Source organism: Silene latifolia, chromosome 5, assembly GCF_048544455.1.
Source record: "Silene latifolia isolate original U9 population chromosome 5, ASM4854445v1, whole genome shotgun sequence".
NCBI classification, from domain to species: domain Eukaryota; kingdom Viridiplantae; phylum Streptophyta; class Magnoliopsida; order Caryophyllales; family Caryophyllaceae; genus Silene; species Silene latifolia.
This window is the reverse complement of record NC_133530.1, coordinates 49725962-49798050: the sequence shown is the minus strand read 5'-3', so window position 1 is coordinate 49798050 and position 72089 is coordinate 49725962. Positions and strand designations below refer to the sequence as shown.

General features: G+C 40.1%; 2 protein-coding genes across 3 annotated transcripts; both read right to left on the bottom strand.

Annotated features, from left to right (window-relative positions):
* Positions 1 to 35772: 35772 nt before the first annotated feature.
* Positions 35773 to 46126, bottom strand: LOC141657379 (uncharacterized). The gene is made up of 10 exons (XM_074464588.1): positions 45608 to 46126; positions 43974 to 44133; positions 43095 to 43156; positions 42472 to 42631; positions 42271 to 42391; positions 41976 to 42057; positions 41781 to 41884; positions 36758 to 36836; positions 36566 to 36616; positions 35773 to 36150 (listed from the first exon to the last, which is right to left on the bottom strand). Exons 1-10 carry the CDS (start codon positions 45926 to 45928, stop codon positions 36067 to 36069), a joined length of 1224 nt encoding a protein of 407 aa, XP_074320689.1. The 5' UTR covers positions 45929 to 46126; the 3' UTR covers positions 35773 to 36066.
* A 553-nt stretch (positions 46127 to 46679) lies between these two features.
* LOC141657378 (DNA topoisomerase 3-beta) lies at positions 46680 to 57060 on the bottom strand. 2 transcript variants are annotated; one of them, XM_074464586.1, is made up of 15 exons: positions 56903 to 57060; positions 56767 to 56823; positions 55939 to 56042; positions 55452 to 55545; positions 54127 to 54226; positions 53278 to 53521; positions 52621 to 52783; positions 52417 to 52536; positions 51354 to 51433; positions 49774 to 50052; positions 49379 to 49547; positions 48772 to 48900; positions 48438 to 48650; positions 47919 to 48098; positions 46680 to 47568 (listed from the first exon to the last, which is right to left on the bottom strand). In XM_074464586.1, the coding sequence occupies exons 1-15, from the start codon at positions 56921 to 56923 to the stop codon at positions 46933 to 46935; spliced, it is 2589 nt and encodes an 862-aa protein (XP_074320687.1). In that variant the 5' UTR covers positions 56924 to 57060; the 3' UTR covers positions 46680 to 46932. The 2 variants fall into 2 exon arrangements, with proteins under 2 accessions (XP_074320687.1, XP_074320688.1); XM_074464587.1 differs by having other exon boundaries at positions 55452 to 55540.
* Between the last annotated feature and the right edge of the window lie 15029 nt (positions 57061 to 72089).

Here is a 72089-nt window from a genome sequence, read left to right as displayed (position 1 = left end):
CGAGTTTCAGGATGCCGAGATCGCCGCTCTTATGGCGAGGGTTGCCGAGCCGGAGGGCGCCCAAAGAATAGCTTGTGTAGTTTTGTACATCTGATTTTGAAACATTTTTGGACTTGGTTTGGGGCGCGAGCCCCCAGTTTACTTGGTCTTTTTGACTTGTTCGGGGCGCAAGCCCCCAGTTTGCTTGTACATTTGTACCTTGTTCGGGGCGCCAGCCCCCAGTTTGCTTGTACATTTGTACCTTGTTCGGGCGCAAGTACATTTGCTTTTTGTTGCATATATGACGGCCCGAGTGCCTTTGCTGCTTTGCTTTGGGTTGTGTTGTTTGTGCCTCGCAGTTAGTTCTTGAACAGGTTTGGTAGACAACGGTTTACGCCGTCATGCTGCCGGAATTTACATAGAAAAATCACGCAACACATACATTTTATATACACATAAGGCCTTTAATTAGTGCAAAATGAGACTCAAAAGGACCAAAATGCAAAAAATTTGTCGGAAATGACCGGACGGTAGGGAGGGCTACCCCCTTAAAAAAAGAAAAAAGAGAAATTTATAAGTTAGAAAATGGAGAAATATAAATATTGAATTTGTTAAAATGAAAATAAAATTATGTCAAAAAGAAATGATTTAAAGTGTGCTGAAATGGCGGAAGTGTCGATGTCGCCTCGAAATGCGTGCCCGCGAATTTAGGAAACCTGAAGCATGGTAAATTTCTCGGATTTACCAAAATAAAATCCCGTAGGAATAGGAAATTATTCGTTATAGAATTAGGAAAGATCCAAACACGGAAATCACAGAAGTGAGTCTCTGGGAAGAGGCGCAGCATGAGCCGCGTCCTTTGAAGAGGCGCAAAGCAGTGCCGCGCCTGTTCCCAAGCAGTCGGGCTTTGACGGATTTTTGGAAACAAAGAATTGGTATAAATAGAAGCGTCGACGAAGCTTTAAATTATATAATTCTTCCGTCTCTTCTTCGTCGCCTCACACAAAATTCTCAAAACAAATTCTCAAGAGAAAATTATCATCATGAATACTTTGGAGATCCGCTTGAAGGAATGGACCAATGAATTTTCGAACACGGAGAAGCATGATATGGGTGCTTATAACCTTGGGTCTTTGTTGAGTTTGAAACTCATTAAGGTTGTAAAACCGTTCTTGGATGCTTGCCTTGATTATCGGGGATCCAAATTATCATGTTTTTGCGTTCCCGGAGGTGATATTTGTCCTTTTCCTGAGGAAATTGTCGCTATTGGCGGGTGGGACCCCGAACATTTACCTCGCCATCCCTTCTACGGCTCAAGGGTATAAGAGCAAGTTTAGAGATTTGCTTGGACTGACCCGACTCGAGGTGGATCGTCTTGTTACTTCGAAAGGCGTGCGGATGTTGGATTTTATAGATCGATTCATCAACAGGGCCGACCCTACTGTCTCTTATGTTGCTAGAAGGAGAGCATTTGGCTTCTGTTTGCTTCATGTATATGTCTTTCAGGGACATGTTGACGAAGAACTGCGAGGTGATCCCCGTCTATTGGGTCTTATTGAGCAAATGGAGCTGCGCAGGAGCCCAGCTTGCCTATGCTTAGGGGAGATTATCTTGGGCTTGGATAATAGGAAATCCAACCGCGATCTTCCATTTTTGGGGAGTCCCGTCATCCTACGTAAAAAAGACACCTTCTTCCTTTTTTTTTTTTTTTTTTTTTTTTTTTTTTTTTTTTTTTTTTTTTTTTTTTTTTTTTTTTTTTTTTTTTTTTTTTTTTTTTTTTTTTTTTTTTTTTTTTTTTTTTTTTTTTTTTTTTTTTTTCGAGTGTCTAATACCTGTTTTGGTAGGTTTGGCTTATGGAACGGCTCCGATTGCTCGAGCCCCCTGTTCATGCACTTTCCTATCATTCCCGTATGATTTCGATGAGGACGAGGTTGTACATGGTGGATTTCACTCGGTCCGTGACTATTGGAAGAACAAGTCAAGACCGATGATGGCCCTTTGATCGTGGGGGTTGTACCGTGGTGGCACCTCAAGTCTGTCACCGGAGTGTCTTCTTTGGATCCTACTAGGTCCGTGCGCATTCCTGGATTGGAGTTTATGGTATGCATCTTTCCCGAGAGGTTGATGAGGCAAGTCGGGTTGAAGCGATGATCCCTAGGCTTGACACCGTCCCCAGACGCTATGGCGTTGACTACCGAGAGCCGAAGAGAGTGGGCTATGAAATGGGCCCAAAGAAACATGTGGTTCCCGAGTTTCTCCGCCAATGCTTTGTGGGTGTCGGATTCCTATCCGAGGTGGAGAAAGGCCGCAACTTCGAAGAGCGCGAAAGACTGAGGAAGCGCGAGCCCGTTGACTACAAAGTGCGCGAGGGAGAGAAAGAGAAAGAGAAGCATCTGACTGAAGGAGAAGAAGAAGCCGGCTTTCAAGTCATTCATCCTTCGAAGAAATCGAAGACTACTCCTGTCGCAGAGATGGTGGTTGGCAAGAACGGAAGAGTCAGGCCTCGAGAAAGACCGTTGGTGATTAGGTCTGAAGTGGTGCAAGAGCGCCCGGCTCGAGGTCGCGACAAGAAATATGACAAGAACGACAAGGGCAAGGGAAAGATGGAGGAATAGCCCAAGTCTTTATTATTATTATTTGATTATTATTATCATTATTGTTGTAATAAAAAGGAGGGATTTTTAGAATCCTAGCCTATCTATTTTTATTATTTGTCGTACTATTTTTATTAGAAATGGATGAATGAAAAGGTTAAATGGTTATGAAACCGTTGGTATTTTCTATTATTATCCTTGTCGAATTTCAAATGCAATGCAAATGTCCTTCTATTTACATTTTAAATATGACGGTGGGTTGAATCCCGTGAAGGATTGCCTACGTATTCACTTAAAAAAAGCGAAATCAAACCCTTGCGCGTAGTTCGAGTAAATGTAAAAGAATAATTGTTCGAAGCAAGAGCTTGTAATGAACATAGAAAATAAGCATGAGCTTTTGCTTACTCTGGAGGTGCGAATTTAGTTTGTTTGATGATATGAGGATGACAAGTTTGCCAAGATGCAAGAGCATAGTGACATTCAAATAGGCCAGGGGCCGTTTATTTAGTGCCACAAGAGCGACACTTAGGTTTACGCGAGGCGCGTTTCTGTTCTATCCTAGGCATAGTATCGTTTCAGTTGGTCGAGATTTGTGGGGTTTGAGAACTCATTCCCATCTAGGTCTGTGATTCTAACCGCACCCCCTGGGAGTATTGATTTGACTAGATATGGTCCGGCCCAGTTAGGTTTGAATTTTCCCCTTGGGTCGACAGGTAAAAGAGCTCTAACCGATTTGAGTACTAAGTCTCCTTCTTTGATGTTTCTTGGCCTAACCCTTTTGTTGAAAGCTCGTTTGATACGTGCTTGATATGTTTGGACATTATGTAAGGCACGTAGCCTACGTTCATCCAGGAGGATGAGTTCTTCGTATCTGTCCTTCTTCCAATCGGCTTCCGGGATTTGACTCTCGAGGAGGATGCGCAGAGATGGTATTTCTAGCTCAACTGGTTGTACGGCTTCCATGCCGTAGGTCAAATAGAAAGGAGTAGCCCCAGTGGGCGTCCTGACGGATGTTCGATACCCCCACAAAGCGAAGGGTATTTTGCTTGGCCAATCTCTATAATTGTCAGTCATTTTCTTGAGGATCGTGACGACATTTTTGTTAGCCGCTTCTACCGCGCCGTTAGTCTGTGGTCTATAGGGCGAGGAGTGATGATGCTTGATCTTGTACTTGGCTAGCAATTGTTCGGTTTCGGCTTGGAAGTGGGACCCATTATCGCTAATGATTTCATGTGGGCAACCATATCGACAGATGATGTTGTTTTGTATGAACTTTGCCACATTTTTAGCCGTAAGAGCGGTGTAGGAAGCCGCTTCTACCCACTTGGTGAAGTAGTCAATTGCCTAGGATGAAACAGTGACCTCCCGTTCCTACCGGGGTTATTTTCCCAATTATGTCAATTCCCCATGCGGAGAATGGCCAAGGAGATGTCATCGTATAGAGCAACGAAGGAGGGACGTGTTGTACGTTCCCGAAGATTTGACAGTTGTGGCAATGCCTCACATATTTGATGCAATCGGATTCCATTGTGGTCCAATAGTACCCTAGACGTGTGATTTTCTTTGCCATCATAGGTCCGCTCATGTGAGGACCGCATTCTCCATCGTGGACTTCTTCCATCACCTTTCGTGCCTGTGAATGATCAAGGCAACGTAGGACTACACCAAGAGGTGTTCTTTTGTACAATTCTCCTTGCATTAGGATGTATTGGGAAGCTAGTAGGCGTATAGCTCGTTGTCCCCTTTTGTCCATATCTGGTGGATAGGTACCATTAAGCTTGAAATTCAGGATTGCTTGGAACCAGGGTTCTTGTGCGATTTCTTCTTCATCGGTAATTTGGTGGACATACGCTGGCTCCGACCGTCGTTCGATACACAAAGGCATTTCCATCATGTAATCTGGCATATTTATCAAAGATGCAAGCTTCGCAAGAGCGTCCGCAAATTGATTTTCTTCTCGAGGTAGGTGTAAGTAGGTTACATGATCAAAGAATTGAGCCACTTGGTCTATCCTAGCCTGATAGGGTGCTAGGCTTTCACTTCGGATTTTCCAGGATCCTGTAACTTGGTTGATGATCAATGACGAATCCCCGTGCACTCGTAGGTTTTTAATGCCTAAGCTTACTGCCGCTTGTAGTCCAATGAGACAAGCTTCATACTCTGCAGCGTTGTTTGTCACCTCGAAGTCGAGTTTGACAAAGAATTGGTGTATGCTCACCTTCAAGAGAAATGAGCAACACTCCTATCCCAAATCCTCTTAGGTTTGATGCTCCATCAAAGTATAGATCCCAAGAGTCTATATCAGTTTGAAGTATATCCTCGTCGGGAAATGACCAAGTATCTATGGTTTGTGCGTCGTTGATGGGATTTTCTGCGAAGAATTCGGCGACGGCGCGACCCTTTATAACTTTCAAAGGGCACATATTTGAGGTCAAATTCTGAGAGCATCATGGTCCATCTTGCCAGACGTCCGTTGAGAACGGGTTTCTCGAAGAGGTATTTGACTGGATCCATTTTGGAGAATATCTTGACAGAGTAGCTAAGCATGTAGTGACGTAGCTTCTTTGTTGCCCACACAAGAGCGAGGCATGTCTTTTCGAGTTGTGAGTATTTGCACTCGTATTCCAAGAACTTCTTACTTAGATAGTAAATAGCTCTTTCTTCACTTCCTACGGTTTGAGCTAGCATGGCTCCCATGGCGCTTTCTCAAGCATCGTGAGATATAAACCAAGAGGTTGATCTCGTTGTGGTGGCATGAGCACCGGTGGTTTAGCCAATATCTCCTTGATTCGGTCAAACGCCTTTTGACAATCGTCGTCCCACATGGTGTGGTCTGTTTTCTTGAGTTTCTTGAAGATAGGCTCGCAAATCATCGTAAGTTTCGATATGAATCGACTTATGTATTGCACTTTTCCCAGAATCCTCCTCGACTTCTTTTTCTCGTTTGAGGTTGTGGCATTTCGATCAGAGCTTTGATTTTGGAAGGATCTATTTCTATGCCTCGTTGGCTAACGACGTATCCTAGAGTTTGCCGATGTTACCCCAAATGTGCATTTTTGAGGGTTGAGTCTCATGTTGTACTTCCGTAGCCTTGCGAAGAACTTGCGAAGGTTCGCAATATGTCCCTCTCTTTCCTTGGATTTGACGATCATGTCATCCACATATACCTCGACTTCTTTATGCATCATGTCATGTAGGAGTGTAGTCGCGGTGCGTTGGTATGTAGCTCCGGCGTTGATCAATCCGAACGGCATTATCGTATAGCAATAGGTTCCCCATTGGGTGACGAACGCGGTCTTATGCATGTCTTCCATGGCCATTTTGATTTGGTTGTAACCCGCATATCCATCCATGAAGGATAGTAATGCGTGGTCTGCAAAGATTGTCTATCAATATGTCAATGTGAGGTAGAGGGAAGTCGTCTTTTGGGCTTGCTTTGTTCAAATCCCTAAAGTCAACACAAACTCGGATTCTCCCATCCTTTTTGGGTACGGGTACTATGTTAGCTACCCAGTCAGAATACTCGGAAACTTTGATGAACCCGGCTTTGAATTGCTTGTCCACTTCTTCCTTAATCTTTAGAGCCCACTCTGTTCTCATTCGTCGAAGCTTCTGTTTCACAGGTTTGAAACCTGGCTTAATCGGAATCCTATGTTCGGCGATATCCCTGTCGATCCCCGGCATGTCTTTGTAGGACCAAGCGAAAACGTCTTTGAATTCATTTAGGAGGTCTATGAAATCGGCCCTTTCGGTAGAGCTCAAGGTAGTCCCTATCCTAAGTTCTTTGGGTTCTAGTTCAGTTCCTACATTGATGGGTTCGGTGTCCTCAATTACAGGTCTCGCTTCCCCTTCCTGTAGTATTTCTTTGGCTACGTAGGGAGGTATTTCGGTCAAGTCCGGGTTTTGGTCATCCTCGCATCATCATAAACAGAATGCACTCAAAATAACGCAAAGAGTAAGCAGAACCCGATTTATTCATATTAAGATTTGAGTAAAGTTGAAACAAATGAGCCAACCGATCGATGGATAGTGGCGGCAAAGGGACGAATGGGGCATTTCCCGAACTACCGTGACTACTTGAAAATAAGCTAGGAGAAACGAGGGGAGTGGGGATGACGACAGAGTAGACTCTCTAATGACTTCTCTAGACTCGACTCGACTCCGACTCCGACTCCGATTCGAACTCGTCGTCTTCTGGTTCTTCTTTGAACATCTCTCCTTCTCCAAAGGGTGAGCTTGAAGAGTCTTCCTTGATTGTTGGTCCATTTGATTGATTTCCTCCACCCTTTCGTCGCTTGCTTTGTGTCGATTTCCGTGATCAAGGCGGTGGGGTTGAAGCGATCGTCTTGAAGTATCGTAGTAATGATCTCATCCTGCGCGGCCCTAACAAATCGGTCCTCTCCAAATAGGAGGCTAACAGCTTGTTCGTCTAAGCAAGGTGCTTGACGGGTTTTGACGGTAGGAACCGTTTCTGGAGGGATGAAGTAGCAATCGTGAAAGATCTCGATTCCGGCTAACTTCTTCTCGAGGTAATGCCAAGGTTCGGGAAATCCATGAAAGAGTTCCGAACTTCCTTCTTGAACGAAGTATCCATTCAAGGTAGGGAGATATGGCCTCATTTGGACTCCTACATACTTGCGATTTTGGACTTGGGCGAGCATTTCGAGAACTTCTTCTGTTGTGGGTTTGTACCCTAGTCCAAGTGGTATTCTTGATGAGTTGCCTTTCTTGTATGGCGCGAAGGTGTTCTTCCGAACTGGGTTCAAAGGCATTCCAGGGAAGTATCCTTGGTTTTTGAGTATGTGGTTGACCACCAAGTTAGAGTAGGGATTATAGTATAAGGGTGCCAACTCACTTTCTATGACATTTACACTTTGGAAGCCCCCAAGTTCGTATATGGGATCCGCAAGGACTTGATTGTTTGATTGCTTCTCGATTATGGCCTTGATGGGTGACGAAGTGATCGTCACAACCTTGCCATTTAGTGGGATCTTGATCTTTTGATGAAGGGTGGATGTTACCGCTTTGGAAGCATGAATCCAAGGCCTTCCCAGAAGTATGTTGAATGAAGCTTCGATGTCCACTATTTGGAAGTTGACCTTTCGTTCGATTGGTCCCGTTGCTATAGTTAGGTTAGCAAGTCCTACCACTTTTCGTCGTGTACCGTCATATGCACGTACACCTTGATTTGTAGGAGTCCAGTCCGACTCTTTCATGCCTAGTTTGTGTGCCGTTTTGAGGGGTATGACGTTGACCGCGGAGCCATCATCTACCAAGGTCATTGGCACATTCTTCTTTAGACAGATGACGGTGATGTATAGAGCAAGGTTGTGACTGGCGCCAAAAGGTGGCAAGTCTTCATCTGAAAAAGTAATAGGATTACTTAGCTTCGGTGATTCTTGGAAGACCAAGTTGACTATATCTTCGGGAGTAGAGTTATGTGCCACATTCAATTTGGCCAAAGCTTGCAGTAAAGCTTGGCGGTGTGGAAATGAGCTTGCCACTAGTTGCCAGACTGAAAGATCAGCCTTGGTTCTTTGTAATTGCTTGAGCAAATGATCAGTGGGGTCATCTTCATTGTCATTTGGTGTGATGACGTTGGTTGGACCGTTTTGAGTAGTGCTTTGGTATGGACGACCCGAGCGAGTTAGGTGATCCACATCTTGGTCTTCGCCATTTTGGACTATTTCCTTGACTAAGGAGTTTTCAATGAGATATTCGTCTTCATCGTCATCGGCCCAAACTCCATTGATTGCGGCTAGTTCCCTCATCCTCATGATGTCACTTTCTAGTTGTATGATTTGATCAACTAGCCTGTCGACCATGGTGACTACTTCTTGCATAGTGGCATTTTGAGGGAAGGCCAATGGTACGCGCTCTTTAGGTGTTGCATTGGGATTGCGCAAGGTTGTTACCATGTTTTCTAGTTCCCACACTTGTCTATCTACACTCCTTGCCCATGCGATGAAGTCGGAAATGGTAGGGGAGATGGTAGAGTAGAGTTTTTCTTTCTCAATTGCATGAATTTCGTTTTCGGTGGGAGAAATGAGATGTGAGCAATCTAAGGTAGATTCATCACTCGTAATCACTAGAACTCCAAGAGGATTCTGAGTGTTGTTGGGCTTACCTCCTGGTGGAATTGGAAGTCGACCGTCTTCAATCATATCCTGAAGCACGTGTTTCAACTTGTAGCATTTTTCTCGTGTCGTGCCCCTTGCCCCTATGGTATTCACAAAGAGGAATTTTCGTCCCCGTAATTTGGATTTCCTTTCGGGTTCGGGAGTAGGTCCAATGGGTTGGAGTTTGCCTTGCTTCACTAGCCTTTTTAGAGCATTGGAGTATGTATCCCCAAGGTTTGTGAACTTCCTTGGCGGGCTAGTTTTCTTGGATGGCTCGAGAAGGTTAACTTCGTCGGTCTTGCTAGCAGAGCCGTATGAACGACTTGTGGACCCTTGGTATCCTCGACCTACCGTTTTGGACAAGAGTCCTTTGCGGATGTCATCTTCAATTCGTGTCCCTAATACGGTTAAGTCCTTGAAAGTCTTTATGTTTTGATATCTCAAATGGTTGGCATATATGGGCTTGAGATTATCCACGAACTTTTCCACAAGAGTGGCCTCATCCGGGCGTTCTACTAGTTGAGTACTAGTCTTCCTCCACCTACTTAGAAAGTCGGTGAATCCTTCCTTGTCATTCTGGGTAAGAACCTCTAGAGTGCGCATATTGACTTGGATCTCGGCATTATCCGCGTATTGCTTTGAGAATTCGATCGCGGCGTCTTCCCAGGTAGCGACCTTTTTGTGGTCTAAAGTGTAGAACCATTGCTTTGGGATGGTGTCGAGAGATGAAGGAAAGATCCTTAAGAACATCTCGGGTTTGATGCCTTTGATAGACATGTAATCCTTGAAGGCACGGATGTGGTTCAAAGGGTTCTCGTGTCCTTTAAACTTAGGGATATCCGTCATGCTAAAGTTAGTGGGCAATTTGGAATTGACGGCTTCATACTTACGATTGTTCTCCCTGTAAATGTCGTCCCCCTTAAGGTACATCAATTGCTCCTCTAGGTATTGGAGTCTTTTCTCACCGGTTGTCCCTATGATTGGATTCTCATCCTTAGACTCGTCGTCGGAAAATTGTAGTACTTCACCTTTAATGGGAGGCAACCTTCCCTCTACGTCAAAGATACGGCCTTCGATGAGCTCGAGGCGGTCATAGGTTTGGTTTTGGGTAACTTGCATTTGGGCTAGCGCGGCTAGGATTCGATCATTACTTTCTTGAATTTGCTGGAGGTTCGTATCATCACTTGATCCGGGCATCTTGGAAACTGGATAAGAGATCGGCGACGAATCAAAACACGATCGAACTTTCCATCACACTTGCTAAAAGAAGAAAAAATTTTGACTCGTGAAGTGGGTGTGTGCCACTTGTGTTGAGTGAGTTTTGAAGAAAGACAAGGTCTTTGAAAGTGTGTGTCCTAGTCAACTGTAGTGTAGTTGTAGGAGTGGACTCGAAGTGAGGTTTGAAATGGGCTTGTGGCCCGAATTTTGACACGACGAACGGACAGAGTTTTGACCGGATTTTGTACTAATTAAAGGCCCTATTTCGAAATTCCTGATTGAAATTGGGTTTTGATTTTTGAAAATTCGTCATAGTTTGTTTTGAAATGGTGATCACGTAAGGTTTACATATTTATACAAGCATTATAACGGGATGCTGAGTGCTTTTAGAAGGGTTTTGGTTTAAAGGGTGGGTTGCCATACCAAACCATCAAACCCGAAGTCTGTGGAGAGGCTCGTGCCAAACAAGAGTAAGGCCGATTCCTAGTCCATTTCCTCAAGTAGTGAAGGCCCTTGATACAAACAAGAGTAAGCATCATGGTATGGATGACGTCAATCGCTATCCATCCTTAGGCCCAAATAGGAATTAGGACCGTTTAGACGGGACGATTGGTCGAATGGGTTGGGTTGGGCCTAGGAAGGCCGAATAAAACGGTCTAGGAAGACCGAGTTATGAAAACCGACAATTGTCTTGTACAAACTTATTCCCTAACCTTGTTCAAGTTTCACCCTTGGCTACACGTAAGTGTATGATCCCCAGCGGAGTCGCCAAACTGTGGACAGCGGGCCGCCCACGGGGGCGCTTGGATGAAGGGGCTCGAAAACAAGCGTTTGCATTTCGTATGGAGTCGCCACCAATTTTTATGGGAAATTGGAACCGTTCGAATACCTCGTGTCATGTCAAGACACAAAGTAGTGACATGAACACTAAGCAATCGTTACCCTTAGCATTCTATGTCTAGAATGACTCTCGTGGATGCCAATGAACACGGGTGCTCACGGAGATCTGGAGTAAGGGGTGAGGGTACGTATTAGGAAGCTCTTTTGATCGAACACCTAATCCCGCCCGCCTCGATAGCGGCCTCTACTAATGATTAGGGATATCATTCATACTCGATATATCGTCGGTTATATGCATGCAATGCAACACCCAAGTTTTAATCCTAACATGTGAGAATTTAACTAGGTCGGTGAACAATTAGTTTAGGCATACAATTATGTCAAAGTAGGATTTAGATTCATTTACATATGAAGACATACAAATGATAGGATAAAAGAAATACAATGACTATAAATTACAATAATTACAACGGATTAGGCGATTTATGTCGAAAATACCTTTAAAACGGATAATTGAGAAAAAAGAATGAAAGAATAAAAAGAAGTAAATTAACGAACAGGACAGAAGTGATAATACGGGTAATAGTTAGTTAATACGCTTACTAATTAAACTAGGTCAAGGCAGAAAAGGAGTTCAGGGACAGAATTCACCCTGGAACAGGCGCAGCAGACACTGCGCCCTTTGGAAGAGGCGCAGCAGTTGCCGCGTCTGTTCCAAGGGTGAGTTCTGGCTGTGAAGCCGGAACTGCAAATCGTTAATATTAATTGGTAAATTTAAAGATTGATTATGATGATTGACTCGGGTGAAAGTGATTTAATGCATTAATTACATATGAATTAGGTCGTAAAAACAGTAAAACATGAATGAGGCGGAATTAAACGGATTAACTATGTGAAGGGTCGATGTTAATTAATGATTAAACTAACTAACTAAACGAACTAGACTAAACATGATGAATTGAGGACGAATTAGTGATGAACAATAAATAAACAGATGCAAATTTATCAACAACGAATCCCAGAAACTCAATATGAACGAATTGAATCTCTAAAACCCGAAACTCGAATTTAATGACGAAAACCCGCGAATATGAATTATAAGGGATTTAAGTCGGACTTGAGGACTAATTAAGCATGAATGATGAATTATATACAACATACATATGATTTATAAATTACCGTGATGAAGAATTAAAGAACAAAACAAAAGGAATAATTTTGGTACGAATTACAGAGGACGGAGGAAGAAGAAAAGAAGCGAGAATGCGGCAGGCCTCACGAAGAGGCGCAGCAGGTGCTGCGCTTCTTTGAAGAGGCACAGCAGTTGCTGCGTCTTTTCTCGACGTCTGTCTACTGGAAATCCGCAAAAACAGACTTTAAAGCACGGTTTTAGAAATCGGTTTTAACGAGGTACTTCCGACATAAACCTTACAATTGTTATACGATAAATACAATAAATAAAAGGAATTATACACCCTCAGACTTACATGTTGACGGAACGAGAAGAACTAAGAAGATCGATTAGTGATGCTCGACGCGAATGCAAGGAAAGAGTGCCCTCGTAAGAGGAAAACGATTTAAACAGATTGATTAATTAAGATTGATTGAGTGTAGTGGTCAAATTGGTCGGTCATGCAACGGAGAGGCTGGTACCCGGAAAGATCCGAGCTTACGTGGTCGGAAGTCCAAGCACGTAGGCGCCAATTAGTAAGAACGAAGTCTAGAATGCAAAGGGAGAAGAGAAGGGCGGACACTCGCGTGAGAAATATGAGGAACGAAAGCTCCTATTTATACTAATCACGTGAAGGAATAGGGTTTCGTAGACTCTTTGGAAGTGAATCTCGGAAAGATATAAAAAGATACGTAAATCATGCAAAGAAGGGCCTGGGAAGAGGCGCAGCAGCCACGCGTCTCTTGGAAGAGGCGCAGACTGCTTTGCGTCTTTCCCCGGAGGTTTCCTCCTTCTTAAGAAAGATTTCCGTGTTTAAGTTATGGTAGGACGGATTTAATTCGATTATCTTTTGAATATTACGGGATATTGTTTGCCAAAAGATAAAATTTTGATAAATATGGAATAGAAATATCCGGAACATTCCAGAACATTCTGACTCGGGATTTAACAGCTATCAGAAAATGGAGACGGTTTTTGACCCGGACTCCGAATGTACTCTAATTACTGCCAAAACGACCGTATCGGCACGTAGATGACAACTAAGAGGTTGACATTTAATATTTGAGCAATCACTTGACGATAATCTTACGAACTGTCACTAATCGTCCCGCGAATCAAACATGCGGCCCAATCATCACCGGGTGGTTTGCGAGGGGTGCAGAAACGAGGTGTCTACAATCCCATGTGACCGGTTCAAAATTATAGGGCGATTTCGCGACTTTAGGACGTCTCCCAAGCCTTTCCATTAGCTCCTACAACTTCTACCCCGAGTTCATTTTAATTTGACTCCCTATGTTCATAAGGTTCATTGGTTACAGGTTTCAGGATCGTCGCTCTGATACCACTTTGTGACACCCCTATACTCCAAGTACCTTACCAGGACCACTTAGGTATAGGAACGTCACCATCTCGGTTACCGAGGCAATGATAATCATAAGATAATGAAGAAACATAACTTAAATGTAAAATACAGTTTAAGTGATTACATGTTCAAACCCAAAACTGTTAACTGAAATACAACAACTCCAAAACTGTCTACTAACAAAACTGACAAAACTAAAAGACATCATCTGACACAGCGGAAGACTCTTCTAACTGCCACGTGATGACTCATCCCAGCTAGCCCATATGCATCATATCAAACCTGCTCAACAACTGCTCACCATCCCCGAATGGATCACCACAGTTTTTCAAAACAAACAACGGGGTCAGTACTACTTACACGATACAAACCACAATAAAATAAATGCCAAACAACTCAATCAACACATCAATCTCCAGTCACCATAATCAATCTCCACACAACTGACTACACACTAAAGTGTGTAGTCCTGCCATAGTACCCATCGCAACAAGTACTCCACACCGCCAGTGGGGGACCGCAGCCGTACCCACCAAATCCCCGCTCATCAACCACTGAGTGAATAACCCAAGTTTCCTTAATGTGCACATCCCTCCTGTGGCGGGTTCCACAGGAGGCGAACCAAGGGCGTGAAGCCACTCCCGCAAGTGACTCCACTAAGCCAAGGACGCGCCCCGAATATCACAGACAGTTATACAACAACAATCAACAATATAACCAAAAACCGTCACAATCACCAGCAATATAATTAATCAACGATCACAATACAACCACCACACACATCATGTAACTAATACTGAGTAGGGAAACCCTACCTGGAAAACAATCACGAAATCAGACGATCTAAGCAGCTATTCAAAATCTCTCCTCAACAAAGCCTCCTCCTATACATACATACATATAATTACTACCTTAACCACATAATCATAAAAAACCCCCCAAATCCCCAAAATAGGGTTTAACCAACATTAACCAAATGACATAAAAACGGTATGTAGAATTTACCCACGACACAAGGATCTCAAACGTATAAAGAACAATGCAAACCGACACCTCTAGCTCCGGGATTTGCTAATAATGCGAAGGAACAAGACAACGTAACTTGCAAACTTCTCTTGACTGTGATTAGGTTTTGTAAAAGTGTTTTAAAGAAGATGACGAAACTTAATATATATTAATCTACATTATTAACAAACCTGTCGCACATAACCCGTAAACCGACTTACTCGATCGAGTAAGTCACTTACTTTAGTGCCAAGCTTACTCGATCGAGTACCCTACAGGCAGAACACTGTTTTGTATAAAATCCAACTTACTCGATAGAGTAAGCCCCACTCGATAGAGTACCCCAAGACACATAAAACCGTAGTTTTACATTTTAAAACAGAGCGAGCCTCCCAAATACTACGCCATGTATAACTAGGATTTACTCCCCGCTCAGCTTCCATGAAAGACCCATTTGGAAAATATTTCCTTCGTAGTACCCGTACCATAAGACTATCAGTATTTGTCACCAATCGCCATGCTTGCTTTTCTAACAACGCCATGTTGAAATTTTCAAAATCTCGAAAACCCATACCTCCTCTACACTTAGGCCTACACATCCTACTCCAAGCAATCCACGAAATCTTCCTCTTACCATTATCCGCCTCCCCATCAATATTTCGAGACAATTAAGCACAAATCATTACAGAAATTAACCGGTAGCCAAAAAATGCTCATTGCATAGGTTGGAATAGACTGGGCAATAACCTTTATCAACAGTTCCTTCCCCGCCTTACTGAGGAACTTCCCATGCCAACACAGTAACTTTTTGCTAATCTTATCGCGAACAATATTTGTAATAACTTTCTTCGAATGACCGACCACCGTAGGTAAGCCTAAATAACGTTCTGTACATTTAATTGCCTCACCTTTAGCACAGACAGAACACTATTTTGTCAACCCACCGAAGTTCCATGGCTAAAAGATACAGTCATCTTATCTAAATTAACCATCTGTCCCGAGACCGACTCATATTCCCTTAAAATATTCCTCACCACCATAGCCTCCCTTTCATTACCTTCAACAAAAAATATGCTGTCATCTGCAAACAACAAGTGTGACAGACAAGGGGTTGCCAGCGCCACCCTTATATCGTGTATCGACCCCGTTTTCGCGGTTCGTCTCATAAGACTAGACAGAACTTCCATGCACAAAATAAACAGATAAGGAGAAAGAAGCTCACCTTGTCGTATCCCACGCTGAGGCTCAAAAATCTCCGAGCACTGCCCATTAGCCAAGACCGAATATCTGACCGATCTAACACACCACATAACACAATTGGACCACCCAGGATCGAAGCCCATACGCTATAAAATAGCTTCTAAAAAATTCCATTCTACACGATCATAAGCCTTAGTCATATCTAACTTCAGAGCCCATATGCCCACCACTGCCCTTATTGTTCTTCATGTGATGAAACATTTCGAAGGCTACCAGAATATTATCAGTGATAAATCGTTCTGGTGTAAACGCACTTTGATTATCTGAAACAATATCTGTAACAACCCCTCATACCAAGGTACCTTACCAGGACTACCTTAGCATGAAAGGCTGTTACCATCTCGGTTGCCCGAGGTTAGTACATATCAAAAGCAACAGTCCAAACACATTTATTAAAGTAGGAGAATTATAAAAGTTACTGATGCGTGTCTTTTATATGATGTTTTGCACCTCATTTTACACGCATTTCAGAGCTCATTTGTGTAGTTTAAGCTACCATTTCCCCCATTTCCGTCTACTTTCGTGTTTTTGTACTTTATTGCAGAAATGTGAAGAATTCAACGGAAATTAAGCTAAATCCATCCCCGACTATCCTGCATTGCAATTGACGTGAAGTGTTCACTTAAGGAACGAGCTTGGTGCGCATTTCAAAGCCCAAAAGACAAATCCACGAGATTTTAGAAGTCAAGTATCAGCTCAAGCAGTCGATCGACCACTACCATCAGTCGATCGACCAACCTGCGGGTTCCAGAAGCTACTGTACACTGAAGAGCAGTCGATCGACTGCCATGCTTAGTCGATCGACCAAGCTGCTATCCCAGACGAGAATTAAAAGATCGAGGAACTTGAAGCCCATTATATTTAGGTTTTGATAATAAGTGTTACGTATGTTTGCTATATAACGTAACCTAGAACATCAGATATAGGCATCTAGTTTTGATCCGATTTTTATCTAAGTTTTACACAGTAACATTCAGTTTTTTATTAGGGTTCAGAATATTGTTTAGCATTGGAATTTCGTTCTTATTCTTAATCATTCCTCTGCAATCTCGGTATTCTTCTGTCTTATTTGAATTCACTCTTATTTCGTTATTAGTATAGAATTGCTAGTTAGGTTCCCGAAACCGTTTTATCGCTTTATGTTAATTGTTTGTTCTACTATTTTTAGCATGAATTCAGTAGTCTTTATCGTCAATATTATTGTTATTTTTGCCATAGCCATGAGTAGCTAAATCAATTGTGCTAGGATGTAGGGGAATTATGGCGTAGGCGGAGTAGTATTAATTTGGACTGAAATCGCGTGTCAGTCGATCGACTGCCACACCTGGTCGATCGACTGACCACGTGAGGTTACCTTTCGTTTTAATTGATTTTAATGTTGTATTTAACAAATCGAATGCATGCGACCAGTTAGATGCTTAATTTATGACTGACCCATTAGATCGAAAGATAGGGAAAGTTGTTAGATCACCAATTAAAATGACTAAACTGTCCCGAGATCGAAAGATAGGTAGAGTTTAGATTATTAGTCACTTTTCAGGACGAGAGTCAGTATTAGTGATATTAGGGACTTATAGCGAGATCGAAAGATGCTATCTGTTAAGAGTGGACCGAGAGGACCTCTTGTTTTCCCGCCTCACATGTGTTCGATTTGGACCTGTTTTGTATGCAGCCGCCGAAGCTATAACAAACCGACCATCCTAGTACCCCTTCTTTATTTATTTTAATCCGTTTATTTAGTTTACTGTTTTTATTACTCTTAGCTATAGACCAAATCAATTCAACCCCCACAATCGTTACCTTAGACTAGAATTAGACAGCTATTAATTACATTCGCCTCCTTGTGGTTCGACCCTGTTACCACTAGCCTAGGTTAGTCTTAATAGGAAATTATAAATCTTATTTTTGATACTCACAACGACGGGTATGAGTTACATTGTCTCAAAATCCAACAAAAGTAATATCCAAATGCTAACAACTACCAAAACGACAACTAAGACTCTTGACAGTGATAACTAATCCAGCATCATGACTCTCCCATGACTGCCCCAAGCTCAACCAGCGCATCACCTGTCACAATCTGCTCACCATCCCCGAATGGATCACCACAGATTTTACAAAACACAAGGGGGTCAGTTACTGCATAATTAAAATAAAACAAGTGCATAAAGCAACCAGCTGATCATCCTCCAACCCAGTCTCCCGATCTCACACAGTAACCGACTACACATCGAAGTGTGTAGGCCTGCCAGATTACCCATCGCAACAGGTAATTCTCGCCGCCAGTGGGGGACCGCAGCCAATCCCCACCTAAATCCCGCTCATCAACGAGCGATAACCTTGTCCCTTAATATGTACATCCCCTCACATGACAGGTTCCACGGAGGGCGAACTAGGGCGTGAAGCCACTCCCGCAAGTGACTCCATCACAACATCATCACAACCACCACACCACCACCGCACCAACACTCCGATGATCAGCAGACAACAATCATACACAGTACAATCACAACATCTCAAATTAATTAAACAAAACTGAGTAGGGAAACCTTACGTTAGCACAACAGCAAGGAATGCGAGCAAGCAATCCAGAACGGCTCCTCTATGAAGTCTCCGCCTAATCAATAATCACATAACACAATCACTATATCCAAATCCCATTTCCCCCAATTCATAATCAAAGACAAACCTTAGAAATATAAACCATTGAATATGGGAATAAGAACTTACCGACGAAGAATTAAAGGAATGAATACAATTGCTATGATTGCCCACACACAAAGGAGAGATTCAGAGGTGATTTAAGCGTCACATGATGTTTTAGGTTTTGTAAAACGTAATTATAAACTGTTTAGTGAAATATATAACGCCCTAATCATTTCCAAATCAAACCGCGGAAATATTACCTGTCAGACCGGATACTCGGTCGAGTATAGAGTATACTCGGCCGAGTACCCTCTACACGGTCGAGTATTCCTCATACTCGGCCGAGTGTTCCTGGGCAGTAGCCAAACAGGATACACACCACACTTTACTCGACCGAGTAGGCCATACTCGGTCGAGTACCAGCCTATAAAATCCGTAGCATTACAGTCTTCCCCCCCTTAAAAAGAACTTCGTCCCGGAAGTTCACACTCTACAAAACAAACTACAACCAAACGACCTTCCGACACAACATACCAAACAATATACTAACACAAAACACCACTAACTCGACTCAAACTAGACTCAAACTACCCTAAAAAACACACATGCGACCATCTCCTACCTGTGGGATTCATCTGTATGCATCCCTTTAAATATAAGGACTATAACGAATATATCATGATGAATGCTAGTCATAAAATTAAATTACATAAACAAAAGGGTAAAGAGAATTAGAAATAACCTTCGGTCCTAGCTAATTCGGCCTATGAACAATATCGCAATGATATTCTCCTATCAGTTGCACCCAAGATGCTCCGAGAAATACCCCTCAAAATTGCTAGAATGAGATCCCCAATTTTCTGTAAATATTAGGGTTTTGTGTGATTTTATGATGAGAGAAATGATGAGCAAAACTAGGTTAAAAATTAGGTTAGAAAAATAATGATCTCCCCATCCCTTATAAAACCGAGTATAAGGCAAAACTAGGTTAAATATTAGGGTTTTGTGTGATTTTCTGGTGTGATTATATGGCCCCTACTGATTGTAGCTGGTCATGGAAAAAAATCATTACTATTATTCAAACTTTCAAGCAAGCCTACACTAATAATAGGTGGCTCAATTTACCTCATGCTTATTCTATTGCTTTCGGATATGATTGGGCCGAGGGTGAAGAGGCCTATGGTTCCATGGAGATTTATTTGTTGGAATTCCCTTAATCTTTCTAAGCACTCTTTTATTATGTGGGAATTCTTTCACCAGAAACTTCCCACTAAGGATAGGCTTATCAGAATGGGGTTAGGGATTGATCAGTCTTGCCCTATCTGTGCTGCCTTGCCTGAGACCCATATGCATCTTCTCTGTGAATGTGAATACTCTAAGGCTTGTCTCAGTCTGCTGCAGCAAAGATTGAACATCAAGTTTAGGGTGCAGGATCTGGTATACTGGTATTCTTTGGGCAGGAATGTTACTAAGTTGCAGAGAAGGTTTGCTGGTGCATGTCATGTTGCTTTAGTCTATTGGATTTGGCGAGTCAGGAATGAATCAAGGCTTGATTTGGTAGTGAAGAGCCCTGCTGTCATTGTGCAGATGGTCTTGACTGAAATTAAATCTCGTTTCCTGAAGCATAATATCAGTATCTTGAAGAGCAAAGACAAAATCTGGTTTGAAGGCATAGGATTCTAGTCTATTCTTTTATTCTTCTTTTGTATTCTTTTATTGATGAATTGATGTAATCAACTCTTGTGGTTTCTTTTGATGATTAATATACTTAACCTTCCCCCCCCCCCCCAAAAAAAAAAAAAAAAAAAAAAAAAAAAAAAAAAGGTGTAATAGGGTAGATATTTTCCTTCCAAATTTTCGGCCCATATACCGAAATTAAGAGAGTTCATTTCTCTTTTTTTCAGTTATTCCAAAAATGTATAAAATGTGTAAATTGTCATCTAGTGAGGATCGAACCCATGACCTCTTGGTTTGAGTACCCTCACTACTACCACTATGACACATTCATCTTGTTGATATTAAATATAACCGATTACATTTAATTACGAATTAACAGATTAATTCGTCCAAGCTAACATTACATACATTTTACATACATTTAATTAAATATAACTTATTATATTCAATTTACGAATTGACAGTTAATTCGTCTCAACTAATATTATTTAATCTTCATTAAATAATTGTCTCATCAACACATTGACTAACTGTTTAGTCATATAAGGCATCAATGTGATTATATTTCTATAACCACATCTCTCAAACACATCCTATAGGTGTGACCTTTAGGGACCAGTTGATCACCGCCATCTGTATGATAATAACGTCAAACTTTCTAGCAAGCCAACCGTTATTATGTAATCGTTAATCAACTGATTAAAATACGAAGTATACCCTTGTGAACCTGTAAGAGATTTACAATGTTATCACACTAATTTGTGGAGGACACAAGCTCCAACACTACCCCCCTAAAAGGACAACGGTTACGTCCCCGTAACCAACCATACCTGATCAAAAAGATTAGGAAAACGCTCTCGCATAGCCTCCTCTGGTTCCCATGTGGCCTCCTCCACATTATGATTAGACCAAAGCACCTTGAGTAAGACGGTCTCACCATTCCTTGTCTTGCGTACCTTGCGGTCTAGAATCTCTTTAAGAACCTCAACATAGGACAAGGACTCGTCAAGCTCGATGTTCTCAACCTCAAGCAAATGTGACGGATCACTCAGATACTTCCGAAGCTGTGAAACATGGAAGACATTGTGGACTCTATCCAAAGCTGGTGCCAAAGCTAACCTATAGGCTACCTCGCCTACACGGTCCAAAATCTCATAAGGACCTATAAACTTCTGGCTCAATTTGTCCTTCTTTCTAAATCTCATCAATCCTCACATTGGTGACACTTTCAAAAAGACCTTGTCACCTACTGCGAACTCGATGTCTCTACGGTGCAAGTCGGCATAACTCTTCTGGCGATCCTGAGCTGCTTTCATCTTTTGACGAATTAACCGAACCTGTTCAACCATATCTTGTACTAGTTGTGGTCCTAAAACCACTGCCTCTGAACTGTTGTTCCAACAAACTGGACTTTGGCACTTCCGACCATACAAATCCTCGAAAGATGCCATCCCGATACTAGTATGGTAACTGTTGTTGTACAAAAACTCGATCAGATCCAGTCTGTCCTCCCAGCTTCCCCCAAACTCCATGGCACATGCTCTCAACATGTCCTCCAAGGTCTTGATAGTCCTCTCAGTCTGACCATCAGTTGCCGGATGAAAAGTTGTACTCATGTTCAAGGTAGTACCCATCAAGTTCTGCAGTTCTTGCCAAAAGTTGGATATAAACCTCGCATCTCGGTCAGACACTATATCCTTAGGTATACCATGTAACCGGACCACATGTCTCTTGTAACCCAAGGCCAGCTGCATCTTAGACCACGTATCCTTCATAGAAACTAAATGAGCTGACTTTGTTAACCGGTCAACAATCACCCAGATCATATTGTTACCTTGCTGTGACCTAGGTAACCCCACGATAAAGTCCATAGAGACCGACTTCCACTTCTATTCAGGTACCTCAAGGGATTGAATCTTACCTTGTGGTCTCCGCTGCTCACAATTGACCCTCTGACAAGTCAAACATCTAGCCACGAACTCAGCCACATCCCTCTTCATGTTGGGCCACCAAAAAGTCTTCTTAAGGTCTTTATATAACTTGTCACCTCCTGGGTGAATCGAATAAGGAGTGTAATGAGCCTCCGTCAGGATCACTCTCCTCAAATGTGTATCATCAGGAACACACCATCTCCCATCAAAATGAACACTCATGTCTGTGTGGATAGAAAACCTGGAAACTGTGCCACTCTCCACTCTAGACTTCCACTCTTGAATCTTAGGATCAAGCTCTTGCTTACTCTTGATGTTCTCATACAAATCCGGCTCGATCGTCAAATTCCCGATGGCATTCCCTTTCCTTATCATATAGATCCCCATCTTGGACATTTCATCCCTCATCTTCAGCAAAGACAAAGTTATACATAGCGAATGAACGCTCTTCCTACTCAAAGCATCTACAAAAACGTTAGCCTTACCCTCGTGATAGATGATCTCCATATCGTAGTCCCCAATCAGCTCCATCCATCGTCTCTGCCGCATGTTAAGCTCCCTTTGAGTGTAGATATACTTCAGACTTATGATCTGAAAACATCTTAAAGGTTGCTCCGTAAAGGTAGTGCCTCCAAATATTAAGAGCAAAGACAACTGCACCCAGCTCCAAATCATGAGTAGGGTAGTTCTCCTCATATGGCTTCAGCTGCCTCGAAGCATAAGCTATAACTTTCCCTTCCTGTATCAAAATACAACTCAGACCATTCTTTGAAGCATCAGTATATACTTCAAAGTTCTCACATCCCTCTGGCAAAGCTAGAATAGGAATTGTGGTCAAGCGTTCCTTTAAGGTTTGGAACGCCGTCTCATAACTCTCATCCCAAACAAATCTGGTCTCTTTCCTCATCAAAGCAGTCATAGGCCATGCTATTGTGGAAAAGTCTTTCACGAACCTCCTGTAGTAACCAGCGAGACCCAAGAAACTCTGAATCTCAGCAACACTCTTCGGTGATTCCCACTTGGTCACTACCTCAATCTTGCTAGGATCCACGGACACCCCCTTTCTAGATATCACATGACCCAGAAAAGCCACCTCCTCTAACCAGAACTCACACTTAGATAGCTTGGCATAAAGTTGGTTCTCTAGCAAAGTCTGCAAAACTATCCTTAAGTGCTCCTCATGATCCTCCTTAGTCTTAGAGTAGACTAAGATGTCATCAATGAAGACAACCACAAACTTGTCCAAAAACGGAATGAAAATCCGATTCATCAGATCCATGAAAGCTGCTGGTGCATTAGTCAAACCAAAAAACATTACCACATACTCATAGTGGCCATAACGGGACCGGAAAGCTGTCGTGGGAATGTCCTCATCTGCTATCCTCAACTGGTGATAACCTGACCTCAGATCGTTCTTAGAGAACACCCCTGCTCCACTCAGCTGGTCAAACAGATCATCAATCCTTGGCAAATGGTATTTGTTCTTCACTGTAACACGGTTAAGCTCTCTATAGTCGATACATAGCCTCGTACTCCCATCTTTCTTCTTTACAAACAAAACTGGAGCTCCCCACGGCGACACACTTGGCCGGATATACCCTTTCTCTAACAGCTCATGTAACTGTTTCTTCAACTCTGCTAACTCCTTAGGTGCCATACGGTATGGTGCTTTAGATATAGGACATGTTCCTGGTTTAAGCTCCACGTTGAAGTCAACATCTCTCTTTAGCGGCAACCCCGGTATCTCTTCTAGAAAGACATCATCAAACTCTCCCACCACAGGTATATCAGGAGCTGTCTGCAGCTCTACTCGGAGATCTCTCACTTGAAAAAGAATCAAGGGACACTTCTTCCTCAAGCACGACTTTAAGGTCATTACCGCGATGAACTTACACTTAGGTCTCACAACAAACCCCTTATAAGACACCCTTATACCCTTAGGACCCTTTAAAGACACTTTCTTTTGCCGACAATCTATCTTGGCATCGTACTTACCCAACCAATCCATCCCGACAATAACCTCAAACCCATCCATAGGAAACTCTAGCAAGTCTACCGGTAAGTCTATCCCTCCAACCAACATAGACACACCCCTATACAACTTAACACACGACACCGACTCCTCATAAGGTATAAACACATCATCTTTTACAAGTTCAAACTCCCCCAAACCCATAGACAAAGCATGACTCCTAGACACAAAAGAGTGTGTTGCCCCCGAGTCAAACAAAACAAAAGACGGTGTATTATGAACAAGAAAGGTACCGGTAACTACATGTGCATCGTTCTGAGCTCCTTGCTTGTCCATCATAAAGGGCTTCCCGGTGCTTTTCTGACCTCCTCCCTGGATCGAGGCATTAGAAGTACTCGGCTTAGCTGCCGAATCTTGGGTAGCACTGTTGTTCGGGCGCTGGTAAGATCCTCCACTGTTGTGGTTAAAACCGCCATTGTTGCTATGTCCTCCATGGTTACCCCATGACCCACCTTGTCGGTTGCTAGTAAAGCTCTAACTCGGACCCTGTGAGAAATTTCCCTGAAAAGCTCCCGAGCCTACTCCAGTCCTAGCACTCGTGCAATCACGTCTCTTGTGGCCTATGCCACCACAGTTGAAGCATGACAGGTTGGAGTTGTCACGCACACTCCGACCACCACCTCTACCCCATCCTCGAGATCCTCCATAGAAACCAGCTCCACCAGAAAAAGCTTTCGCCTGATTGAAGTTGCCCTTCTTGTTACCCGACTGATTGTTCTTCCTACTATCTGCTTTTCTTTTCTCAGCAGCAGTTCTCTCGGTAGCTTCCTTAGAGAGATCTACCAGCCTCTCAGCTTGACCAGCCCTCAGATACACATCCTTAAGATCGGTGATAACTCCAGTTGGTAAACGGTTCATGATCTTAGTTGACAAACCCCTCTCAAAGCGAAGAGCCAAACCCCTCTGCGCTAACTGCATGTCTTCTGCATAGCGAGACAACTCAAGGAACCAGTGATAGTACTCGGTGACTGCCATATCATCGGTCATAGTGAAGGAATCGAACTCAGATCTCAACTTGTGATGGATATGCTCCGGCACAAACTGCTCCCTCATGGCACTCTTCAGACCTGACCAAGGTATAGCCCCTAGACCCTCAGCCTGGTAGTAAGCTCTGGCGTCCTCCTTGACGTTCTGCCACCATACAGCGGCCTCGCCCCTCAGGTAGTACACTACCTGCTCGACTATCATCTCTGGTGGACACTTAACAACTTCCATGAGACTCTCCATCTCACGATGCCAGTTCTCGAGCAATTTGGGTTCCGCGACGCCCTCAAAAGTAAGTGGGTTAAAGCGAGCGATGATGATGCTAAGTTGGGTAGCATCCACAAGTTTCTCCGCCCCGTTTTCCACATTCTTAAGAGCCTCAAGGAGAGCCTCTTGTTGCTCGATCATGCGAGCTATCTCATCGATAGTCATCTCAGATGCTTGAATTTGCGCGGCGGTCCTCTTTGGCGGCATTTTAAGCTGATAAGAAGTAAGGAAACGTAAGCACAAAAGCCTACGGCTCAAAATGTAAACGACCCTCCACCAAAGAAGTACTCGATCGAGTATGCTGCGACACTCGGTCGAGTAAGGACTACTCGGTCGAGTATCATTGATACTCGGTCGAGTAATTCACTCCAGTCGCCAACGTCAAAATCACACGAATCATACTCGGTCGAGTATAAACCATACTAGATCGAGTATGCGCTGCTCGGTCGAGTATACCTATATACTCGGTCGAGTAAACACTTCCAGTAGCCACTGCTACTCACTGCCAAACAACGACACTCGGTCAATTGCTTGGTTACTCGGCCGAGTACCCCCTACTCGGCCGAGTACCTGCCCTACTCAGCCGAGTCATGCAAAAACGAGCTAAAATAGTACATGAACATATTCTATCATGCCTTTCTACCCAAAGTTAAACATATTACGTCATCCATCTTAAAGCCATATAATAAACACATAACACCCCAATATGTTTCATGCTAAATCCGTTTCAATCAATTTCACCATGTCTTACACATACTTCCACACATCACACCTTCTACCACATGTTCCAACCATTCAATTTCTACATACCACACACATGCATCGAATAAACACACAACATATCCCCCCTTGTGACCGGCTTGAGATTGTGAGGGCCATAGTTCGACTTCGGGACGTCTCCCAAGTCCTTGCGGTAGCTCCAAACAACTCTCTCCGGGTTCATTTTATTTAGACTCCCTAAGTTCATTGTGATCATTAGTTTTAGGTGCCGGAATCGTCGGCTCTGATACCACTTTGTAACACCCCCTCATACCAAGGCACCTTACCAGGACTACCTTAGCATGAAAGGATGTTACCATTTCGGTTGCCCGAGGTTAGTACATATCAAAAGCAACTGTCCAAACACATTTATTAAAGTACGAGAATTATAAAAGTTACATTGTCTCAAAATCCAACAAAAGTAATATCCAAATGCTAACAACTATCAAAACGACAACTAAGACTCTTGACAGTGATAACTAATCCAGCGTGGTGACTCTCCCATGACTGCCCCAAGCTCAATAAGCGCATCACCTGTCACAATCTGCTCACCATCCCCGAATGGATCACCACAGATTTTACAAAACACAACGGGATCAGTTACTGCATAATTAAAATAAAACAAGTGCATAAAGCAACCAGCTGATCATCCTCCAACCCCAGTATCCCGATCTCACACAGTAACCGACTACACACCGAAGTGTGTAGCCCTACCAGGTTACCCATCGCAACAGGTAATCCTCGCCGCCAGTGGGGGACCGCAGCCAATCCCCACCTAAATCCCGCTCATCAACGAGCGATAACCTTGTCCCTTAATGTGCACATCCCCTCCCGTGACGGGTTCCACGGAGGGAGAACTAGGGCATGAAGCCACTCTCGCAAGTGACTCCACCACAACCATCACAACATCATCACAACCACCACACCACCACCGCACCAACACTCCGATGATTAGCAGACAACAATCATACACAATACAATCACAACATTGCAAATTAATTAAACAAAACTGAGTATGGAAACCCTACCTTAGCACAACAACAAGGAATGCGAGCAAGCAATAATCACATTTCCCATTTCCCCCAATCACTATATGCAAAACCCATTTCCCCCAATTCATAATCAAAGACAAACCCTAGAAACATAAACCATTGAATATGGGAATAAGAACTTACCGACGAAGAATTAAAGGAACGAATACAATTGCTATGATTGCCCACACACACAAAGGAGAGATTCAGAGGTGATTAGAGCGTCGTATGATGTTTTAGGTTTTGTAAAACGTAATTAGAAACTGTTTAGTGAAATATATAACGCCCTAATCATTTCCAAATCAAACCGTGGAAATATGACCCGTCAGACCGGATACTCGGTCGAGTATAGAGTATACTCGGCCGAGTACCCTCTACTCGGTCGAGTATTCCTCATACTCGGCCGAGTGTTCCTGGGCAGTAGCCAAACAGGATACACAGCACACTTTACTCGACCGAGTAGGCCATACTCGGTCGAGTACCAGCCTATAGATCCGTAGTATTACAATATCTCCAAAAAAAAGTTTCAATCTATTCGTCAGTACTTTAGAAATCAATTTATATAATACATTACATAAGCTAATTGGTTGAAAATCAGTCATTTTATCAGGGGCCTTATTTTTCGGGATTAGAACAATACTTGTTAAATTCAAACCTATTGGGAAGGCAGCACCATTGAGTACCCTTAACACCGTCCGAACAACCGCCGGTCCCACAATATGCCAATATGTCTGATAAAATAATCCATTCATCCCGTCCGGGCCTAGTGCCTTCAAAGGGTGCATTTGATTTAATGACGTCACTACCACCTCCGCTCTATACTCCTCCCTCAAGATCTATTCATATCCCCCGTGATCTGTCCCTCAGTTCCCGCCAACACCTCTCCAAACTTGGATTTTGAACCTGTTGTAAGCAATTCTCGAAAGTAATTCACAACAGAAATCGATATAGATTCTGTCGTATCATAACTACAGCCCCCATCATCCGCAAGTCTAGTAATGTGATTTTTCTCTCGTCGTTGTCCAGCCTTCCTATGAAAGAATGTTGTACTTCGATCTCCCTCACGCATCCATATGGCTCTAGACCGCTGTCTCCAAAACCGCTCTTCTTGCTTCAACAACTGATTAATCTCCGCCATCACACGCCTCCTCTCTTGCACCTGCCTCGGCTCTCTACTTCCCTCATTAAGTCTCTTTAAGTATCGTTGCTTCTTGTTGAGGTCTCTCAAAATTTTCCCTATACTATCCCCTTTCACTCAACTAGCTCCTTCGCGCACTGGGCAATTGAGTCAAGCAACTCACCATCCCCCAACCCCAACCTCTCCTTACCGCCTCCTCACACCCGTCCTCCCCCACCCAGATGTGTTCAAATCTAATTTTTCTATGTACACTCCCCTTAAATTGACTCCTCCCATCAAATACAACTTATCGGAGCATGATCTGACCATTCTCTATCGAGATTACACACCTTCGCATATGGGAACATCTCCCTCCACTCTTATGTAACCAAATCCCGATCAAGTCGACATTGCCTATTCGAATTACCTTCCTACCCATTGTCAAATGTATACAAATACCCTTCAAGCGGTAAATCCATCAGCCCAACCTCATCAACAATATCCCAAAATTGTTCATTTGCTAATGTGTTCTCTCCCCGCCCAACATCTCAGTAGAGTACAGAATCTCGTTAAAATCTCCCAAGCAATGCCACGGGTCTGAACCCTCCGCTGCTGATATTCGTAGCTGTCTCCATGATAAATGTCGGTCTGGCACTGTCGGCCACCCATAAAACCCCGTACACCTCCACTTATCACCCTGGTACTCAATATCGAAATCCATAAAATGGACAGACGGCGCCCTAAAATTACAGCTCACCTCCTGACGCCAAAGAAACGCCAAGCCCCCTAAACGTCGAATACTATCTACACACAACTCTTGATATCCATCCATCCTAGCTATTACTTTTTTCATATCAGGACTACCAAGTTTTGTTTCACATAGGAAAACGATAGTCGGGGCCTCCCGTCGGATAAGGTTCCGAAAACCACCTAGTGCATCGAGGTTGCCCAGCCCCCTGTAGTTAAGGCTTAAATAATTCATTGCGCCCGGCGGTGTTGAACTAAATCAACCTCCGCCTTAGATATAAACACATCCCTGTGAATTGCAACCTTCTTTACTCCGGTCAGAACACTTTCATCATCCTCTCCTTTCACTCTTTTATGATTCTCATTTAGTAACATATCTCCCTCATCTTAATTGTGTATCAAACGTTCATCATCCACTATTCTCAATATCCTTCTCCACATATGCCCTTCCCCTCCATATTTCCATCATCACCCTTCTCCGTCACATCACTATCACTTCTTGCAACAATCTCACCCTCCATATACCCATTATTCAACTCCACCCCCTTGCTTCTCCCTTGTACACCATCTGCCCGATCAATCACATTTACTTCACCTTGTTCCCGTTCCTTAGATCCCATTATGCACCCACCGCAGTCCAGCATCAAATCCCATCACCTCACCTTCTTCCTCCATCACACTCCTCACCACCATATGATCATTTACCCGACCTTGCTTTGCCCTGCTCTTGCTTGTTAACGAAATTCTTTGTAATTTTTCTATCATCTCCTTCTCATTCCTCAAATACTCCTCTTCAAACTCCGAACGCAAATCCCTGCTAGCCTTCCTTCCCTCGGCCACACCCGTCTTACCCCTCTTCCATGGTAAAGCTCTTAGCCCTTCCCCATATTTTAGGTCTTCTTCCTCATAGAGACCCTTCTCAGAGTCCTTTTCCCCATGTCTCAAAACACCGCAACCGTAACAGAAAAAGGGCAATCTTTCATATTTAACATCAAACGAATTAACCTTACCATTAGGCATACGGATACCAATCAAAGAGAGAAGCGGCCTTCGAATATCATGCAAAATTCGCAACCTAACCGCCTTCTCCATCTCCGGGTATGTAGCCTCATCTACCATCACAAACTTCCTTATTTGCGCCCCTAATCGTCTCAAATTTCCGTCATTCATACGACCTTTAAGAGGCAAGTCGTATATACGAGCTCAGATTGGAAGATAGTAGAGAGGAGTATCCGTCATCTTTCCTTCTACATTAGGCTCGTTAAAACACCAAGCAAATTTATCAAAGTGCCATGGTTGATCTTCAAGGACCTTTATCTTGTCTCGTTCATCTTCAAATCGAAAGATAAAAATCCGTTCCCCTTGCATCCAGGACGTTCCCCATTACTTTTCCTACCGGATTCCATAACCTTAACATCGTATTGATAGCCGTGCGAATATTAGTAATTTTAGACGCCCATATTTTCCCAATAATAATTAACTCCGTCTTAACCTCATTCACCTCCTCTTCCTCGACCTCCCAATCGAATACCGCACTTCCCCCATCCAATTCCTCCCTCATCGCCCCTTTCCCTTTACTACATTCACCATTCTCCATTCAATCACAGTGCCTTAAGAACTATAGAACAATTGAGTCGTGAATTCAAGGAACAACACTAAGTTCGAACCGTACAAAACCCTACCACCAATTTACTACAACGAAACCAGGAAATAACAACACCGGACAGAAAGGAAAAAACGAAAGAAAATAAACCTACGCACTCGACGTAGATAACAGCCTTGATCAAGAAGAAGGAAAAAGTATAGATTAACTAGGACTCAACTTCCATAGAAACCCTAGGAAGACTTTTGGTTTTTTTTACCCTTGATAAGGTTTTGGTCAAGCCGCAAATGCTCTGAATTTCGATTTACTTTTCATTCCGTTGAAATTCTGTTTTTTTTTTTCTCATTCATCTATCTATTTGATATGTTTAATCGTTTAAGAGGAACACGCCTGTCTTAAACAACAATTTATGATATCAAATCGTATTTACACAACAATTGGTCTCCCTTGTGACGGGTTACCATTTGTGGCAGATATTTTGTGAGATAAAATGGTAACAAAATGGGTTAGTGGAGAAAGGGGATCACATGAATAGTGTTGCAGAGAGAGAGAAAAAGTGGGTACATTGTGAGGTAAAGTGGTATCCGTCACAAGCTTGTGACGGATATGTCATGTCTTCAATGAGAATTTGTGTTTACACAATTGCACATATGAATAAGGTATGTTGAAGTTTTGAATAAATCTTGAAAAAAATGGTATGGGTTGAATTAGAGTACAAACCATGAATTTGGTATCCAATCCAAAGTCTTTAGACAAATATCCATATTCGAAATTTCTAAACAAAATGTCCATACTCAGTCAATATGTTACGGATATTTAGTAATCAAATTTTTGATTCAATATTTATTGGAAATTAAATTTTATGGTACACTATTGGAAATTAATTTGAACAAATCTATATATATATATATATATATATATATATATATATATATATATAAAAGAGCGTTTTTTCGAGCGATCTTAGAGCGTCCACATCATCAAAAATCAATTTAGGAAAGTATAATTTTTGATGTAAAAAATAAAGTGAAAAATCTTTTAATTATTATAATATGTATATTTTCTAAATTATATTCAAGTGATATTTCCAATTTTTATATAAAACTTTTACATTTCATTTGGCAAAAAAATATCGTTACAAAAATTATGAAAATAATATAATTAGCTTTGTGGTAAAAAATGCTATCATTAGAGTATAAATTTCATATTATTTGCACATATTAAAGATTGTGTACTTCTTAATACGTAAAATTGTGTACTTTTTAGTACGTTTTGTCCCACATTGGAAAATAAGTAGGTGTGGTGAATATACTACATATAAATAGTAGAATTGTCCCACATCGAAAGATTAGTATAAGCTGATGTGATCCTATGATTATAAATAGGAGGCATATTTGGAACTTATGTATCCACCCAAAAATTTTTGAGTCTTATAAATATTGTTTTAAAGACCTCTTAGGATTTTCTATCATTATCTACGATATGATATGGAAAATAAAGTGGAAATCGTTGGGAACTACCCGGGAAAGAGTTAAGAACATGAACAAGAAAATCAAAAAATACTAAAGGTTTTACTAATGGTAGTCTCCTGACAGAGTATACAAAACTAAAGATTTTACTAATGGTTGTCTTCTGAATGCAGTAATAGAGCGTTAATGAGTCGATATATGTACGATGTAGAGATTTCTATCTAATGATCGAGACTAAGTGGTTTTAATTTCAAAGAAAAATAATATGTATACAATAGTGGTTTTTTAAAGAAGAGACATGTATTTCTTGGTATGTTATATCTTTCACATTGAAAAATAATATAGGCATGATGAACATAATACGTCTAAATAATTAAATTATGTATCTCACATTGAAATAATAGCATACAGTAGGGTGATTCTATAAATATAAATAGGGGGCATCCTTGAAACTTAAGTATTAACCCAAAATTTTAAGGTAAAATAGAAGAACATTTCATTCAATCATCGTCTCATTACACTATAACAATAAGGAGCAATACTAATTATTTAGAATTACACATACAATTGTTCATCATTGAACTATTACAAAATATTACGAGTAATACAATATGTAGAAGTTGTGTAGAAGTGAGCTAGATAACCCGTCCACGAGATCACGAGTTAGTTAAATATGTAGAAGTTGTGTAATTTGTGTGTATTTCATTAATTAATAATAGCGTACATATATAGGAGAGGCAATACAATAACCTGGCCTAAAGATACAAAAATTCTAGGGCAAGCAAAGTATACAAAATACAATAGGTCGCCATCCTGCTCGTCCCCTCCCACCCCATAAGTCCATTCTATAAATATAAAAGATATGTACTTTTTAGTATGTAATATATCCCACATTGAAAAATAATGTAGCTGTGGTGAATATATTATGTATAAATAATAGAATTGCCCCATATATATATACATTTTCTATATTATATAAAAGTGATGTTTATAATTTTGATATAAAAACTTTATATTTCAATTGACAAAAAAGTATCGTATGAAAATTATATAATTAGATTGTGACAAAAAAAAATGCTATCATTAGAGTGTAGATTGTATTGTATTGTATTTTCTCATTATTAAATCGGGTTGATGTCAAAGTAGATGCAAAAAAAAAAATGGTGTACTTAGTATGTTATTTGTCCTACATTGAAAAGTAATATAAGTGTGGTGACTATACTATGTATAAATATTAGAATTGTCCCACATCGGAAGATTGTCATAAGGCAGGGTGATCTTATGATTATAAATAGAAGTCATAACCCAAAATCTTTTGATTCTCGTAAGTATTATCAGAGAGAGCTCTTAAAAGAGTTTGTATTACTGTCTCTACAATAATGATTTCAAACCTAAGTTAATCTTTGGAAAATCTTTTAGTTAATATAATATATACTCTGTATTTCTTATTTTATATTCAAGTGATGTTTCTAATTTTTATATAAAAACTTTTATCATTTGGCAAAATAATGTCGGTAAAAAAATTATGAAAATAATATTATTAGATTCATGGTAAGAAATGCTATCATTAGAATATATATAAATTTCATATAATTTGCACATATTAAAGATGGTGTATTTCATAGTATGTTATATGTCTCGCATTGAAAAATAATATAGGTGTGATAAATATACTACATATAAAAAATATAATTTTCTCACATCGAAATATAGCATAAGGTGGGTGATTCTATGATTATAAATAGGAGGCATTCTTGGAACTTAGGCATCAACCCAAAATCTTTTGAGTTTCTTAAGTATTGTCTTAGAGAGCTCTTAAAAGATTATATAATTATATTTTCTACCTATAGATTTTACATGTCCCATATTAAAAAATAATGTAGGTGTGGTAAATATACTACATTTAAATAATATAATTAGAATTATGTTAAAAAAAATTCTATCATTAGAGTATAGGTTCCTATCATTTGCACATATTTTAATTATGATAAAAAAAAAATAGAAAATAAACGTCCATGGTAGGATGTGTAATCTATCAAAGTTCAAGGTTACTATGAGAAATTTCCAATATTATAATGATATAGTTAATTAAATTTTCATTTAAAAGAGAGAGATATACGTACCAATAAAATAATAAATAGGGTATTATTTTTTAATTGTTATTTTATTGCCACGCCATCAAATATAACGACCTTTACATTAGGGGATACCATGGGCAAAAAAAATGGAACCTCAAGGGTACCAAAGGCAGATTCTTAAAAGTAGGGGTAACATGGAAAATCTGACAAAATTAAGGGGTACCACGGGAAATTTCCGTATCTCAATTATGTTCAATTTTTTTTTTGAAGAAAAACAACGTACAAATATTAATGGAGAGTACTTGATCATATTATTAAATTTAAATATAACTATTAGATATAATGAGTAGCAATTGTTGTATTCGGTATTCGAGATCTGGTTGGATGTCGAACTAAGTGCAAAAAAGATGCTGTAATTCTGAGTATGTTATTTGTCCCACATTGAAAAACAATGCAAGTTTGATGAATATATATTACGTATAAATAGTAGAATTGTCCCACATTAGAAAAAAATCCAAATTTTGTGAATATATTAGTAATAAATAGTAGAATTGTCCCACATCGAAAGATTAATATAAGGTGGGGTGATTATATGATTATAAATAAGAGTTAACCCACGTATATATTAATCTTTTATTTTTTTTTAAAGAGATATTTTAATAATATGCAAACAAGTCAGAAGACATAGAATGTAAATATTAAACCCTTATAAAGTTTTTTTTTTTACATTATAAATAAGTTAATTACCCCCGTTGCAACGCACGGGCATTCAAACTAGTAAGTTTGAAAATAAACCGCAAGAAAATTAAAACATACGAGTCCATGTTTGGACCTGATATTGAAATATTCTAAATATAACATAGGTATACATATCTAATTCAAAAAAGGAATTAGATGGACATCCAAATTGACTATTAAAAAATTTGGATAATAGATATACTTACTTAAACCACGAATTTATTCCACTTCTTTTTGTTATTTTCTCCATCGAACAATTGATAATTGATATGTAAAATTTACATGAAAAATTATTTTTAAAATGAAAATGATATATTTCGATGGAATACGCACTCTACCACAAAATCCTCTCTCACCTTGCTCTCTCCTTTCTTTTCTCGAAAAGAACAATGACTTTTAGTCATTCATCCTAATTTTGGAGAAAGAAAACACAAACATCTCTAAAAGTATTAAAACTCAATTTACTTTAGTAATATGATAGAGAAAAAATGATGTAAGAGATGTATTGAAGAAAGAATAATATGAGCTTGATGTATTTATAAGACTAGCTAACAACTTGTCATATATTAAGCTCTACCGTCTAATTAACTCTAACTAATTCATACCTGAATTAATTAGTTTATTATTATTAACAGACTACTGGTCTTGCAATATTTGAACATTCCTTTGCTTATATGCAATATCCCCTCTTAAGCTGGACTGTCTTGGAATATCAGTCCAGACAATCAATACTCTAGTATTTCTATTCTTCCAGTAAACACGGTTTTCTGAAATGTGCTGAGCTACCTTATTGTCATAATATAGTTAAATAGGCTTTGGTATGTGAATGTTCAAGCCTTGTAATAAACTATCCAACCATGCTAATTCTAAAGTATTATGGGACATACTCCTATACTCAAGACTTTGTAGTGCTTTTGGTATGTGAATCAATGTTCAAGCCTTGTAATAAAGTATTCCGGTATTCCCCCCCTTAAAAAGTACCTCTTGGATTTGTCACCTGTGACCAATGAACTATATCGAAAGCATAGCTTGGCATGCAAATATATACTCCGTATCAATGAGGTCTTAACTTAGTGGTAAAGATTGAGATCCAGTATTGTATACAAAATAAAACACACAATGTAAACACAACACAGGAAAGATATGAAAAGGGAAAAGAAAGATTTCATTAACAAAACCAAAATTGTCAACTGCTGTCATCTGTTACTATAAGCACAAGCCAGGAGAGCAGAACATTACTCCTCCAACCTTTTTCACTGTAATTTATTTCCACTTTTTTGACCACCAAATCAACAGCTATCTCAATTACTGATACAAGTAATCACATTTTAAAAACAAAAGGTGAGGAATATATATTGATGACCATTGTAAATTTGTAATATAACATGCTCATCTATGTACATCGCGAAAGCAGCTATTCAGCTCCAATGCCCACCTATCAGGGAACACGTTCCAGAGTCCGCTGCAACGCCTTTTTGATACCTTCTTGGTCAAGTGTTGTAGTCATTTGAATTTCCTGAACCTATATAAAGAGGGAACAGTTTTAGCATTCCATTCCTTTCAAGCACGTAAAATGGATTGAGGAAGCCAGTTCAATATATTTTTAATTTTTATGATGCTCAAAATTGTTAAGAGGAAATCAGTTTATCTAATATATGAAATATAAAATCCATTTTATTTGGAGAAATTAAAACATTCAATTGGAAAGCAGATGATGATCCCCACCTCAAAGTAGGATTCAATGTAGTTTAACAAGATAGATTAAAGTAACTAATGAACTTTTGAACGACTTATTTTCTGGAGCCTTGTTCATAGAACCTAGTTTATCATGTTATTAGCCAGCAGTAATTATTTCCGAGCAAGTATAATAGCATGTTATTAACATGACAGGTGCTTGTCAAACTATAATAGCAAGTTCATCTGTCAGGTTCACGTACCTGTCTTCCAGCTCGAGCAAGTAGAGTGTATTGGTTGTCAGTTGCTGGTGCCTGTCAAAAGACAATTTACACTTGGAGGTTTAGGCTATGGTATGAACTACTATGAAGCATGCAAAACTGCAAGACTACAGCTTGACATGGAACAAGAAAAGAGGGGGGAAAAAGCATAGAAAATAACTGCGAGGTACTAACATTGGAAAGCCATAGCTGGAGATCTTGAGAAACAACCCGCTTCTCAAAACCTTGTCGTCTGATTCTTACATCCGTTATCCTGTGCAAAGAAAACGGAAATTTTTCTTTATATACAATTGACTTCCGGTGAAAATAAGGAAGGAATACTCGACCATATCCATATGAACTAGATTGTGAAAATATCACCCCTCACAATAAACTCATTGCAGAAATTCCAGTCACTAAAAATAATGGACCCCTAACATTAGCGTTTAAATTAATGGGTACACTTCTTTATGTTTGGCTTGTTTCATTTCCAGAAGTCAGGATCAAATCCCTGACAACATGGTTAAGAGACCAGAGACCTTACTCCCCGAGTCACACAACATTAAGTATTTATCATGCTAACAGTCTGCCCTATTTCCCTGTGCATGTTACCGAAAAATCTTGCTATGTGGTGAACGGTGATGGTAATATTAGAAAGTTATGGGGAACATTTGTCCACTATCAAATTTTAAGGTCTATCTGGGAATTTGGAACGATGAAAAATCTGGGTTCCCACTTTCCCTTTTGAGCTTATACCCTAAAAATGGCAACACCAGTTCCAGTTCAGGCCGTCAAAGGGAAAAAACACGAAGAAAAAAAGAAGGGAAAAACGACACCCAAGATGCAATCATTTATGTGAGGCCAAAAAGTCTTGTGTGCGGCTGTTTTACACTAAGATATTGTAAAACCGCATGTTATTTACCTAATTATCCCTATAAACTAATAAACTCCGCCTGTGAGTGTTTTCGGGCATTCGCTGCCGGTCCCAAGCCCGGATAAAGGAGGAGGGTTGCGGTAGGTCTGTGGCAGCCAGCATAAAAACTTAGTCACATTTTATGGACATGAATCGGAATTTGAACTTCGTTGGGGCGTCTCCTCAGAAGCGACGCGCTGCACTTCTTAGACCCGGGTGTAGTGAAAAGTATGTGAGGGTTGCTAGGTCGTCGCCCGGAAGCGACGCGCCATCTTTACATCTGGGGGTGGTGTCAAATAGGCAAGGGTGCGCTACATCTTCTAGACCCGGGTGTAGTGAAAAATATGCAAGGGTTGTTAGGTCGTCGCCCAAAAGCGGCGCGCCACCTCGAAGTATGGGTGTGGTGTCAAATAGGTTTGGATCTAGGAAGCATGGTCAAGAGCGGGTAAAGAAATCGGGACATGACTTTAGGAAGGGTAGTAGGTTACGGTTTGGTACGTGGAATGTTGGCTCTTTGACGGAGATTAGGCGAGGTAGGGGAGGTTATGAAAAGGAGGAGAGTGCATATAATGTGTCTACAAGAGACAAAGTGGGTCGGAGATAAAGCAAGGGTGATAGCGCCTTGGGGTTATAAGCTTTGGTACACGGGCAAAGACAAAAGTCGTAATGGAGTGGGTATTGTCATTGATAAAGATTACATTGATGATGTAGTAGAAGTATCGAGAAAGAGTGATAGGATTATGAGTATTAAGCTTGTAGTCGGGGATGAGGTGGTGACGGTTATAAGTGCTTACGCACCTCAAGTAGGTTTGGATGCTTCTTTTCGACGAGCCTTCTGGGAAGATTTAGAAGAGGTTGTAGAACGAGTCCCTATTGGAGAGAAATTGATCATTGGTGGTGACCTCAATGGGCATGTGGGTACTAGTCGAGTTGGTTTTGAGAACATTCATGGGGTTTTGGGTTCGGGAGAGAAATGAAGCGAGAAGTGACATATTGGATTTTGCTTTGGCTTATGACTTGGGTATAATGAACACTTGGTTCGAGAAAAGACATTCTCATTTGGTGACTTATAGAAGTGGAGGTAATGCTAGTCAAATTGACTTCCTTTTGGTAAGGAATGTGTGGAGGAAAGAGTACACCGATTGCAAGGTCATACCCGGGGAAAGTGCCGCAACACAACATAGACTAGTGGTTCTTGATTTTCGGGGTAAGAGAGACTTGAGGAAGAGAAAGATAATCGGTGAGGCACGGATCAAGTGGTGGAAGCTACAAGGGGGAAACCAACAAGCGTTTTTGGATAAGGTTGGAAGTAGCGATATTTGGTCGGATTGCGAGGAGAAAGATATTGATGCAACGTGGGATAAATTGGAGCATGTTGTAAAGGATTTGGCGAGGAGGTGTTAGGGGGGAATCTAAAAGGAATAGACCATCAAGTAAGGACACATCTTGGTGGAACGATGTGGTGAGACAAGCGATAAAGACTAAACGTGAATGCTATAAGGTTCTGGGGAAATGTATGAGTGATGAGAACTTTGAAAAGTACAAGGAGGCTAGACGAGCCGCTAAAAAGGCCGTACGGGATGCGAGGGCAAAAGTTAACCAAGAAGTGTATGCCAGGTTGGACACGAGAGAAGGAGAGAAGGATATCTATAAACTGGCCCGCATAAGAGACCGAAAGACGAGAGATATTGGGAGAGTTAGGTGTGTGAAAGATATGGACGACAAGGTTAAGTTTCGGGATAACGAGATAAAGGCTAGATGGTGTTCTTACTTTGATAATTTATTCAATGGACATCAAGAACAAGGTTTTGGGGATGTAGAGGTAACACCAAGCATGGTTAATCGGGAATTTGTGCGTAGAATACAAAAGAGTGAAGTTAGAAAGGCGTTAAGGAAGATGGGGTCAAAGAAAGCGAGAGGGACCTGGATGGTATACCCATAGAAGTTTGGAGGTGCTTCAGGGAGAAAGGGATTGAATGGGTAACCATGCTCTTCAACAAGATTTGGAGGAGCAACAAGATGCCATCGGCTTGGAGGAAAAGCACTCTAGTCCCTTTGTACAAGAACAAAGGTGATGTCCAAGAGTGTTCCAATTATCGGGGAATTAAACTTATGAGTCATACAATGAAGTTATGGGAGCGGGTAATCGAGCAAAGGCTTAGGAGATATGTAGACATCTCGGAAAACCAATTTGGATTTATGCCCGGGAGATCGACTATGGATGCGATTTTTATCATGAGACAATTGATGGAATACCATCGGGACAAGAAGAAGGATTTGCATATGGTTTTTATTGACTTGGAAAAGGCATATGATAGGGTACCAAGAGAAGTACTTTGGTGGGCTTTGGCGAGAAAGGGTGTGTCGCGAAAATATATTGACCTCATAAAGGACATGTATGAGGGGGCTAGTGCAAGTGTTCGCACTAATGTTGGGAGAACGGAAGAATTTCCTATTACCATCGGGGTGCATCAAGGTTCCGCACTTAGTCCTTTTCTCTTTGCTATAGTTATGGATGAGTTGACAAGGGATATTCGGGACGACATCCCTTGGTGTATGATGTTTGCTGATGATATTGTGTTGATTGATGAGACAAAAGAGGGGGTGGAGAGAAAGTTGGAAGTGTGGAGGCGGACCTTAGAGACTCGTGGGTTCGGGTTGAGCGGGAGTAAGACCGAGTATTTGAGGTGTCAGTTTACTAAGGTGGCGGGGTTGAGATCGACAGAGGCGGGGAGTATTATTTTCGATGGGAATGTTGTTGAGGGGTCGGATTTCTTCGATATCTAGGATCTATTATTCAAAAAGATGGGGAGTTAGAAGGAGATGTGGCTCACAGAATTAAAGCGGGATGGTTGAAATGGAAGAGTGCTTCGGGGTTTCTATGCGATAAAGATATGCCCCAAAGATTAAAGGGAAAATTTTATCGCACGGCAATTAGGCTCGCTTCTACTTTACGGCTCCGAGTGTTGGGCGTGAAACATTGTCACATTCAAAAGATGAGTGTGGCGGAGATGCGCATGTTGAGGTGGATGTGCGGACATACAAGGAAAGATCGGTTAAGGAATGAGGTGATTAGGGAAAAGGTAAAAGTGGCGCCAATAGAGGACAAGATGATGGAAAACCGATTAAGATGGTTTGGCCATGTGAGAAGGAGACCTATGGACGCACCCGGGCTTAGGAGGCCGGAGACTTGGAGAACAGAAAAGGTCCTTAGAGGCGGAGGAAAGACCGAGACAGACAAGGTTGAGAGTGATAGAGCACGATATGAGAGTTCCGGGGCTTGAGGAGAGTATGGTGACGGAGAGGGCACAATGGAGGGAAAGGATACATGTGGATTTTTAGTATTTGATGTTTTTGATGATTTAGTGTTTTTTATTCATTTAATTTAAAGAAATTAATTTATTTATTTTTCTCTCCTTTATTACACACTTTTTCAACAACCACTTTCTTATAGTTTTGACCTGGTTCATTCCGGATCCTTAATTCTATTTCGTTTTTCAAAATCGTTTTAATTTTTATTCTCGATTTAAATTTTAAGTTTTTATAAAAGAAAACCGGAATTCGATTTTAAAACCTGTAAGTTTACCTTGACTTTGTATTCCATTTCGCTCTCCCTTTTGTTTTTCATTTTTCCCTTTACTATTCGCATTTTGAGGAGGTGTGCGTTCACCCATTGACGGTTCTAAAGGATGATTCATGTCAGCCGACCCCAAATTATTTTGGGATTAAGGCTCTGATGTTGTTGTTGTTGTTGTTGTATCCCTATAAACTAATAAAGAACTTTTTTTGGCACTAAGCAACTAGGAGTATCTTTCATAAGGTAGTTGGCCAATTTGGATAAATAACATGTGGATTTACATCTTATGCAAAACACTGTTACAGAAGTATTAGGATTGGTTACCATAATAATTGAGAATCAGCCAAGTCGGACTTATTTGAAAGCGAGAATCAGCCAAGTAGGACTTATTTGAACGCATGTCCTCATACGAGTATGTATGTGAAGGGGATGCAAATTTAAGGTTACATGCTATTATCACATACAGACACAACTACAGCCGTGTTCGCTACACATGTCCGAAACTTCATTATTTCGACAATTCACTTTGGCTGCGTGTCATGTGTTCACAATTAAACCTTCCAACAGAACATGACACTCCACTACTTCATTTTGAGTCAAAAAAACACACTTGTTCACAAAATTGTCATGTCTGGCAAATGACACCACTTCACGTCTAATACTTTTAGCCAAGTCCAGTTAAATATCCTGAATACTGCCAAGTGCAAATAAAAAAATAAAGCCAGTACCCATTTTCCTTCAGCAGCTCTGCAAATATCTCCTTAAGCCCAGGAAGTGGCTGGATATCATAGTCTTCACTCGTGCTTGTGGAATCAGGGCTTGTTGGACTGTCCTGTTAATATACAATACATATTACTATGATGAAAATAAGGTGCCAAATAGATGTGAAATAACGACGTAAAAACTGGTCAAATCGGACATACTTGAGGAATGACTTTGTCCAAGGTTTCCAAAAGCGGATCTTCCTCCAGTTGCCTGATTGACAATGTAATTCTCGATTTCTCCCTGTATACATCTTCATTAAGATTCAAGTAGCATACTGTAGTACAAATAAAATAAAAATAGTGCAAGAATAAATAAGGTAGGAAAGATATGCCCAATACATGGAATAAGCCAAGCAAAAGGGAAAGACCAGATTCTCGGGAGCAACATGTTCAAAGTCATACAGAATCAGCAAATTGAAGTGTCAAACAGGAAAAATTGTGAATTAATATTCACCTGTCAATATGAGTGACCTTAACTCTAGCCTTATCACCCTCTCTTAGAACATCTCTAACATCTTGAACATAATCCCATGAAACTTCCGAAACATGTACTAAGCCAGTAAGATGGTAATTGCCTACATTTGCATTGAATCAATTAATACATGAATTTTCACGAGGCAAACATTAGCTAAACAATAAGATCAGTGTGAATTACCATCTGGGAACTGCAAGTGAAGAAAGGCTCCATAGCTCTCAACCATGCCGACAATTGCTTCAAAAACGTCTCCAACCTTAATCTGTTCAGCATACCTTGACCATGCTGCATCCTTCTCAGAGAATATCAATTTTCTGCTCTCTTCATCAACCTCAATTACCTATTCACCACAAAGATATACAATGTCCCTTAAGAGGCTAATAAGTACATCGATCCAGCATGGGAAAGAGATGACAATACGGGGAAAATAAACAAATCCATAAATCACGATGGCATGCAGTAAAAAAAACCAATAAAGGTACAGCATAGGCTTGCAATCACGTTCCCCGGGTTCGTTTAGAAGTATCCGAGATGGGTGTGTCCAAGGGTTGGACTCCCCTATTCAAGACGTTTTTGGCTTAAATGAAGTGTAAAAGTGTTATACCCAATTACCCATATCCCGGTGCAGTGTAGCGTGTGCAAAGTATTTCGAAGAGTCAGGACGTAGTTTTTTAAAACATATCTGAAATCTCCATATGGTTTACCCCTCTCCTTTTCTACAATGAAGAACATTTGAGACTTTCAACAGCACATCAGTAAAATGAGACCTTCAGAAGTAAAAACAACATACTTAAAATAAGTACCTTCAAGCGCAAGGTAGACCCGATAAGTCCCCTTGCTATCTCTTGTATGGTCTTTTGTGGTTCTGCAAGAAGTGGCAACAGAGAAATTGATGCCATGTTTGATTCAACCACCACAACAAAAACATTCATCCACTTAGATAGTTCGATAACACTCTCAGAGCTTGTTTGGATACTTTTTCACGAGGGAAAGAGAGGGGAGAGGGATGGGGGGAAAGGAAAGGAGAGGGAAGGAATGGAGTGGATGAGTTTCCCTCCAAATCGATCCTATGTTGGATAGATTCTAATTTTGTCTTGGAGGAGAGTATAATAGATCCCTCCATTTACCTCAAACCTTATTCCCTAACCAAACAAGGGAAACTGTGCCCCTCTCTCTCTCCCTCCACTTTCTTTCCCTCCAAACCCCTTGATCCCAAGTTCCCAACAAGCCCCAAGGAACGAGGAAAGCAAGAACAACAGCAAACTGAAATTTATTGAAGGGAATGAAGGTGGATTCTATCATCAATGGAGCCAAATATTGGTTCTATGTTGGCTGTTAAGTATTTAAATAAAGCAAAATGAAGCACTAATGTTGTAAATAAGTAGTCGTTAGATGCAAGTCTTGACAAACTTCCATAGCTAGTAATTCAGAAAAGCCTGGAAAGTTGACCCCCTTGCTTACTATAGGCGTCATGAGGTAATGCTGACATGCTGTGATAGGAGGCCAGGAATGTAATTATGAACGGATTTGAGTAGTGCAAGATTAACAGTGGCATGACCTTGGTCCAACAAATGGATCGGAAAGATTACATTTTACTTTAGACCAACTCATAAAAAGTCATCAAATAAAAAAAAATTCAGTATCATCGTCTATTTTGTTATAGAACATAAAATGCGTAGTACCTTTACAGGAATATGAGGGGCCCAACTGTGGGAAAGGAAGAAAACCAACAAGTGAATAAAAACGAACTAGAATTCCTCCATTATTAAAACCTTCAACTCTGCCCTCGTAGATGGATCCAGTTTCTTTATACCTCTTGGCTGCCTCCCAATCAGCAGGCCTCTACTTCTTCAAGGAAATACATCCATTAGGAAATATAAAGCAGTACAGGCACTGACTTCCAGCTAAGTTAATCACAGAAGAAATACTCCCTCCGTCTCGGTCATTTTTTGTCCTTTTCCATTTTAGGGTGTCTCAGTCATTTGTTGTCCTTTCTATTTTAAGAATGAACTTGATGAGCAATTGGATCAATCACACTCAATTTGTTCCACTTGTCATTTAGTAACTGGCCCATTCCTCTTTCCTTGGTCTTTGTGCCAAAACCAAAGGACAACAATTGACCGGGACGGAGGGAGTAGAAGATAAAAGAACGAGAAGCTGCAAGATCAATCTAGTATCATTCACAGGTACAGAAATCTAAGAAACAAGATAACGAGTCTGCTTGCTTCAACTTAGTTTCACTTCTCTTGGGAAACTACACCACAGAAGACTTAGGACAGCTTACAATTTCAACAAAACTCCCTAAAAACAGAAGTTCAAAAAATTTCAGACAAATTCGGAGAAGGTAACGTTGTTTAACAGAAAGACCAAGACCCTGAAATCAATTCTCCACTTAAAGCAAAAATGACTAAATTATGTCAATTTTCAAGTAGAGATCCAACACTCGGTTATTTGGCAATTCAAACGCACACAGCACGAGTAGAGACCTGAACATACCCAACAAAACCATCTCTTTATGTACGATCCTTCAAAAACTACATCTTTCTTTACTCTTTGAACATTAACTGCAAAAGATAACAGTTGTATGTGGAGGCTAGGCATTTAAACATGAAGGTCTCTAGGGCAGCAGTCCAAACCATGGTTTGAGACTCACTTGCAACACTACGCATCTATGCCTTCTTTAAATCTCCTTGTAAACCAAAACAGGTTGTATCATAATTCAAACTATCGAGACTAAAGTGCAATTTCAAAATTTAGCAAGTACTCACTGATAAACGGCAACAATGTCCGAACTAAAAACTCGACCCAAAACTTAGAAACTCACCATTTCTCATCATCAACCCTATCACCATATGTTTTTGACTAAAGATTTTATTATTAAATATAATTACAACAAAAATTGAAAAATAACATGGATTCAATGCAATTTTCATTATGGGGCATCCATCTCTGAGTGTTAACACAGTTGCATAAGGGTAAGGATGTGAACATTTAACATTTCAACCCCTATACCAACCATTTAGGGAGTCATTGAGACATCAAACAAATAATATTGCAAGTCCGCCTTGCAACACAAATACTCGTGTAAGGCGGCCTTGCACAAATTTATTTTGAAACAGGTTTTTTTTAATAACTACTTATACCCACGAATATCCCTTTTACCCTATCTATGTAAAACCGCAGTACACAAGACTAATTGTTTCAACAAATACCATACTAAACCACAATTCTACTACACTCAACAAACAAACACAATGAAGAATACCAAATTCAACAAAAAAAAACAAAATCAAGAGAAAAAAAGATTGAAACTCACGCGAGTAGGAGCAGGAGTAGGAGTAGGAGTAGGACGAGGGGGAGGAGGAAGAGGAGAAAGGGAAGAAGCATCCAAAAAGTCATCAACTTTGGTATCAGAAGATGCATTTAACTGAATTGCACGAACTGGGTATCTACTAATTGTACATTTACGGCATAAATACATGAAATTATTAGAAAATGGAGTATAATTATTGTATACAGCATAATAAGAAGAAGAAGAAGAAGAATCATTATTGGTTGAAAATGGTGTATGCAAATATAAGCTTGTAAATGAACCTACTGAACCTACTCCTAAACATGATGCATTGAAAACCTGCATTTTTGTTCTCTTCTTTTTATATGGAAATTGTGTGAGTTCTAGTGGGTTTGTGCCATTAGAGTGGAACTTCAAACACAATGTGTGTGTGTGTGGATGTGTCTCTTTTGTGCTCACAAGAATTGAGTTTTTAGATTCTCAAACTCTCATCCATCCATCTTATCTTTAGTGGATGTGCACAATTTATGGATTCAAGTGAGTAGACCTCAAAAAAACTGACCCGACTATTTACGATTCAACATCGCTATTCGTCGTTGCCATATTACTCCAAATCATCGACAATATTTAATAAACTTCCCAAATTATACCTCGGAACCCAAACGTTTCAATCATACTATCCATAAACAATTTAATCGGCAAACAAAAACTAATAATTATTACTCTATATCGAACAACAAACAATTGAAGAATCTTAGATTTGATGCACGAATCGAAAACTGTAACTAATCAACATAAACCGAATCCCTATTTTGAATCAGATCAAAACAATGAATTACTGAGTGAAGCAATGTTAACCTCATCGACGTAAATCGAATATATCTTTTAAAAAAAATCGAAACGACTATTTCTTAATCATGACAATTCACATCCGAGCCTTTTTTTTTTTTTTTGAAAAACTCGTTTCGTTTTACATCGATTAATTACGTCGATCGGATACCGTTTTAATCCCAGTCTTGTCACACCAGCCGAAACATCAGGCCACTGATTCCAAGCATTTCTTTTTGTATGAAAGTTACATTATAAGACCGTCTTACTCTATAATTCGTGTTTTCTTTGGCACTATACATTAAGTTAAACAAAAGATGTTGATTAGCATAGAAAATTACAAAACACTACCGTGTCTAAAATACCACAAAATGTGAAATAAAACAAACTACAAGGTTTCAAGGCATTGATGTATGAATACAAGAACTAACCTGCCTATTACAAAAGGATTAATTTAACATGAACCGAGATTGCGTCATACACACAACGGTCTCATATAACTGTTCATGTAAACTAAACACTCAGAAATCCCGAAAACTCATTTTGGGATCAATGTTCTTACCACCTCGGCCTCGTCCCCTCCCTCTTCCTCTTCCCCTCCCTCTCCCTCTTCCCCCAAAGCGCCTCATAGATGATTTTCCATATTTCATCTCAATAAGTGAATGTAGGAGCTCATCGCAAAGAATACATCCAGCGTGTAACGTAGTTCCATCAGCCAACGGCGAGTTGTTCTTATTAAAGTCGACCTCGATGATGGTCGAATCACAATCAGGGCAGTGTTCTTTGGTAGTGGAGATACGATGAGCACCTTCGGGAAGAAAGACAAGACAGTTGCACATGTTGCAGAACAGCCTCCACTTAGGAGCACTGACAGGGTCAAGGACAAGGGTCCCACTACATTCTGGGCAAGCACAAACTCCTTGTGCTATCAAAGAATGTCGGCATGTCGGATGGGGGCAGAGGAAGCACGGCATCCCGGCTCCCTTACCTTGATTACCGGGGCCCGTCTTGGCAGCACCAAAAAGGGCATCCATTCCTTCAAATGGAGGATTGTTGTAGCAGTAAGGGCATAGAGGAAATGACTTCCCTTCTGGACCAGGTATGGAGAAAAGTAAGAGCTCAAAGTTGTCCAATGGACATGTGAGTTCCTTGTAGAGCTACAGAAGCAAGTATCACAAATTAATGATATAAAGAAACCACAGGCAACATTATGTAAATGTCATCCAAATTCATCGCCTCCATTTGACTTTTGATGGTTATCTTATATTAGTTGTAAACTTGTAACAATTAATTTCTCCAAACATATGTAGAGATAAAATGCAAAATTTGACATGTTTAATTTAACTGTTCTCATATAGTCATATTACGATCATTTTTCATCAATAGATGTGCTCCTAGAGCCTTAGCTTTTGTATATTAGGTCAAAGTCAATACTGTGTGATCAAAAAAGTCGACTAGCGACAAACTAAATCTGATGGACAGAGCAATAGGGAGATAATGAAAGAACCTTGATCAATCCCTTTTGAGGAAGATAGTATACTTCCTCGCATGTACCACAGTATAGACGTGGTGGCTGGGAAGATATATACTTCATGTAGCGCAAACATTTGCCACATTTACACATTGAACGCCCCGTTTCTGAAAGAGGAGAGAACTGAGCTTCGAATAGTGCATCCATGTGTTCAATCTGCATCAAAGAAGGAAACCCAGGGATATCTTTCATCAATTAAAGATTTAAAGAGTATGTTAAGGACTTCAAGCCATGGCATTAAATGTGGCCTGCGAAACCGCATCAAGTCTGAGTTATTAAGTAAATGCATTTTGAGGACGCATCGCCCGAATTTATGACAGAGTGACTAAGATGCGGTCAAAATGATCGTTTCCAAGATCAGGTCATGAAATAAGATGTGATACCATGCTTCAATTTGCCATCGGAATCTACATATTTTGTCCAGGTTATAAGTTTCAGTTTTTGACACGATGACACTCACAGTATATCTTGTTCAGAAAGCTAAAGAGCACTCACCTGCTTAACAAAATACGCGAACTTTTGTTTAAATTGTTCCAGAACATGCTCTACAACAAGCGAATGATCTGCTTGACCCTTGGCAACAAGAGTAATCTGATGTTCAATAAAACCCCGAATGTCAGGAAGACAGAGATCCGGATCAATGCATTGGTAACCTCTAATAAGAGTGACGCCTAAAGCTGTTGGAACCAACCTCCGTCCACTTTGCACCTGGAGTTTGAAGCATATTAGAGGAACAAAATTAATCTAAACAGTTTTTTTACTACATAGAAGCAACCAAACAAATTCTGATGCACCAGCATGATACAGCAGAATTCAATAACATACTGACCTGTACATAGTTGCGCTCACATATGTTGTTGATGTGTACAGAAATCGATGCATCCGTCCCTATCCCATGTTTCTCCATAAGGGAGATAACCTCACTTTCAGTAAGGTAATCAGGAGGACTAGTATTCCCCTGGGATTTAAAAAAAAGGCACGGGAAAAAAATTCATTCCAGTTCAAGAAAATTCAAATTGTCAGCGCACGTAATGCCAATGAACTTATCAACCTTGCCATCATAACTTACAGCGCATAAAGGGCCACAACAGAAAAGGAATCATAACAGTATATAATAAATATCAAGTGCAGGTGAAACATTTATACTTCTGCAACATCACCTTGTTATATGTACAAGAATAGAAAGGGCAAAATTCAACTAATAACAGGACACTGAGAATAGAGAACCAGTGTGGTTGAGATTATATGCAATAGTATCAAAATGGTGGAGGTGAAGTTTCTCAACGGATATATCCACAATTTATGTTTTTCTAAAGTATATTCCCGACTCCTGTCACCAGTTCCTCCCATATGCAGAATAGAATGCTCTTTCTTTATAGCATGCAAAAAATAGAAACACCCAGACCAACATAAACCTTAGGGAATTGAAATTTTACCTCATATAGCTCAACTTTTGATGTTTTAATTTTTTCCCCTTTCGTAAAATCTGGAAGCTTTTTCTCATTTAAACCCAACCAGGGAAGAACCGCTGTAAATCCCTCGGTAATGACACATTGTCCTGTGCAATGAAATGATTCTCCACCAGATGAAAATTCAACCTTTGTCCTGAAATAAAGCAATTCATCTTAATGCAATAGTTAACCAGGAAAACAAATTAATCAACTTCAGATGGTGACACTTCGATAGTTGACAAAAAATGAGATCTTAGTGCAGTATCGTACTGTTGCCACTTGCCAGCACTAAATCATGTTAACCAGATGTACAGTTCAAACTTTATACTTGAAAACACGAGGATTGGAACTGACGCAAACCGAGGAAGAAAATGCTTCACCTTATATATTTACAGTCCGGAGATACAGTGGCGACAAAATGTTGGCAAACATACTGATACAACTTCCAAGCATCATATCCCAGCATCTCTTCGGTGGCTGAACGCATTGGGGTTATGGGTGGATGGTCACCAGCATCAGCACCAGAACGAGGCTTATTATAACCATCAGCCAGTAATTTTTGAACAAAACCACCCCATACAGGATTACTTTTTTGTGTTTCAAGTGCACCACGGAAGTCGAACGAAGAAGGATAAGCTGTGCTTTCTGTGCGAGGATAACTGAAGAAGAACCAGCAAAGCTTGTTTAGTACTGCAAAACACACTACCAAATCATTTTGGCTTCCCACCCCCCATTAGAACAAGCAAAAGGAATTTCATGGAATCTCAGCTGTCATCCATAACCAACCTCTTTTTGAGTGATGCCAATATGAAAGAGAAAAAATTCAATAAACAGGTTTTTTAGCACCCACCTAAATAACATGGCGCAATACCATGGGTAGAGTTCATATACACATCATTCAGTTTGCAGAGAGCAGAAGCAGAGAAGTGTTCTTCTACAAACTGAGCCACTGAGGAGCTAAACTATTGTGAATTATGGTTTCCTATCGAAGATTCTGACTCATATTCCTTTACTACAATTCTACAAATCAATCCAGTTTACCATATTCGTTTTTTCACGTGCATTTAGAAGGGAAAGTATGATGACAAAATTTTGGGTGTTGCACTTTCATCTACATGATTTACTTAATTATAGACAGCTTCCCCAACCACCACACCGTCTTCACCACGTCCTACCACCCCCTCAACACACTAAGCCATCTGATTTAAAGCTTTACAAAAGTTGCAAAGACTAAATTGCTTTAACACACAAAAGAATATGAAATTGCAAAGACGTCTACTAATGAAATTGCATTAACTGGTTAAAATTCGACAAGTACATTAGGAAAGCATGAACCATTGCAAGTTTCTACAGATTGAAGACACATTGTAATACAAAATCCTACTTTGAACCTTCTTACTATTCAATATTCATACCATGAACATCTGTATATACCCTGGTGGAATATAGGAATTGTCTAAACTCTAAAGTAAACACTGGCGGAAATATGCACCAGGCTTTGCTATTTGGATTTTACTATGTATGAGAAATAAGATCCATGATGAGAAAATTAGGAATTTGATTAGGTTTTGAGAGGAAGAGAGAAAATAAACAATTTAGTTTTATTTTTTGAGGGAAAGGGTAGTTTATGGAAATTTTATGAAAAAATGTACAAGTGTAAAAGAAAGAGCAATGGCATAAATATCTCATCAGAAAATTAAAAGTGAATTTGAACTTCAATTTCACATGAATTATCTCTTAAACTTCCCTTTTAAGTGTACTTAACATGGGGGCACATGTTAGAAAAAACATTTTTGTTAGTGAAAGCTTAAATTAGAAGTCTCCCCCACCATGACCACCAGTCCACAACTAACCAAGAACCCTCAAACTATAAAATTATGTAGATTACTATAAAGCCTCAAAGGCGTATTAACATGTGCAACCGTACAACACAAATAACCAAGATCGGGATGTTCATTACCTGATAAAACCTTGAGTATACAGCCTCTCCGCTATTTGCATAGCCATTTGTGGCCCAAAGCCTAGTGCACTTGAAGCAACCTACGCAAAGCCATAACAATGTGGCAAGTTTCTGTCACATAAATTGTCTGCTAATTGGCAATCACAGAAGACCAAAATATTTATATCTAGTGTACCAAGGGGCAGTTTTTTGTTTCCCAATGAAGTCAAAAACTCGTCCTTCTTGGGCTTTAACTATGATAGAATAGACCATAATGACATTAAACTGTTTTCATTTGTGAGTTCTGAGTCGAAGCAACACTCAAGTACTCGACGCATTATGGGTCATCCAGCGACGGAAACACTCTCAATTTCAACTCAGTGGTAAGGTTGCATATATACTACCCTTTACCCCATAGGTAGGAGCCTTTGAGGCATTGTTGTTTTTTTCTTGTTGTTCTTAATGAAATACAATGTGTAACATAGAGCAACCCAAGCAAGTCAAAGCAATATGGTCAAGTTGCGTACATCTGACCCCTTATCCCCATAGGTGAGATCCTTTCGAGGCATTGATGTTTCCGTTGTTGTCATTATAGACTTATAGAGTTATAGCACAACAAATTGTGTATCAATCAACCTAAAGAAGTAAAGCAATGTGGCAAGCCTCAAGGAGAGAAATTTAATAAAAGAGCATGAACTCCACAATTATATGGTGAACAAGCATAAAACCACCGTGGTCCTATCCATAGCCTAACTTAAAAGGTGATTTAACCTAAGTTTCAAGACAAGTATATCATCAAAAGTCAAAACATAGTTTCTAAAAACTAAAGGTGGATACTCTCTTGAAAGTTAGAGAAAGATGGGAAGAATTATATTTGCAGCTTCATCTAATAATGAATCCCCCTTCGTTTTCCTCTAGTATAAGGCAAAAATGTACTAACAACGTCAGGGAGAGACGGCCATCTGACAGCAAAGATAGCCATTGGCATATTTTATGTTTAATACAGAGGGTAAAATGCTATGCAACATAACCAATAGTGAGGTACACCATACTCAAATTAAGTGTTAAAAGTGAAGAATTGAACCTTCATGAGATTCACTGTGTTCAGACCAGCAGGTCTACTCTTGTGTTCTTGCTTCTCAAATACACTGACCACTTTAAGAGTACCATCATCAATCACCAATTTTTGAAACATCAAGGAGATCTGAATTAATCATAAATAAACCAACGCTTAAATCTGTGTAGTCATACGATTCTCAATAACAAACATATTAGAGGATGTGCTTACATCTAAGTCAAACAACTTTTCACGCTCCCATTCCAACTTCAACTCATAGCCATTGTGCACAATGTAAGGATGCACAGCCCAGAATTTTTGCGGCTTGAAAGTGTTGATATTCAGATAGCGTTGTACGCAGAACCCAAGAGTCGGAGTTTGACAAGGTCCATACCTATTAGCAGCAAGGAATGAAATCACTATTACAACTCTAGCCGAAAGTTGGGGAGCTTGACATCAAGAACAAAGATACAAACAGTAAGAAAAAGGTGAACTCATTCAGCATGCAGCAACAGCAACTATGTGATAACAACTGATGTAGGCAATAGATACAATCTATTTAGAAATGATGGGGTTAACAAATTAATAAGGTAAGGGAAAGTCATCGAGCAAAATGCAGCGATACTGGGGGGAGGGAAAGTTCATATAAATATTATCCACCATCCCACAGCTCTTTACAAGCCCCTTAGACAAACGAGAACTCCTAACAAAAAATAATAAGGGAGAGAGAGAGAGAGACAGACACATTTGAGGAAAGAATTATATAATATAATATGAGAGGTTTAGACTGAAATCATTAGAAGTCAGGTGAACAGAAATACTAGACAAGGCATGTGGATCAGGGAAATAATAAATAACACAAACTCGATCAAAGAAAAGAAAACTGACGAAATAACTCGAGAATCCAAGTTTCCATATTTGCCTTGAAAGAAACCAGTCTGAAATCGTGTAAATGCCACTCCAACTTTCAAGTCTATCTCCTGCCGAGCATCCACAGACAATGCCTCATTTTTGTTCGGCTGAACAAGATTTTCCATTGCCTTTGAAATATCTTTTTCAGTAACAGAGGAAAATCGGGCACGATAAACTCTAGTTTCACCCGCACTTGCATGAAAACCAGTGCAATCAATAACTGCATAGAGTAGGAAATTATTACCTATCATGAGACATTAGTGAATACTTACAACATATAGTATGCTTTTGACTGACAGAGATAGAACTGCAAAGGCTAGTTCATATCATAAGTTATATGTTGTCATCAATTTCATTCAAAAACTGTAGTTACTTTTATCCTTAACAGTATTTATGTGAGAATCCTTCTACATGGTAAATTGGTAACACAGCATTCTAAATTTAACGCGTTGCGCAATAATGATTTCCAACAGATACCCTCCTTAGAACCGTTGTTTGCTGATAACCTCTATCTGTGGGTATGCACTTAGAGACAATCCTGGCTTGTAGAAAGAAAGCTCAAGGCTATGCTACAGGACACTGATATGCAAAAATCTTTAAAACTCAGACCAATCCTTTAAAAAGATTATATGGGCAGGATTCAGGAATAAACATATCAGTTGTCACGCACTTGATGAACTACGGAGTTCTATAAGTGATACTGCTAATAATTACTAAGCTAACTTGATATTGCAAGAAACTGGCCAAGAACTCAAGAAGTTCTACACGTAACATACATGGAATCATAATTTGTTATGCACCTCAGTGGAAAAAGGACAATGGTACCTTCAAAACAGATATTTTCTCCTTCACGGTCACAATCCAGCCATAACACAAGATGGCTACAACCACGGGCTTCTTGACTCAGATGTCTCCGTATATGTGCCTAAAGATAAGTCAACAGTTAGAAATTTAAGACATTGCTGCATATCAAACAGTCAATAAAAAATAGAAAGATAATATTAGATTGACAACCGGCACGAGCCTGCAGCCATAGCACCCCTACAACTATGTTAGTCCAACACCTCACTTTAATGACCTGTCACGTGTCCGGCATTTGAAGTGTCCGACACGACACGACACTTTGACACTTCATTTTAGACCAAAAAATTGAACACTTAGTGGAAAATAAACGTATCCGACACTCCTGGTCTCCGATACCATGCCGTGCCCGACACTTGAAGTCGAGTCAGAGTAACATAGCCTACAAAGACTCAAATAGGGGGAAGACATATTATGAGAGAAAACAATCAATCTCATGAGATGCAATATAATAGGGAATCACTTGAATACTGATGCCATAAAATAACTGCAATTACTTGGGCCATTGTTTCAAAAATAAAAGGACGTCTTCAAAAATTTAGAAAGACGGATCATTCAAAGAACACTTGAACTTACCATGCTAGATACAATTGGAGCCAACAATACAAAGAGCAAAAGAAAGCTTTTGGTAAAACACAATACAAGCAAATTAATCTTTACTAGAAAGCACCACATAGCAACGTCCTCAAAATAGATAATGCACCCTTTACATTGGACACTTGCACAATTCAACTGTCTTTACAGAAAACTGGAAGAAATTGTCATAAGCACTCTAATGGTGTGGGTTTGGAATTATGTTGAATAAAGCTCACACTATGAATAGTAGTCAGACAATAAAACTCTCAAGGAATTTTTCATAGTGGGTCATCCGGAAACAATTTTTGAGTTATCAACATCGCCAACTCTCAAATCAGAAGGTGTCACAATTTTTTTGTTGATCACTGTTCATATGGTCCATTGATTAGTTTGATATGAGTCACCTTAACGAATAATTAAACACGTTTCACATTTATAGTATGCAGGACCGTGTCGTGAGAGAACACTTGGTTCTAACACAGGGATAAGGGTGCGTACATCAACCCCCTTGCCTCGCCATAGGGAGCCTGCAAAGTAATGAGGTAGTGTTGATATGTGATGTGGGCGTTCAGTCTCTAATTAGCATCAACACCACGAACAAAACCACGGAAGCAATCAAGACAAAATTACACATATCAAAGATTCACGCATTACGTGTGACAAGAAAAAGCAGTTCTTTAAAAAGTATGCAGGAAATGATGGCAAATTAGTACCTTTGGATTAGCCTCCGATTTAAGTATAGGAGCTTCAAAAAGATCCAAAGGATTTGTGGCATTCCAGTCTTGATATTTTGCAGGAAAGTCTACACTAAAATCATCCAAAGACAATCATAAGTTCTAGTAAAAAAAAAGGCAGCTGGTGCACAGTCATAAGTTCTAGTAAGTTTAATGAAAATAATTTAGATAACGGAAAGTTGATAACATGAATCCTTCATGTATTTGTTCGCCATCAAGGTGGAGTCTTAAATAAGTTAAAGGAAGATTCATCTAATGATTATCTAAGTTGTCATAATAAGGCAGACAAGCATCCTAGTTCCAACTTCTAGGTAAAATCAAAGTTCTAGTCATTCTTCATCACAAGCTTCCTTGCATCCTTAACATGGAAAAAACATAATACAAATTTACTGATATTTAAAAGAAAGAACATCTCAGATGACATCATGACAACCCCGGGAAGGAAGAAGTACAACAAAAGACTGACCTAAAAACATGCCCGATCACGGAGGTTACTTTGAATTGACAGCGAAGACCTAAAAACTTTCCATCGAATTCATGCACCTCAGTACTGCCTCTCCTTGTGGACATCTGAGCAAAATGCAAAGGGAATGAAATCCATACAGAGAAAAGAATTCACAGCTGATCAAAGGATAACGCTGAGGAAGCATAAAATATAGAAAAATGACAAGCCCCCCCACCAGCAAGATCCTATGTCAATTTTGCTCATACTGTTGTCAACAAATATGACAAGCATGACAATTTATTGCTACTTCCTGATGACTTTGATGCGTAAACACTCCCTCGTGATCAGACGTTCCCACTACAAGGGTACAAGTGAAGTAAAGGTGGGACATGTGTATTGTTTTTCTTAAATCACAAAGCATGTTCCCGATTTTCGCACCGTTTCCATTTCGGGATGTCTTCGACAGCAATAGGCGAATTTTTTTTTTTTTTTCTGTTGCAATCAAATTTAAGTTACATACCAACTTTCCATCAGAGAAACATCTACCATTATATGGGTCGGTCGCATATGAAAAATTGAAATTGCGTTTATAGCCATTGATTACACCTCAACCAACCATCTGTTTAACTCGCCATCAACTCAATTGCATGTTTCTACTGAACTAACCAAATCATTATGCAACCTCATTTTAGCCTTAATGAACATACATAATTACTTATTTATTATAATGCTCAAATATTATTATTTTTTTGAAAACCACCATAAAACATATATGTTCGTTTTTGATTAAAACAAAGTAATAAAGAAAAGGCAAACAAATGATCGACACGGAGGGAGTATAAAACATACATGACCAGCAGAGAGAACATTAGCAATAGAGAGCGCAATGCTAGGTTTTTCCGCAACCTACAAAATCAATCATTACAATTAAAACATAAACATTACACAAATTCACAAAAATAATCATAAGGAATAATCGACTCACCATTAGAACTTTGGGAGCCATGGATAGAGAGATAATGAGTTAGTAGAATTTGTTAACAATTGTTGTGAATTTGTGAGTTTCTTAACTGAGAATTGAGAAGTTTGACAATGGTGAGAAATACATGCTTTTAGGGCTGTGCGGTATGACTGACTAATGATGATTTTAGCGGGTTGGGCACTTCTAAGTCCCTATAGGCTAATATCGTGCCCACCATGATATGAGAATGGGCCTATTCTAACCCATCACTGAGTCTCGATGGATGGTATTTGTGTTAAGCATAAAACGGGCCGAATTTTATACTATATTATCCGAAAATTGTTGAAGTACACCCATAATGTTTTTTTATGGTTGTAGGCGGCAAAAGTCTTGTGGGGGTACATGAGTCTAGAGCTGAAAAGTTTAACCTGGCCCGAGTCTCCAACCAGAACACGAGTAAATTTGACCTGACTGGATCCAAAATATTGCGATCCGAAATCTACTTGACCCAACCCGATATAATAGTAAGCCTGTAAAAAATTTTGCCTACATCAGTGGTGTAAAGATAAAAGATCATTTTTTAAGTGTCCACAAATATAATAAGACGAGATCTTCCGGGAAGAAACTCAATAAGAAATCCGTGACGCGGCACCCAAAGTGACAATATCGTACTACTATGGAACGTGGACACCAGTATAGCAGAGTCCCAACAAGGGTATCAACGCTTCAACATAACAAATGGTATCAAAGTCCAAGGTTAAACTTAGGTCTAGACCCTACAACATACAATGGTGGAGCTTGGAGAGCGGAACAGATAGCATTCGCCAGTCACGGACACGTGGGCTTGATCTAGCAGACTGTTTTCAATTCTCAAGTCCATGGATGGTACGTTGGTGAAGCATCGAGTCAAGATTTAAATTGTAAGACATGAAACTCCTATAACTCGAGGGAGAGCTGATAAGTTTGTGAAAGTGATGTGGGTGCAAAGAGGGCAAGAACGAGGAAAGACCTAGAGTACACGGTTTCCAATACCGTGTAGGTGAACACGGTTTCCTACAGCCGTGTGGACAACTAATTAGATATTATTATTATTAGTTATTTTGTCTCAAAATAAAAGATTAGGAAATCTGAGTTATCATTAGATTTTATTTGCTAGTTATTATTAGCTTACTATCCAAGATAAGTTAGAGATAGAGTAGATTTTATTTTATTCAGTTTTTATTTTATCCAAGAAAGCTTAGAGATGGAATTAGCATAAATAAGGATCTATTGTAAACCCTAAAGGGACGTGGAGTTTAAGCAAAAAAGAGAGTTTACTGTTTGTAAATCTTTGAGTTTAATCTTGCGAGATTAGGTTTCTATTCATCCTTGTGGGGCTGAAGTTATAGTAGATTGAGCTATAACCTTGCTAGGGTTAGAGTGAAATCCATTATCCTAGTTGTATGTTGTTTCGAGTTTCTTGCGAGGCAGGAGAGCAATTCACTCCATATCTTTGACATTTCGTTCATTTCACACAAAATATAAACACAAAAACGTCAATTCCGCTGCATATTTTCAAATCACGATTCGTCTATCTAGATCGTGTACTTTATTCTACATCAAAGTGGTATCAGAGCGTTGGCTCTTGATTTCCTTAAATCCAGACGGTCCTAGGGTTTATCTTTTGTCACTTGTGCTGCCATGTCTCGAAGAAAGTTCAAACAAATTTTGAAGGCGTGTGAATTTGAGATGTCTTTATTATTGAAAGATTTAGCACAAAAGCTGAATCGGGTTTCATATAATTTAGACAATCTTGAACAAGGACTTATTCAATCGAGTGAAATAAAGAACGCAAAGGTAAAAATCGAGCCAGATCTGAAGTCAATCGGCGTGCTGGAAGAAAGAGAGGACGAGGAGGTCCATTATATTGACCCGTTAATTGACGATGAACAACAAGGAAAATTGATGGTTTGCAATTTAAATCGTTGAACTGGTCCAATTAGTGAAGAGAAGGCTGAATCTTTTAATGAGATTCAAGAAGAAGAGGAGCACGGAGAAAACAAGGTTGATGAGGGCTTGGTTAATGACCTAATTGTGAGTGATCAAGAAGTAATACCGAATCTGTCCAAGACTGAAATAAACGATGTTAAACGGGCAGGCACGATAAACGATGGTTCAAGGGGTGTAGGCTTAAGAATAAAAGAAAGGGGAATACTAAGTGCACACTGATTGCTTCTTACATGGTTAAGATGGGATGGTTAGTATTTGATCCGGGAGGTTGTTGGTCCAAGAATTGGGTCGATTCTTTTTTTTTTTTTGAAGAAGAAGAGAATGATGCGGGTGCAAAGAGGGCAAGAACGAGGAAAGAGCTAGAGTACATGGTTTCCAATATCGTGTAGCTGAACATGGCTTCCTACAACCGTGTGGGCAACTAATTAGATATTATTATTAGTTATTTTGTCTTAAAATAAAAGATTAGGAAATCCGAGTAATCATTAGATTTTATTTGATAGTTATTATTAGCTTATTATCCAATATAAGTTAGAGATAGAGTAGATTTTATTTTATTCAGTTTTTATTTTATTCCTATCTTTTTATTCAAGAAAGCTTGGAGATAGAATTAGTATAAATAGGGATCTATTATTTAGACCCTAAAGGGACGTGGAGTATAAGCAAAAAAAGGGAGTTTACAGTTTGTAAATATTTGAGTTTAATCTTGCGAGATTAGGTTTCTATTCATCCTTGCGAGGCTGAAGTTATAGTAGATTGAGCTATAACCTTGCTAGGGTTAGAGCGAAATCCACTATCCTAGTTGTATGTTGTTTCGAGTTTCTTGCGAGGAAGGAAAGCAATTCACTCCATATCTTTGATATTTCGTTCATTTCATACAAAATATAAGCACAAAAACGTCAATTCCACTGCATATTTTCAAATCACGATTCGTCTATCCAGATCGTGTACTTTATTCTACATCAGAAAGGCAACATGGGTCTCACGGCGATGAGACGGGCTGTCCAAGAGAAGATCGTCAACGACCCAATTCAACGAGGCGAACTGAGCCAACCAAAAGCGGTCCATGGTATCCAAAGGTGGTCGAAGGCGGCACGCCGAGGCAATGGATGCAAATCTAGTGGAGGGTATATTAGATGTAGAGGAGTTTGGTATGCGGGTTAGAAGAAGTTTTGTGAAGGGACACGTGGACTCCTGCTTGAGACATATGGCGTGTCGATTAAGGGTAGGCTATTAAGATCATTTGGTGATGTTAAGGGTGCCTCGAATTTAGAGCTGCAAGAACTAGAGAGTTTTCCATGAAGGTCAAGGTCCGAGTTAAGATGGTGATCCTTGTTTGAGAACAGGATTGCTAGGTGCAAACCGTGTTCCACATCAGTGGTATGAAGATGGAAGATAATATTTATAAGTGTACACAATATAATAGTAAGAGGCCTTGGGAAGAAATCCAAGAATAAATTCGTGCGGGCTTGATCCAAAACGGATAATATCATCTTATTGTGAACCGTGGACACCAGTACAGCAGAGGCTCAACAAAGAATATTAACGCGTCCCACAACACTTATTATATAGTTAACTCGGAGACGTTTAGTTACATAGTAATGTGCAATCAAGATTTGCGAGGTGTGTTTAATTAGTTTAGTTGTTTTTTATTAGTAATTAATGTGCAATGTGTGCACGTGATGTATGTAATAGAGTTTTACGTTCTGATTTATGAGTTACAGATTTGAAATTTAATTAGTTTTAAATTGGGATAAATTTGCACGGTTTTGCTTTAAAAGACTCTTGTTATTTAATATAGTTGAAAATTTACATGTTAATTAGTGACAAATGACAACGCGATAAGTTAGGACTTAAGAACTTATACTAATCAAATGGAAAACCACTTTCCTCATCATGACTCATACACTAATTCGTGTTGATAATTGGTGCCTTTCAATACCTGAAGTGATGGATTTGGTTATGCTTGCTTGGAATACTCCTGTCTCGGGTTCATCCATGTATGTATTATCTCGAAAACTTGCTTCAGTACGCTATGCTATCCTTTCTTGGGTTATTCAGCACCAGATTTCACATGGGATCAATTGGTCGTTGTAGATACCTCATTTCTGCACCTCCCGCAAACCACCCGGTGATGATTGGGCCGCATGTTTGGTACACGGAACAATTTTTGATAGTTCGTTAGTTTATCGTCAAGTGATAGCTCAAATACTTGTGACTACCCCTTGGTCGTCATCTACGCGCCGATACGGTCGTTTTGACAATAATTAGAGTTCACTTGGAGTCCGGGTTAAAAACTGCTTCATTTTTCTAATAAACCGTTTAAAATGCCGAGTCGGAATGTCTTAGAATATTCCGGATATTTTTATTCCATAAATTAATTTTATATCTTTTGACAAAATATATCCCGAAAATCTTATTTTAAGGAATAAGGAAGTTGAGATCCACCTCAATTCCATAAAGGAAACGCGGAAATTTTGTTCCGCAGGAGGAAACCTCTGAGGAAAGGACGCAGCACCTGGTGCGCCTCTTCGAAGGATCGCAGCAGCTGCTGCGCCTCTTGCCCAGGTCTTTTCTGCGTATTTTCAGATTTTTCCGTGATTTGTTTCCAAAGTTTGAGTCATTCCATAACTCTCCATTTTTTTTAGTATAAATAGGGACCTTCGTTCCACATATTTTTCACGCGAGTGTCCGCCCTTCTCTTCTTCCTTTGCATTCTAAGACCGTGCTCTAAGCTTTTGACATCTACGTGCTTGATCAATTGACCACGTAAGCTCAGATCATTCTGAGTACCAGTCACGTTGCATGACCGACCAATTTGACCACTACACATCAATCAACTTAATCTAAATCCTCTTACGAGGGCACTTTCATCATACATTCGAGTCGAGCAATCACTAAAACGTTAACTTAGTTAATCTCTCGTTTACAAAACATGTAAGTCCCGAGGGTGTAAATCCCATCTTTATTATTGTATTTTATTTATTGTACTAATTAATGTAAGATTCACGTCGAAAGCATACTTAAAACCGACTTCTAAAACCCTTTCATTAAACTGTTTTACGGATTAACGGTGGGCGGCGTAGAGAAGAACGCAAGAATCGCCGCGCGCCTCTTCTTGAGGCCGCCAGCTTCTCGCCTTTCTTCTTCTTCCTCGGTTCTCTGTTTGATTCGTTCTCTTTCTTTTCTTTCTTATTTTCTTTCTTTCATTCACATATAATAATTTTTTAATACATATTCTTAATAATTATCGTGTTTTATTTACGGTTTAAATCCCTTATAATTAATATTTGCAGGTTTTCGCCATTAAATCAAACCCGGATTTTTAGAGACTCGATTCGTTCATATCAAGTTTCTGAGATTCGCCTTTGTACATATTGTTTTTTTTATCGTTTATTTCCAGTTTGCCACGCCTTTCAATTCATTTCCGTCTTCATAATTTAACCTAGTTTGACATAATTCGTTTTAATTCGCCTTTAATTCGTTCTAATCCGTTTTAATTCGTTTTAATTCGCTTTTATGACAATACATATGTAAATTAATATGCTAAATCAGTTTCATCCGAGTCAAATATCAATAATCAACCATTAAAATTACCAACGAACATTAACAACACGCAGTTCTGACTTCACAGCCAGAACTCACCTCAGGAACAGACGCAGTGAACACTGCGCCTCTTCCAAGGGACGCAGCAATGCGGCGCCTGTTCCGTGGTGATTTCTGTCTCTGAACTTCCGTTCTTTCTTTGACCTAATTCTTTAATTACGTAATTAATTGACTATTAATCGTAATATCACCCTTAATCTGTCCATATTTTCTAACCTTTATTTTATTTTCCTTTCTTTTCTCAAATTGTCCGTCTTAAGTATATTTTCGACGTAAATCATTAAATCGTTGTAATTATTTTAATTTTAATTATCGCAATTTATTTATTGTATTTTGTTTATTGGATGATTTATTTACTTGTTTTCACATGTAATTAATCCTAAACCCTAATTTGACATTAATAAGTGTTAAATTACTTGTTCACCAACTTAGTCTAATCTCACATGCTAGGATCAAAACGTTGTTTGTTGCATTGCATGCATATAACCGACAACATATCAAATACTAACGATTTCCCTAATCATTAGTAGAGGCCGCTATCGAAGCGGGCGGGATTAGGTGTTCAGTAAAACGACCTCCTAATACGTATCCTCACCCCTTACTCCAGATCTCTGTGAACATCCGTGTTCATTGGCATCCACGAGAGTCATTCTAGACATAGAATGCTAAGGGTAACGAGTTCTTAGTGTTCATGTCACTACTTTGTGTCTTGACATGACGCGAGGTATTCGAACGGTTCCAATTTTCCATAAAAATTGGTGGCGACTCCACAAATGCAAACGCTTGTTTCCCAAGCGCCCCCGTGGGCCCCCCGTGTCAACAGTTTGCCGACTCCGGTGGGGAGTAATACACTTACGTGTTGCCAAGGATGAAACTTGAACAAGGTTAGGGAATAGTTTATACGAGACAGTTGTCGGTTTTCATTACTCGACCTTCTTAGGTCGTTTTATTTGGCCTTCCTAGGCCCAACCCAACCTATTCGACCAATCTCCCATCTGGACGGTCCAAATTCTTATCTGGCCCTAAGGATAGATAGAGATTGACGTCAACCATACCACGATGCTTACTCATCTTTGTATCAAGGGCTTTCACTACTCGAGGAAATGGACTAGGAACCGACCTTACTCTTGTTTGGCACGGACCTCTCCACGGATCAGGGTTTGATTGCTTGGTATGGCAACCCACCTTTTAAGCCAAAACCCTTCTAAATGCACTCAACATACCGTTATAATGCTTGTATCATATGTGATCACCATTTTGTAAACAAAACCATGACGAAATTTCTATATTAAAACCATTTTCAAAAACGGCCAAAATTAGCGCAAAATGAGTCGAAACTCTGTCCAAATCTCCAGTCAAAATTCGGGCCTCAAAACCCATTTCAAAACCTCACCTTAAGTCAGCACTCCTACAACTACACTACGGTTGTCTAGGACAAACATTTCAAGACTTTGTCATTTACAAATCTCACTTAACATAGTGGCACACCCCCACTTCACAAGTTGAGTCTTTTCTTTGAGTAAGTATGCTAGAATGGTCGATCGTGTTTTGATTCGTCATCAATCTCTTATCCAGTTTCCAACATGCCTGAAACTAGTACCACGGGTGCCAGTGGTCAACCCCAAAATGGTAATTATCAAATCCTAGCTGCGCTCGTCCATCTCCAAACATGCCAAGACCAAGCTTATGCCCGCCTTAACGCTATTGAAGGCCGAATTGTTGTTGTGGAAACTAGACTCCCTCCTGCAGAAAACGATATTCCTAGTGAGATCGTGCATGATAACCTTCCACCCTTTATTGGACAACCAGAAGCCAACCCTTCAATAAGTCCTACTGAAGCTGAAAACCGACTCCAATACTTGGAGGAGAAACTAATGTACCTTAAGGGAGATGATATCTACAGGGAGAATAATCGCAAGTATGAGGCCGTGAACGCTCAATTGCCAAGCAATTTCAACATGACTGACATCCCGAAGTTCAAGGGGCATGAAAACCCTTTGAACCACATTCGTGCTTTCAAAGACTACATGTCTATCAAAGGTATCAAACCTGAGATGTTCTTAAGGATCTTTCCTTCATCTCTCGACACCATTCCTAAGCAATGGTTCTACTCTTTGGAACACAAGAAGATTGCCACTTGGGATGATGCCGCAATTGAATTCACTAAGCAATACGCGGATAATGCTGAAATCCAAGTCAATATGCGTATATTAGAGGTTCTTACCCAAAATGAAAAAGAAGGATTCACCGACTTCCTAAGTAGGTGGAGGAAGACTAGCACACAACTGGTTGAACGTCCAGATGAAGCTACCCTCGTGGAAAAGTTCGTGGATAATTTAAGACCCATTTATGCAAACCACTTGAGGTACCAAAACATTAAGACCTTCAAAGATCTGACTGTGCTAGGGACGAGAATTAAAGATGACATCCGTAAAGGGCTCTTATCCAAAACGGTAGGTCGTGGATATCAAGGTTCAACGAGTCGTTCTTATGGCTCTACTAGCAAGACTGATGAGGTTAACCTTGTCGAATCATCAAAGAAGAATAACCCACAAAGGAATTTCACAAACATTGGCGATACATACTTCAATGCTCTGAAAAGGCTGATGAAACAGGGTAAGCTCCAACCCATAGGACCTACACCTGACCCAGAAAAGAAATCCAAGTTCTGGGATGAGAATGCATACTGCGAATATCATAGAGGCAAGGGACACGATACCTAGAAATGCTTTAAACTAAAGCTTGTCCTTCAGGATATGATCGAAGATGGTCGTTTACCTATACCTCCTGGAGGTAAGCCTAACAATACTCAGAATCCTCTTGGAGTTCTGACGATTACAGATGAAGAATCCACCTTGGATTGTTCACACCTCATTTCTCCAATCGAAGATGAGATTCGTGCATTAGAATATGAGGGGAGTTATTCCACCATTTCCCCTACCATTACCGATTTTATTGCATGGGTAAGGAGTGTGGGTAGACAAGTTTCAGAACTCGAAGATATAGTAGCATCCCTCCGCAATCCAAGCACCATACCCAAGGAGAGCATGCCACTAAATCTATCTCAAGATTCTACAATGCAAGAGGTAGTCGTCGTGGTTGACAGTCTAGTCGACCAAATAATCAGTTTAGAAGCCGAGATCATCAGGTTGAGAGAGCTTACTATCGTCAACGGAATATGGGCCGATGACGATAAAGATGAATACCTCACAGAACACTACCTAGTCAAAGCTAGTGAGGACATAGTCAAAAGTAGTGGAGATCAAGATATAGACCACCTTACTTGTTCAGGGCATCCATATCAAAATGTTTCTCAGAATGGTCCTATAGCTAATGGTCCAGTCACTAACACCAATGTCATCACGCCAAATGATGGCGAAGATACATCTATTGACCACTTGCTAAAACAACTGCAGAAGACGAAGGCTGATCTTTCAGTCTGGCAACTAGTTGCGAGTTCATTTCCTCATCGCCAAGCTTTACTACAAGTCTTGGCTAAATTGAACGTGGCACACAACTCTACGCCTGACGACGTAGTCAACTTGGTCTTCCAAGATTCAGCTAAACTAAGTAACCCAGTTACTTTTTCAGATGAGGATTTGCCTCCTTTCGGCGCCAGTCACAATCTAGCTCTGTACATTACCGTCACATGCTTAAAGAAGAACGTGCCAATGACTTTGGTGGATGATGGTTTTGCGGTCAATGTCATACCATTGAAAACGGCATACAAATTGGGCATGAAAGAATCAGATTGGACTCCTACCAATGAAGGTGTTCGAGCATACGATGGAACACGACGTAAAGTAGTAGGACTAATCAACCTCACTATAGCCACATGGCCGATTGAGCGAAAGGTTAATTTTCAAATAGTGAATATCTAAGCATCATTCAATATACTTCTGGGAAGGCCTTAGATTCACGCTTCCAAAGCAGTAACATCCATCTTGCACTAGAAGATTAAGATTCCACTAGATGGCAAAATAGTGACGATCACTTCGTCACCTATCAAGGCTGTAATAGAGAAACTGTCGAGCAACCAAGTAGTCACAGATCCAGTATACGAGCTTGGGGGCTTTCATAGCATAAACCTTGTAGAAAGCGAACTGGCGCCTCTATACTTCGATCCATACTCCAATTTAGTGGTCAACCACATACTCAAGTCTCAGGGATACTTCCCGGGAATGCCATTGAATCCTGCCAAGAAAAATACCTTCGCACCATACAAATAAGGAAGCTCTCAGAGGATACCGTTAGGATTGGGATACAAATCCACGAAAGAAGAAGTTTTGGAAATGCTCACTCAGTTCCAAAACCGTTAGAACAAGGGAATCCAAATGCGACCCTATCTCCCTACCCTAAACGGATACTTCGTTAGAGAAGGGAATCAAGAATACTTTCACGGATTTCCCGAACCTTGGCACTATAAGGGAATGCAACTAGGTGGAATCGAGGTCTTCCACGATTGCTACTTCATCCCTTCAGAAACGGTTCCTACTGTCAAAACTCGTCAAACACCTTGTTTAGACGAACAGGCTATTAGCCCTCTGTTTGGAGATGACCGATTAGTTAGGGCGGCATAGGACGAGATCATTACCATGATACTTCAAGATGACCATTTCAACCCCACAACATTGATCACCGAAACCAGTTCGAATCAGCAGAAAGGATGGAGAAAGTCGATCAAGTGGACGAACAACCAAGGAAAGCTCTTCAAAGTCACCACTGGAGAAGGAGAGATGTTCAAAGGAGAACCTGAAGACAACGAATTCGAGTCAGAGTCGGAGTCGGAGTCGGAATCAGAGTCCGAGTCTAGAGAAGTCGCTAGAGAGTCTCCTCTTGTCGTCACTCTCAATCCCCTTGTTTCTCCTAGCATAACATCGAGTAGTAACAGTAGCTTGGGAAATGTCCCGGTAGCTGTCCCTTTACCGCCACTGACTACTGAACAGATAGCTTCTTTGTTTTAACTCTTTTCAAAATTTAATATGAATAAATCAGATTATGCTTACTCTTTATGTTATTCTGAATGTAATTCTATTTACGATGATAATGAGGATGATCCTGACCCTGACTCAGTCGAATTACCTCCCTACATAGTTAAAGAAATATTACAAGAGGGGGAAGGGGCACCAGTTATAGAGAACACCGAACCCATCAACGTAGGAACCGAATTAGAACCCCAGGAACTTAGGATAGGGACGACCTTACACCCAACTGAAAGAGCCAATTTCATCGACATCCTATACGAGTTCAAGGACGTTTTCCCTTGGTCCTACAAAGATATGCCAGGAATCGACAGGGATATTGCAGAACACAGAATTCCAATCAAACCAGGTTTCAAACCTGTAAAGCAAAAGCTTCGCCGAATGAGGACCGAATGGGCTCTTAAAATCAAAGAAGAAGTCTATAAACAATTCAAAGCCGGGTTTATCAAAGTTTCCGAGTATTCAGACTGGGTGGCTAATATAGTCCCCGTACCCAAAAAGGATGGGCAAATCCGAGTTTGTGTTGATTTCAGAGACTTGAACAAAGCGAGTCCCAAGGACGACTTCCCTCTACCGCAAATCAACATACTAGTAGATAATAAACCAGATCATGCGTTGTTATCCTTCATGGACGGATATGCAGGGTATAATCAGATCAAAATGGCTATAGAAGACATGCATAAGACAGCCTTCGTCACTGAATGGGTCACCTATTGCTATACTGTTATGCCATTCGGCTAATCAATGCTGGAGCTACATATCAATGCACCGCGACCACATTGCTACATGACATGATGCATAAAGAAGTAGAAGTATACGCCGATGATATGATTTTCAAGTCCAAATTAAATATAGGAAGGGGCACATTGATAACCTTCGCAAGTTCTTCCTAAGACTGCGAAAATACAACATGAGGCTCAATCTTCAGAAGTGTGCATTCGGGGTAACATCGGGCAAACTTTTGGGATATGTCATCAGTCAAAGAGGAATAGAAATTGATCCATCCAAGATCAAGGCTCTAATCGAAATGCCACAACCCCAAACAGAGAAGGAGGTTAGGGGATTTCTATACAAGGTGCAATATATAAGACGATTCATATCGAAGCTTACTATGATCTGCGAACCCATTTTCAAAAAGCTCAAGAAAACAGATTATACCATATGGGACGATGACTGCCAAAAGGGATTTGACAGAATTAAGGAGATACTAGCCAAGACACCAGTGCTCATGCCTCCTCAACTAAATCAACCTCTTGGTTTATATCTCATAGTGACCGAAACAACCATGGGGGCTATGCTCGCACAAACTGTTGGGAAAGAAGAAAGAGTTATCTACTATCTTAGTAAGAAGTTCTTGGAGTATATGTGCAAGTAAACACCTCTTGAAAAGACATGCCTCGCTCTTGTGTCGGCTACAAAGAAGCTACGCCATTACATGCTTAGCTACTCTGTCAAGGTGTATTCCAAGATGGATCCCGTCAAATGCCTCTTCGAAAAACTCGTTCTCAATGGACGTCTGGCAAGGTGGACCTTAATGCTCTCAGAGTTCGATCTCAAATATGTACCTCTGAAGGTTATAAAGGGGCGCGCCGTTGCCGAATTCTTTTCAGGTAATCCTATCAACGACTCCCAAGCAATAGATACATGGTCATTTCCATATGAGGGCATACTACAAACTAATGTAGACTCCTGGGACCTTTATTTCGATGGAGCATCAAATTTAAGAGGATTTGGAATAGGAGTGTTGCTCATTTATCCTGAAGGTGAGCATACACCACTCTCCATCAAACTCGACTTCGAGGTGACAAACAACGCAGCAGAATATGAAGCTTGTCTTATCGGGCTACAAACAACAGTAAGTTTAGGCATCAAGAATCTTCGAGTTCACGAGGACTCATCCTTGATCATCAACCAAATTACAGGATCTTGGAAAATTCGAAGTGAAAGTCTAGCACCCTATCAGGCTAGGATAGACCAGGTTGCCCAATTCTTCGATCAGGTCACTTATCTAAACCTACCTTGTGAAGAGAATAAATTTGTAGACGCTCTTGCATCTCTGATTAATATGCCAGACAACATGGTAGAAATGCCTTTATGCATCGAACGATGGTCAGAACCAGCCTATGTACACCAAATTACAGATGAGGAAGAAAATCCAGGGGAACCTTGGTTTCAAGCCATTCTAAACTCTAAGCTCAATGGTACATATCCACCAGATATGGATAAGAGGGGACAACGTGTTATACGCCTACTAGCCTCTCAGTACCTCCTCGTGCAGGGAGAATTGTACAAAAGAACACCTCTTGGTGTAGTCATGCGTTGCTTTGATCATTCACAGGCACAAAAAGTGATGGAAGAAGTTCATGATGGAGAATGTGGTCCTCACATGAGTGGACCAATGATGGCAAAGAAAATCACGCGTCTGGGATATTACTGGACCACGATGGAGTCGGATTGTATCAAAAACATCAGACATTGCCATAACTGCCAAATCTTCGGGAATGTGCAACACGTCCCTCCTTCACTACTTTACACCATGACATCTGCTTGGCCGTTTTCTGCTTGGGGAACTGACATCATTGGGAAAATCACTCCAACTGGAACAGGAGGTCACTGTTTCATTTTGGTAGCTATCGACTATTTTACCAAATGGGTCGAAGCAGCATCTTACACTAGTCTCACCGCCAAAAACGTGGCAAAGTGCGTACAAACCAATATCATCTGTCGATATGGTTGCCCACATGAGATCATCAGTGACAATGGATCACAGTTCCAGGCTGAGACTGAGCAATTACTAGCTAAATACAAAATTAAGCACCACCATTCCTCGCCTTATAGACCTCAAACTAATGGCGCGGTAGAGGCAGCTAACAAGAATGTCGTCACTATCCTCAAGAAAATGATCGACAATTATCACGATTGGCCCAACAAGATACTATTCGCATTATGGGGTTATCACACATCAGTTAGGACGCCCACTGGGGCTACTCCTTTCTACTTGACTTACGGCATGGAAGCCGTACAACCAGTTGAACTAGAAATCCCGTCTTTATGCATTCTGCTTGAAAGTTAAATTCCAGAAGCTGATTCGAAGAGGGATAGATATGAAGAACTCATTCTCCTGGATGAACGAAGGTTGCGCGCATTGCATAGTATGCAAACATACCAGACACGTATCAAACGAGCCTTCAATAAACGGGTTAACCCCAGAAACATCAAAGAAGGAGATTTGGTGCTCAAATCAGTCAGAGCTCTACTACCTGTCGATCCACGTGGAAAGTTTAAACCCAAGTGGGCCGGACCTTTCTTAGTCAAGTCCATACTCTCGGGGGGTGCGGTTAGGATTACAGACCTAGATGAGAATGAATTTTCTAACCCAACTAACCTCGACTAACTGAAATGATATTATGCCTAGTTGATGTGACTCTTAATTGCGCACATTCAGTCCCTTAATTGAACCTATTTTGCATACTATTATAACATTTCATGACCATTTTATCCGTCAATTCCTTCCTATTTCGCTTTCCTAGTACATTCTACATGTCTTATAGGAAAGGAGATAATGAGGCAAGAATGATGACCAAGGATGTAGGAATAAAAAGTATATAGAAGGATCATAGGCTTAAAAGCAAGGATGACGAGAAGGAAGCCATTATATAAAGAAATTGCTCGGAACCCAAACCAATAGTTGCTCCTTTGGCTCTGAAAGTATGTTACATGAAACGGCGTTGAAAAATCAAGTGGTCTAGGCTTTTGAATCACTCCAATTGGAGTCCGGATGAGGAAATGACGTCCGTTTGACAATCCGAGCTCAATTAGACAAGCTGTCCGCCAATCCGCGCGTCCCGAGACTCAAGACGAGCGTCTCCCCTCCAAGACGAGTGTCTTCCTTTACCACTATCCGAGCATCCCGCAGCCAAGACACCCGTCTTGCAGCCAGACAATCCGAGCGTCTCCTCCACGATCCACTCGGATCACGAGACAGGACCTCTGTGCCAAGACTCCTGACGCGCGGGACGAGCATATTGTGGCGGGACTAGCAACGTGATATGCGCATCTTCTTCGAGAGGAGCATTTACCTACTCAACACTTAGCAATGCTATTTACTAATCTACCCTTGCTTAACCTAATGATGTACCACTATATATACTCCATTTGTAATAATCAAAGGATCAAGTTGGCTTAGATTAAATTAAGTTCTCTTAAATTAGATTAGGAGTAGATTAGAATAGATTAATCTCAATCATTCCACAAAATTACACAGTAATCTTTCCTTAATCATTGTTCAAGCTTATTATTATTGGGTAATTAAAGATTATTGGGTTATTATTGGAGAATTGACAATTCTTCATCAATCAATCAAGTTCTCTTCTTTTATTCTTTGCTTTATTATTTGGAATCATATTCATAGGTATAATCTCTTTTACTCTTGTTTAATTATTGTTAATCACATCATTTATTCATCATGTTTTGCTTTGTTAGTATGATTGACAACCTTATTAACATGTTAAACTTAATAATGAGTGAGTAGCCATTTAACTAGGATTAATGGGGAATTAGGGGAAACAAACATGGGGAATGATTCATGCTTAATCTAATATGTTTTCATAATTAAGTTACTTGCTTGTTGTGAT

Excerpts from the sequence above, each read along its gene's own strand:
- LOC141657379 (XM_074464588.1), bottom strand. The coding sequence starts at position 45,928 with ATGCAGGTTTTCAATGCATCATGTTTAGGAGTAGGTTCAGTAGGTTCA. Across the intron at positions 42,632-43,094 it reads GGTCTACCTTGCGCTTGAAG|GTAATTGAGGTTGATGAAGA; the intron begins GTACTTATTTTA and ends TGTGGTGAATAG. Across the intron at positions 42,058-42,270 it reads AAGGTCACTCATATTGACAG|GGAGAAATCGAGAATTACAT; the intron begins GTGAATATTAAT and ends AGATGTATACAG.
- LOC141657378 (XM_074464586.1), bottom strand. The coding sequence starts at position 56,923 with ATGGCTCCCAAAGTTCTAATG. Across the intron at positions 54,227-55,451 it reads AATCGGAGGCTAATCCAAAG|GCACATATACGGAGACATCT; the intron begins GTACTAATTTGC and ends ACTTATCTTTAG. Across the intron at positions 49,548-49,773 it reads CCGGACTGTAAATATATAAG|GACAAAGGTTGAATTTTCAT; the intron begins GTGAAGCATTTT and ends GCTTTATTTCAG.